At 45.9% G+C, this 60,104-nt stretch overlaps 1 protein-coding gene across 1 annotated transcript; it reads left to right on the forward strand.

Annotated features, from left to right (window-relative positions):
• The first annotated feature begins 12,253 nt into the window (after window positions 1–12,253).
• SCGN (secretagogin, EF-hand calcium binding protein) lies at window positions 12,254–47,550 on the forward strand. The gene is made up of 11 exons (XM_021697083.1): window positions 12,254–12,392; window positions 13,240–13,310; window positions 17,516–17,608; window positions 20,537–20,626; window positions 24,371–24,427; window positions 25,084–25,161; window positions 34,001–34,056; window positions 39,327–39,372; window positions 39,640–39,699; window positions 41,198–41,266; window positions 47,422–47,550. The coding sequence occupies exons 1-11, from the start codon at window positions 12,311–12,313 to the stop codon at window positions 47,548–47,550; spliced, it is 831 nt and encodes a 276-aa protein (XP_021552758.1). The 5' UTR covers window positions 12,254–12,310.
• The last annotated feature ends 12,554 nt before the right edge of the window (window positions 47,551–60,104 follow it).

The raw sequence follows: 60,104 nt of genomic DNA on the forward strand, positions 1-60,104 counted from the left end.
AGGCAGAATTGACCTAGAAGATGAGCTTCACGTGTACAACATGATTTATATTGGCATATATCGCAAAATGATACACACACAGTAAGTCTAGTTCACATCTGTCCCTATAGTCACAAAAGATTTTTTTTCTTGTGATGAGGACTTTCAAGATTTACTCTCTTAAAAACTGTAAATTTGCAATACAGTATCATTAACTACAGTCACCATGCTGTACATGGCGCCCCCGGGACTCATTTATTTTATAACTGGAAGTTTGTGCCTTTTGACCCGAGTCACCCATTTTGCTCACCCTGTGTCTAAGAGCCTGGGTTTTCAGCTTGGTTGGTTGGTTTTTGTTTCTTTGATTCCACACGTAGGTGAGATCACACGGTATTTGTCTTCAGCTGACATGTCACTCAGCATAACGCCATCAAAGTCCACTTGTGTTGTGGCAAATGGCAACATTTTACTCTTTTTTAAGGCTTAATAGTAGGTTTGACGACGACTCAGGCACGATGAGGTCTACAGATCTGGAGACACCCGCCATCGCCAAGGTAGTTGGTTACCCACGGGGGGAAACACACCACGTCACACAAGGCCCCACGGGAAGCACCGGGCTCGGTCAGAGGCAGAAGAAACAAGGGGAGAACGTGGCAGGTGAGTGGGCGCCAGAGGGGCTCGTTTGCACATGACGAGCACACTCCCAGGTGAATTATGCGTACAGTCTCGGGAACTGGCTAGCCCCGGGAGGGCCGGTCCCTGCAGTCTCAGCGAGGATCCGGATGTCAAAGCCTGGGAATTACAGAAAGTAAAGGCCCCAGAGGATTCCTGGCTGGGGGCGTGGTACACCCTGGGGAGAAGGTCTGCCTGCAGCCTCTGAGGAGAACACCTGGGTTCTCCTACACAGCCGAATGTTCTCATGGAAATACGCCTTTGGGCGTCTTCCCAGCACCCTGGCCTCTTCCCACCCTCCCCACACCCCTCATCCTCCTGCTGGGCTAGAAAGGGGCTCAGCTTGCCTGGATTTGTGGGTCCCGCGGGCTCTGGGGCTGAGGAGAGGAGCAGAGGGGTGGAAACCGGCACCCCGAGTGCCCTCGGGTCTGAGGGCAGTGTCCTGGTCCAGAAGGGGCTGGCCCCAAGGCGACTTGGGGCTTGGCTGGCCTGAGCCTGTCCGAGCAGGAAAAGCGACCGCTTCAGCCCTGTCGCTATAGGAGTGTCCGTTCCGGGAGGACAGCTGTGCTAACGGCGGGTCCCAAAGAGGCTCCGTAAGACCCTCTGACCACTGAATAGCTTTAAGAATAAAAAAGTCTGTGTCACTAATGAGTTCAGCTGAAAGAGGGAGGAGGAGATGACCCAAGTCCCGGGAGCACGAACCTGCGAATTAGACTGATTCTCCCTGGAAAGGGCAAGCGGAAGAACCTTCCACCTCACTAAACGCGAGCTTATTTCATTGAACCCTTGGCCGGAAGTTAGCTCGCCAGCCGCTGGTGGGAGACGGACAAAGCGAGCGAGACCCCGGCGCGGAGGAAGGGATGTGCGGACAGCTCTGATGGCTGGCAGCCTCCCTCTTGTCGGCACTGCGGCGAAGGACCCGCAGTGACAGCCACGATGACGAGCAGCAGGACCCCCGAGCGCCACGTGGGTTTCTTGCGAATCTCCCGCCAGCACGCGGCTCCCGAAATTCCCAGTGTTCCGCGGGAAGGAGGGCCGCGCAGGTGGCCCCTTGGGTGGCCGGCAAGGCTGGGGCAGCGCTGCCACAGCGAGGTGCCTTGCAGAAGGAGGAGGAGGGATCGATGTGCGTCTTGCCTCCTTCTCTTCCCCAGCGGGGCCCCTGCCTGGAGGAAGAATCCTGCGGGGCTCCCAGAGACAGCATCACACAGAGCAAGTCCAAGTGCAGCTGCGTCGCTGGGTCCCCAGTCGTCAGCCCCGGAATCTGGCCGCACAGCACATTCCCTCCTCCTTCCCTGACTCCTGACAACATCTGCAACACCAGCCCGGCTTCTCGCCACCCGCTATGGTGTCTCGTTCCGTTAACGGGGTCTGTGTTGTTGAGCGACTGTTATGTGTCAGGAAATGGTCCGCGTGCTGGTCTGTCTGCTAAGACAAAGTTTCTATCCTCTGACTCATGAAGCTTTGAATTCAGGGAACCACCAGTCTAAAAAAAGAGACAGGAAATAAACTAGTAAACAGATGACGTCCTTTCACATAATGAGAGCCCTCTGCGTGTCAAGGGAACAGGCAGTAATGATGGGGGGCGGGGCGGCTATTTGGATACGAGAGGGTGCTTTTTCCCTGATAATACTGTTTCCTATTAATTTATGCTCCCCCATTGTGGTGGGTGCTGGGAGGCACCACCCGATCTCGGTTTAGGAATAACAGATTTACTACTTTGGCTGCCACGGATCACTTTGCTCCAGGTCAGACCCCTGCCCCCGGGGGCTGGTCAGTGCAAGAGTGTCAAGGTCCCAGTCCTTGACCCCAAACCAGGACAGCTGTGGAAGGTCACCCCATGTCCAGAACTCTCCGGAGCATCGTAGCTCAACTTTGCCCTCTGCCCAATCTCGATTCCTTCCTTCTTTCCTGTCGGTGTTGATCCAAGAGCTCGTCCCAATAACCCTCTTACACAACGATGTCTAACTCAGAGATGGCTTTCTGGTGAGCAAGTCTGCATCAACTTTGAACAAAATGAATTCAAAATATTTCAATTCAAAGTAGTGATGTTGAGCTTATTTAACGAACCCTATGTATAGTTCATATCAATAGGCGTGGTGGCCACTCTAAGACCCCCTGGGACTGCACACCCAGGTCCCCTTCCCTGCAAACACAGCATCCCGCTCTTTTCCGCAGGAGGGTGTGGGAGAGCAGAAGAGCTCGCTCTTCTCCCATCGGCCTCTTGGCATTTCCTGGCCTGAGGAAGGATGCCTTCTGGGCAGAAGGTCGGCCCTTGCAGCCTGTTTAGGAGAGCAAACTAGTTTTCCATTAGCAGAAGCTGCATAAATTGGGTTCTGGAAACATCCAGGAGCTCCCCCTCCAGTTCTCCCCAGGGCCGCTGCCCCCTCTCCTTACCACTCCAGAAGAAACATGCTGTGATCTCTTCATCAACAAATATTTACACATCTGCCATCTGCCCAGCGCCAGGCTGTGAACGTCCCGTCTCCTTGGAAACCGCACCGGGCCGGCATTACCCAGAGCCGGCCCACCTGGGAGCCGCCCCGGAGAGCTGAGGTCTCCCGGGAACCTTTCAGAGCCGCTGGTATTGGTTTGAGGGGCCTTAACCGCTTTAGCTCGGGTTTGCTGGTTTTCTTTCTTCCCGTCCCGTGGCGTGCTCCCCTCTCTCACCCACAGCTGCTGCCCGCTGAGTGCTCCCCTGGCTTCCCTGCTCCTCACTTTGCTTGTTCCCCTCAAAGGCATGTGCCAACACCATGGGCTTAGTACTCAGAAGTTTCTGGCATTTGTGAAATGCTTCCAAATGCACTATTGTTCACGATGTGCAGGTGGAGAAATGGAGGAAGAGAGTAATAGTTAGGGGCCTTCTGATAAGTAAGAGGGAGGTGACAGTAAGAATACTGAACATGATTTGGGCTTTGGGTACGTGTCAGGCACTCCGCATGCTTTACCCCATACACCATGCCCAGAGCATCCCGGGGAAGAAGGTAGCATTATCACCCTCATTTGAAAATAAGGAATTTGGGGCGCTGGGTGGCTCAGGCCGTTGAGCATCCGACTCTTGTTTTCGGCTCAAGTCGTGATCGCAGGGTCCTGAGATTGAGCCCCGTGTTGGGCTCCAAGTTCAATGTGGAGTCTGCTTGTCCCTCTCCCTCTACTACCCCTTCCACTCTCTCTCTCAAATAAATAGAGAGGGAGGGAGAGTGAGAGGGAGAAGCAGACTCGCTGAGGGAGCACAGAGGGAGAGCAGGGAGCCTGATGTGGGGCTCGATCCCTGGACCCTGAGCTCATGACCTGAGCTGAAGGCAGACACTTAACCAACTGAGCCACCCAGGCGCCCCATAAATAAAATCTTAAAAAAAAAAAAAAAGGAATTTAAAGCTCAGAGAAGTTGAGTAACTTACTCGAGATCGCAGTTTGTGACCCAGGCAGTCCATCTCCACAAACACAAGGGGAAGAGCCCGTCTCCTGATTCCTAGTCCAGAGCCCTGGGAAGCAGGGAAGGTAGCATTAGGAGTGACGGGAAAGTGCGTACGTATGTCAGCCCCAAAGCCTGCCCCACTCCACTGATAGGAAAAGGGCACCTGTCACCTGCCGGGGGAAAAGAAAAACCCCCGCATTGCTTGGCATTAACTGCACTTCTAAGCAAGCAGAAGCCAGGCTCCTCCAGCTCTCCCTCTGCAAGGAGATCATACTGGGAGAGGTGGAGGGAGGAGGGCCCCACTGCAGAAGCTGGCCCAGTTCCTTCAATCAGGATCCCCAGGGGCTCAGGGCCGCCTAACTGGCCACAGCCCCGCTTGTAGCTTTCATCTCAATCCCATGCAGAGAAGGGACACTGATTAGCTAACAAGTCCCTCCCAAGGACAAGTCCGGGACGTGCTTGTCCATTAACTGCATGCAGGCGGCAATCAGGGGAGCCAGCACGCTTCCCCACCCCCATGCCCGCGACTCGGCCTCAACGTCCTCCTTTGTGATCAAGTCCAGAGATGTGTGTGTGTGGGGGGGGAGGCCGTTGAGCCTAGATTCTTTAATAAAGCGCCTTTCATGGAGACCGGAGAGAGGGGCAAGTGTATACGGTCTCTTTACAAAATAAAGCACAGAGTAGGTAGTTTCTCCTGCTGACTTTTCGGCCCCAGGCTCGGCTGTGATGGGATTGGGGGGGGTACGGCCCTGGACACCAGCGCGTCGGGGCAGGGGCACGGCACGGACCAGGGCCCCGCGGAGGGCTGTGGGCCTGTCCACTGCTCCCATCCTACAAGTGGGAAAAAGGGATGAGTAGGAAGCTGACATCGGGGTGCCCCCAGCCGTCCCCCCGACGCTGTCCGACCTCTCCCAACTTACTGAAACCCACGGATGTGTTTCCTCACCCGGAAATTGGGGGTAATGATTCCTTCTCTACCTCCTAATGTTATTGTGAGAATTCAGTAAGAATCTATAAAAAGAAGTGAGCACAGTGACGGGCTCATGGGAAATGCTCACGAGGGGTAAGTACCACTTCGATGAGGATGACTCCACTCCCATGAGGAGCGGCACAGTCTCTGAGGGGGTGACCCCAGGGGGCCTCAAGCCAGACGAAGTCAGACCCATGCCACAGTCGCCTCAGGCAAACTCATGGAACATGTACAATTGCGCAGTTTTTAGTCCATTTACAGAGCTGCGCACCCATCACCATAATGAATTTTATTTTCATCACCCCCCCCAAAAAAAATCCTGCTCTAAATGCCCAGTCCCCCAGCCCCCCAGCCCTAAGCAGCTACTAACCTCCTTTCTGTCTCTATGGATTTACCTGTTCTGGATATTTCATATACATGGAATCACACAACATACCGTGTGAGTTTGTGACTGGCTTCTTTCATTTCAACCCACTGTCCTCGAAGTTCATCCACGTGGTGGCACGTGTGGGTACTCCGTTCCCTTCTAGTGCTGATATCCCGCTGTGTGAGCATGCCACGTTTCATTTATCCATTCATCCGTCGGCGGACACTTGGATTTTTTCCACTTTTTAGCTCTTGTGAATAACGCTACATGAACATTTGTGTACAAGTTTTTGTGCAAATACCATTGCTTTTTAAAAAGGTAAGTGCCACGGTATGTAGGAAGGCTAATTTCCAACGGATAGTCTATTTCAGGAGAGTAAAAGGGGCCTTATAAAATACTTGTTATAAAAAGGAGCCTTGAGTCTGATGGGATGGAGAACCTCTACCTTAGTGGAAAGGCAGTAAGTTGTGGCTTTAGAACAACCTAGCTCGGGGCTTGGGCTCTGCGACATTGACAGTAATTCTGGGGAAGTTACTCAAAGGCTCGTCTCGAGAAGTAAGAATCCCAATGTCTACTTCTCAGGACTGTTGCCGGCGACCCCGACATAATGTGGGGAAACATCCAGCACCCGGTAAATCCAGCAAATGCGGTTCCTTCGTTCTACCCCTTGACTTTGCATCTCTCAGACCCCACAGAGAGCTGACAGAGCTAATGCGCGATAAATAGCAATTCAGTTAGAATTGGGAAGAGAGCATAATCACGCAAGCTTTTAACCAGTGAGCTCCTCTGAGTAAAGTCTTCCGCTAATTCTTCCCATTGTGTAGAGAACTTTTACTCTTCCCTAAAATTCCTCCAAGTTCTTTTAGCTCCCAAAGATCTCTTCCAGGGATCCTCTTCAGATATCTGGATTTGGTGACTACATCGTGCTCCCACGTCCCTCCTCGTGTCATACACACCAGGTTTGGCCACCAGGTAATGGCAATTACCCAAAATATGGGTTTGCTCCCTATTCACGGGTAGAGACCGCACTTTTCCAGACCACACTTGTTTTTTGTTCTCTGACTCTACCTGGGTTCTGGTGTGTCTTTCTCAAAGTGCAGCAAGGTACAAAAAGGATGTTTGGATGTGTCAGCGCAGAAAAGTGTTGCTTTTTATCACCAGCAAAGGAGCATACTAGATGCCCGTGGTCCACGCCCGAGCCCCAGCTCGTTGCATCCCAACCCTGGCTTAAGGATGACATAGGCTGGAGCTGTGCAGAGATATTTTATTAAAGTTGCGCAACGTTATTTAACAGAATCGTTCGTGTCACTGGTTTCCTCATCCCAGTGGAGTGATTTTCTTCCAACGCAAGAAGACACCACTGTTGGCTTTTCAAATTACTCACTACAGTGCTCAGCTGTCATTCTAAGTCTGAAAAGAAGCTGGGAACTGTGGCAAATCCTCTGGGACAGCCTCCACCAGCTCAGTGCAGGGGCGGGGGGCGGTTTGCCCAGGACCCCCATGAAGATGAGCTCACAGGCCCAAATTACCAAGCAACAAGGAAGCTCACCACCAGTGAGAGTGAAGCAATCCTAAGGGGACTTAAGGAAGTCAAAAATAGGTGAATATTTAAAAAGAAAGAGAATCCACGAGACAGAAACAGGAATTTATTTTTAGAAGAACAGGCATTGTTTTGAGAGTTAGAAAATCATTGTACAGGATTCGGTGGCTTCTAATGTTTTACAATGCTTCTCTTCGACGGCGGGGCTGGGCTAGCCTTGCACCCTGTTCTGACACAGAATGTACCATAGTGACGCAGCGTAACTTCCGAGGCTGGGCCTTGAGAGATCTGCAGCTGCATATTGGGCTCTTAGGACGCTCCCTCTTGGCACCCAGCTTCCGTGAGAAGCCCAAGGGAGCCATGTGGAGGGGAGCTTGAGACATCCCTGCACACATCCCCAGTGGACCTCCTGGCCAACTGTACCAGCCTCCTTCGCCAAGCCCCAAGGCCAACTTGCAGAATTGTAAAGCAAGGAAATGCCTACTCTTCTCTACTTTGGGGAGTGGTTGGTTACCTAGCAATAAACCATCATGGAGAAGCCACAGTTCAGATGAAAAGACGGGATATACCTCCATGGCCAAGTATCATTTGGGTGAGCTCCGAGGCAGATACCAGGCAGACCTTTGCTGAAAGGCAGTGAAAACGGTGTCACCCTTGAAGGGAGCCGTAGATAGAATAGGAAGCATGATGTATGCAATGCTGAGAACAGAAATAGCTGTGAACGAGCAGCCAGAGGCTAAAAATGAGTTCGAAGTGATCCCGGGAGGACAAAGAAAGTTTCAATAATCTCTATTTCATAGCAGAAAGGTGCGTCATTTTAAATAATTCACTTGGATCTTAGGCTTTATCATTTGAAAGTCCACTTGTATTAATGCCGTATATAGGCAAAAAAAAAAGTCATTGACTATATATGCTATTAAATGAAATGAATTCATGTTTTGGCAGAAAATTCATCAATGAGTAATGCACGTACTCCATGGTACTTTTCTGGAGTACTCCTCCTTGAGACCCTAGTTCCTGGGCCCCAAACTTCATCTGTTCCGGTTCCGCTGTCAACCACAATCCCACCCTGCCCTTCCAAGTCCTGCCCGGTGCCTGGCATTTAGTGGGCACTCAACAAATATTTAGAGAATTGAGCCAGATTGACTTCCTGAATGCAAGTCAGTTCTACAGGTTTTCAACAGACAGTATTTTCCTTGTGGACAAGCTAGGAGTCAGTCAGTTATGTTTGAGAGCTCTAAAAACCTAGACCACTTGTAAGAAAAGATTAACATCACACCCTGATGTGCCAATTTGTGTCCTCGGGGAATATAGAAACAGTCAGGACTAACGATGAGGTATAGAATTCACATTGTCAATTTTTTTAACTTTGTCAATTTTTAAACATCTGTACTGACATATCATCCATATAACATAATAATCGCCTTCCTTGAGTGTATAGTTTGATGACATTTATTAAACTTCTGTAGATGTAAAGCAATGCCAGTTTTTTAACACTTGTATCCTACAAAATGGTCCTCATGACTTTATTTTCTTTGTCCTTTGGAGCTGGTGCCCCATTAAACCAAAACAATCTCTTTAAATTCTCAGGTTTACTATAGAGTCTATGAGGTATCCACCATGTTCAAATGTTCAATAAATATGGGAAGATAATGCCAAAGACAGCATTGTTTATATTTCTAGCTAGAAATTTCATTCTGAGTTTGTAAAAAGATACAGATATTCTAACTCAAGAGTTGAATGTGTGCATTAGGGTTAATTAGCAATGCTTCAAATTATAGACCACTGACGTTTCTTGTACAACCAACCATCAATTAACCATGCTAATGAGAAAAGCAGGAAATGACTGCAGGAAAAAATGAAATCAGCAGGGATGAAAAAGAAAAACAACGCATTGCAGACCCAGTCTCAGCCACCAGTCAAAACTTACCAGAGAGACTTAGAAGTACAAATTCTAAGAAGTTTTTTCCTTTTCTATATTGTCCTTTAGAGAAGCTATGTCCAAATAACAAAATGACCAAAATATACAATAGCCAAAGGGCTAGTCAGTGGTTCGAATATAATTCCTAGGAGAGCTTTAAAAAAAAATCAGTGCGGGGCGCCTAGTTGGCTCAGTTGGTTGAGCGTCTGCCTTTGGCTCAGGTCATGATCTCAGGGTCCTGGGATCGAGCCCCGCATTGGGCTCCCTGCTCAGCGGGGAGCCTGCTTCTCCCTCTGCCCCTGCCCCTCCCCTTGCTTGTGTGCTCTCTCTCTCTCTGACAAATAAATAAATAAAATATTAAAAAAAAATATCAGTGCAGAGTCCTCATTCCAGACATGGGGATCATGACCTGAGCCGAAGGCAGATGCTTAACAACTGAGCCACCCAGGCGCCCCGATTCAGTATTTTAAAATACTTTCTCAATGGCTCTCTTCTTTGTCAGGAGTTGGGGCGGTTTTCCCCCAAGGAAATCTCTACTTGAGAGAATGCAAGGTACCTGAACATTATCTACCTCGTGTCACGATAGAAGAAAATGAAAAATTATCGCCTGAAAATTACAATTCCCCACTGAGCTCCACATGCCAGGCTCCTGGAAAGTGTTTCCAGTGAATTCCATGTGTTCCCCAGCTCCAAGAAGAACAGCAGTCTTTGTAGCTGTGCTTCTTTCCTCTTTCCCTTAGATTTATAAAAAAGTCTTTAAAGATTTAAAACAATTTTTTAAAAGTTATAATCGTTTGCATTATATGCTTACTGTAGAAAGTTCTAAAGCAGAACTACAAACAGCAGAATTAAAACCACCCATGAGTCTCCCTCTTCCCCATTCCAGAGATAAACATCATTTATATCATTATTGTATATCCTTCCATTTTTTTCTATGTATAGAAACGTGTTTTATTTTACAGAATTGGGTCATACTATATGCACACTTTTGTAACGTGCTTTTTTTATAGCTTGCTCTTATATTCTAAGCAGTGTGTGCGTGTGTGCGCACATTCATGTGAGATCAGGCTTCAAAATCAAGATTTCTGTGTATGCAGCAAAGCCCATCATAGCCATCAATTATTTAAGCACGTTAGACCTTGATTATTACTTCTGACATTTGCCTTATTTTTCCTTTGTCCATTATTTATCAGAAAATAAGATCAGTCACTACCTTGGTGAGTTCATGCAGATTACTCTTCCTGACTGATGTTTGACACTGTATCCATAATTATCCAGGGCCACACATAACTATGGACACCGAGCCACTCACCCTCTCGTCCTGCTATGTTCTCCAATATTTGTACCTAACACCTTCCCCAGAAGTGAGGATTACTCAAAAATCCTGAGGCTTATTTCACCATTGTCTAAATGTCTATATATGGAGATTTATCATTTCAGTAGCTAACCTACATTGAGTGTTTACTGTGCTAAGAAGTTTCTATGTATTTTTTCATTTTACCTTTATGACAACAATGTAGGAGCAAATGCTTACAACTATCCCCATTTTTACAGGTGAAGAAAATGAGGTTTCCTCTGAGTAATTTGCCTAATATCACAGCTAGTAAGAGGCAAAGCTGGACCCTAAACCCAGAGCTATTTGCTTCTAAACCATTTTTTTCATTATTATTAACCAAAGTCCGTATTTGTTAAAATTTTCTTACTTTTTGCCTAATGTCCTTTTTCTGTTCCAGGATCCTAACCAAGGTACAATATTGCAGTTAATTATGATGTCTTCTTAGACTCCTCTTGGCTATGACAGTTTCTCACTTTCCTTTTTTCTCCACTTTATTTATTTATTTATTTATTTATTTATTTATTTATTTATTTATTTATTTTTGTTTTAAGTTTTCTTTTCTCCACATCATTAAAAAAAAACCATACAGTCCCCTCTTATCCTCTATAAGACCACAACAGTTATAATATTTTGTGCACTCCTATGAGGGACTCTGATCCTCACAGCCACCCTCCAAAGCAGATATTATAATCCCCATTTTATAGATGAGAAAACAGAGTCTCAGACAGATGAAAACTAATGGCCCAGGTCACAAAGCTAGCAAGTGATGGAGCTGGGAAACCCAACTTAGGACTGTCTGACCAGGGGTGTCATGTTCTTTTTACTACTGCAGTTTAGCATTTTTTTTTTTTTTAAGATTGAGAGTGTATGTGGGGGGTAGGTGGCGGGAATCCCAAGAAGGCTCCACCCAGTATGGTGCCAGAGACGGGGCTCGATCTCACAACCCAGAGATCATGACCTAAGCCAAAATCAGAAGTCAGACCCTTCACCGACTGAACCACCCAGGCACCCCTATATGGGCTTTAAAAAAATAAATTTGAATGCTAATGTGAGAGTCAGTGTCATAAAGAAAAATCTATATCTTGTCCAACTCTCTTAATACCCAAGCTCCTTCTATAGATTCCTCAACCAAAAGTTCGAAGCCCATGGTCAGAAGCCATCAGTACTCATCAGTTCCCTATTTCACAAAGTAACCAGTCAAGTTTTGAACAGTTCTGATCATTAGAGTTCTTTGTTCCTCCGAATGATTTTTGTCCTTTGATCTTGGTGAGGCTTTTATGAGCCAAACACAATCATCTACGTCTTCTACCTAAGTGCTCTGCAGTTGGCCACCATGTTTCTCCGCCCACTCTCTTCTCCTGGTAGAACATGGCATGGTTTAGATTTCCCTCAACATGCTGGTACCCTGCGTTAAACCATAGTTCCTTGCAGAATCCCTATTTAGTTGCAAGTCCTTGTGGTGCTTTATAGCATAACAATAAGCATGCTCTAAATACTCAGGGGCCAATAATTGCTGTTGAGGGAGGGTCTCCTTGCTTACTGATAATCTCCCACCACTACCGCGACCACCCCTCTCCACCTCACCCCCACCTTCCCCACACACTATTTCTAAGTCATCAGGTCCAAAGGGCCTTAACACAGACCTCTTCCAACACCTTAATTGCAGGAGCTTTCTCTAGAGGGGCACAAGTTTGGGTGTTCAGTCAAAGGTAAGGGGGAATATTTTCTCTGAGTTTGGCAAACAATTTAAAGGGCAAAGGCAGTTAGCCATGGAGGGCCCAGGACAGCGCCTTTGTCCCCAGTCCCCCACAGCGCCCAGGCAGACGACGGCCCCCCCCCCCGCGTGGGGTGCGCGGGGGCGGAGCGGGGCGGGGACCCGCGCGCCTGCAGGGGGGCGGGCTCCGCGGTCGGGGCTTAGGGACTGTAGCGACGCCAAGGCGCTGCCACCCACCGCCTCGCCAGTCACCCTCGCCCCCGCCCCCGCCCCCGCAGACAGGTGCTCAAAGCAAACCAGAGAGCAAAGAAGCAGGCGAGGGAGCCAGGAAGGAGCCGCTCTCAAAGTTCCCAGGTGTTCCTTGCCGGCAGGTGCCCAAGCTTCGTGATCAGCACCATGGACAGCGCCCGCGAAGCGACTCAGGGCCGCTTGGACGCCGCGGGCTTCTGGCAGGTCTGGCAGCGCTTTGACGCGGATGGTAAGTGGAACACGCCACTGGCACATTCAGGTGTAGACGTGGCTCCAGCCCAGCCCCTTTCCGTCTTTCCTCGTCTTTCCTCGCAGGGAAAGTTGTCTTCCAGTGTTGTTAATGCGGTACACCAAACCAAACATGTTAGGTACACTGGAGCTATACATCTAGACGTCTGTGTAAGTTCAGGGTCAGGGGAGGGACTTGGTCCCCCTCCCAATCCGTGCGTGTGTGTATGTGTCTGTCTAAGATGATACGCCATATATGACACAGATCATATATTTAGGCTTGTGGCTGGCAGGCATCTGTCTGAAGTCAGCCCTCCCTAAAGGTGCTCTTCAAAGGGAGGACGAATTTTACCAATTTTCAAAAAGACACTACTTCCCCCTCCAAAAAAAAAGTCTACTTGAAAAGAAAATGGAACCACTTAACATGTGCTTTATCTTTAGTAATATTTCAGCAACCATAAAGAAAATAGCTAAACTGTGTTTTGACTCTGCAAAGTAAGATTCAAGAATTACACCTGTTAAATTTTCCCAAGCTTCCAAGCCCTTGGGTTGGATTTCTTCTAAAATTCATGTTTGTCTGTGGATCAAAATGTATGTATTTAATCGCTTTCCTTTTCCAAATATTCATATCAACCCAGCACAGAGCATTTACTATTGAATGTGTGTTTACTATTCAAATCCATGTCTCTGAGAGGTTAGACACCGGCACATAGTTACTGAAATAGTGGAGAACAGTATCCATGGGGATTATACAGACTGTGAGATTCAAAACAATTTAGATAAATAGTAAATGTTACATGTCATTCTATGTAAGTGACTATCACTTATGCATCTCTTGTTGCATTTAGAAAAAGGTTACATAGAAGAGAAGGAGCTCGATGCTTTCTTTCATCATGTATTGACGACACTGGGTACTGAGGTAAGTACTTGTGCATGAAGCATTAATTTATGTGCCTTTAGCAAAATACAAGCAGCATCCAAGTCTCATGTTGATTTGCACCTATTAATCTCATCTGACCTCTTTTCTTCCTTGCCTGCATGTAATTTTTCTCCATCTCCTAGCAACATGGAGGAATTGAAGCAGGTTTTATAAAAGGTACAACTGTAGCATTAGACATGCTGGCCACTGACTTTCAGTGTAACATCTGTCATCCCCTGGAGAGACCCTAACTATAGATTCAAACAACTCTGCTTTGCACGTCTCCTTGGTTATGTTTCTGCTAATGGATGTAAACATGGAGATAAGGCAGCTCACTTTGTTCAAAAAGGTGGAAGAGATGTTAAGAGCTCTGAGGTTCTGAGTGGTTAGTGCATTTGATAGTCCTTTGATAGCAGACCACAAGCAAATAGATCTTTTAAAATCATTTTTCCATTATTCATTTTATTAGAAGAGGTTATAGATTTCTTAGGGAATGACAAACCAGAAAATAATCAATACACCCAGAGCCCAGGTATAATAAACGTAAACCCATCTATCATGTCCGTGTCCCTCCCTGATGGTAAATCTGGCCTTGAGAGATGGAGATTAACTTTTGAAGATCCCTGTACCAAAGCAGAGGAAAAGCTCATACAAAGACACCCTAGCCTAGGGATAGGAGAGCCTAGTCAAGACTCCATCAGGGGATGCATGGTAAGAGGAGTAGCTCTGGAGACGGTAGCATTTGCAGTGAATTGTGGAGATCACTTATCCTCAGGTAGAGAACTGTTTACACAGAAGAATAAAGTGCCTTGCACTTTTCCTGTAGGAGCCCAATGAAGGAAACGAGGCTCTCTGTGCCACCAAGGAGCGCTTAGTGGGGGGGTTTCCAGGGGGGGGGGGGGGGGGGGAGGGCCGGGCCCCAGTTGAGAACAGAAGAGGAGCCTTCTGCCTCCAACAGCCACGCAGACCTCGTCTCTCCGTCTCTGTCTCTATGTATATGGATCTCTTTCTCTCTGCCTCTCCTATTCTTTTGATGTCTGTCTGTCTCATTTTTCTGCCTATTTCTGTTTCTCATTCTGATTCCTGGCCCCTATCTTCCATCATCTCTTGACTTTGTCTCTGACCTCTCTGTCTCTCATCTCTCTGTCTTATAGGTCTCCCCATGTCTCACTGTCTCTCCTGTTTCCTTGTTTCTCTTTCTATCTGCAGTCCATCTCTCAAAGCTCTCTTGTCCCTCCTCTCCCTGTCTTTTCTTTTCCTTTCTATTTCTTACCTGTCTCATCTTTTTTTTTGCCCCTCATTTCTTGTCTTTTATCAGTTTCTCTTCTCTTCTCCTTCTTTCCCTTAACACTCTCTGTCTTTGTCTCCCAGTCTCTCTCTGTCTCTGCCTTGCTCCTACTAACTGCCATAAATACTAGGGCTCAGGGCGTTCCAGAACCCATGAGTCAGATGCCGTTTTGTCATGCAGGACAGGAGTATTTGAGGAAAACAAATAGATGAAGTCAGAACCACTCAAAGTCTTGGAATAAACTGGATGGTCCAGGAACCCAACCCAACCTCCCAGAGACTTAGAACTTCACACGTTTCCAGAAGCTCCTTGCCTTCGTGATTTATAGGAAAGAAGGAGAAAAGTTGCTGTCCATGTTGAAGGAGTGTCTTATTCTCTGTCACGAGGTGGGGTTGGGGCTACTAAAATGCAAGGGTCTGCTCTGAGCCAAGGACACCAGGAGCCAACTTCCTCTGGGGCTTTGGCTAACATTGGAGACATTGTTGCCATTGGTGACGGAGTAGAGGGGTGCCTCTCTTCCTGCTGGGCACTCCATCTCTTACGTCCCTCAGAGCCAGTCTGGGGACTTGCCCTCTCACGCAGGGGCAGACATGGTCCTTGCAGGAGAAGACACAAGGGACTCACCAGTGTCCTGTGTCCCTGTGTGTCCCGTCCCTGAGGAATTTCAGTACATTTGGGGTTTGCCTAAGATCTTGCATTTTTAAATCACCCTAAGTCAGTGGGTATCTCTCTCACCCTCTGTCCCTCCAGGAAGAGTGACTGCCCGTCCCAGGGGGGGGCGGGGGAAGGGCAGGGTTCTAATAGGCCGGTCTCGCTGGGCTCAGGCAGCAACTCCACCTTCCTCTTCTCAGCGCGTGGCTGCGAGAGAACTTTTGAAGCCAGATCAGTTGTATAAGCCATTGTCCAAAAATGTCATCGTCTGCCATTATTCTGTTTCAAAATGCTGAGACCTTACCCTGGGGAGTGCGGTTATGGGAGCTTGTGCTGGGCCCTCCATGCTCCCTGGACAACCACGATTAAGGAAACTAGTCCTGATTCCTGATTCTGGGTTTTTTCCCCACTGAGAAAGGAGTAGGCCCTAAGCATGTCCTTAATCAGAGGGCGGGACTTCCCAGGTGGACGTGCGTCAAGCTGAGTGACAGTCCCCATTTGTGACCCTGCCTCTAATCAGGGATGCCCCAGCAGGTAGAGAAGCAGCCGCAGGGAGGCCTCCAGGAGTGGCAAGCCGTTCTTCAGAGGCCTGAATAGCTCTACGTTCCTCCCTGATTAGCAGGTCACAGAGGCCTCGGAGGAAGGAATTTTAGGGCTGCCAACAGCGAGGGGCCTGCTGCTCAGGCTCGGAGAGGAACCTGTGTGATCCCCTGCTTCTCAGGGCCTCTGCAGGGACAGACTTAATGGAACCATCGGCTGTTTTTGCTGCTGTTCCTGTTACTCACCCCTTCCCTCAGCACCCTCCCCCCTTTCCTTTCAAATGCTCAGAACTGGCCTCTGAACTAGGGCTGGAGAGAGCGAGTGCAGAGCAGAGCATCACTTTCTGGGGCTGTGTCCATGTCCTTCCTGTCAAATTCTAGCACATCCTGGGCCTCCTTCCATGCGTCAGAGACGATGGGGCCTAGAGTCTCACAGAAGGGGGGCAGGAGGGTGCGGCTGGGAAATACAACAGAGGCAGCCCCTAGGCTCTGTTGCTTTAAGTCCAAGGGATAGTCATGGGCTTTGGAGTTAGAGGACAAAAGTCAAGGTTCTGTGGCTTCAAACTAAAGGCAGCACATAGACTCTGGCCACAGCTTCTTTGGCTTTATGTTTATTTATCTTGAAACTTAATTTTCCACCCACGTGGCCTATGTCCACTAATGTCCTTTGGGAAGGCCCAGCCCACCATAAAGAACCATGTATTCATTCCACAGATACTCTATTTCAGAGATACAGGAATGACAGCTGTCCTGCAGATCTCCGAATCTAGAAAGCCAACCTGAAATGCAAAGTGAAGACCCACCTTGTGGAGTGATCTCCATCACATTTTTTTCTATATGGTGCAAGTACGCAACCCATAAACCCAAACCCAAACACACACAATCCGAGGTGCCAAGACTAGAGATGCTGATCTCTCTCTGTGTAGTGGGGCGTCTCAGGAGGAGGCCTCGTTGGCAGGGATAGTGCAGGATCGGATTAGGGAAAGTATTAGGGAGACTGAATTTAGCATGGCTGCTGGGGTCTGGAGTCTTGGGATCTGGCACTGCTGCAGAGTGTTTCTGTCTCTCAGCTCTTCCATTAGAATTCCTTCTCCACTGTTGATTATATACGTCATATTTCTTTGTACGAACTCTGCAGTCCACTGACGAAGAACAAGTTAGTATGTAGAAAAGGTAGGTGGAAGCGAGATGCGGCATCTTTGGTAATTCAACAACTACTTTGTTACTTTTTTCCCCTTCTAATTATTTTTTCCTCAGTGGACCCTAGGAGAAGATTAAGGGATGAGTGATGGCAAACTGGCAGTCTAAAAGAGTTGGGCGTTTCACTTAGAACAAAATATCTGAGTTCTTGGGAAGAGAACTTGGGAGTCCTGCAAATGAGCTTAATGGAGGTGTTGTCCTTAGACAAGCTGACGGGATCGGGTTACATCAGTCCGAGGCCCCTTAAAACCTAGTCTCTCAGCTTCTCTTCCTTCATTCATGTTTTAGGAGTTCACTAGCCAGTAGGTCTCACCTGCTCAGGATTCTGATCAGTGGTGCTTTGCTCAAGAAATCTCCACCACTGTTCTCCCTTGTTCAACATGGGAGGCTCACTTTAAATGGCTAAGTAACCTGCTTTCCGGGTAGACTAATGTAATGATCAGGCTCTATGCTCTGAATATTTGATATCCTGACTACATTTTTGGAATCCCGGTGGCTTTAATGCGGTTCTGTCTGGACTATTGTAGGAGGCAGGCATGGAAGAAAATGTGCAGAGAATGAAACAGCAATTTATGGCTCCCCAGGATGTCTCTAGAGATGGCCGCGTGCAGATGAAAGAGGTACCTTTCCCGACTGTCCCTTTCCCGACTGTCCCTTTCCCGACTGTCCCTTTCTCAACCGAGCCTTTTTGGGCTGTCATTTCCCCTGAAAGATAATGCAAATCTTACATCTGATTGGGAAGCTAGAACTCTCTGCCAGGCCGCTGACCTACCCAGCATTTTGAAGTAATCACCTCTCCTTTTCCATCTGCTTAACAACCCATATCAGTTTCTTTAAGTCAAGCAACATTTATAGTTATTTTAGAACTGGGGCGTTGATATGCTGGAGGCCTTGCAGTTACTCAATCCAATGTGTCTCTTTGCTGTGTGCTGTTCAAATCCAACCTGGGTATAAGGAAAAACTGACTAACAAGAAATGAGTTGAAACTCCCGCATCAGGTCCCAGTGAAGGTTGGGGAGCTCTAGCCCAGGAGATCATTTGGGACAAAACGGACAACAGCTATCTCACTTCAGTTCAGCCCACATAGTACCTTTCTCTTCAGAAAGTTATGATAATATGGCAAGATAATGTCTCCTTATAAAAAGTAGACGTGTTCGCCAGGAAGGAAGCAGCCGTCTCAGAACACTAGATGTATGAGCGTTTCCAAAATTTTCACTCCAAGGCAAAAATTATATATGTCACTAACAACTATAGTATAATTGATGTAAAGCAATCCGCGTATCCGTTCAAGGAAAAGTAAGTGGAAGCCTCAAGCTAGAAATACCGAAGGACCCATGACCTCATGTTCACTGCTGCGTTCTCCAGCCCACAGAGCAGAGCGGAACATTTAGCGATGCCCAGTAAATATGTGTGGGCTTAAGAAAGAATAAATGAAGCATGGGAAGTGCCTGGAAACGATGGTGTTATCTTACTAACAACAGGCAGAGCTTCTTGAAGCACTTGGAAACCCGGCAACAACTTTGACACCGTGCCAACCATCAGTCATGGAGTCCCACAAACGCACATAACGGAGGTGTTGTTTGTAGATAAGCTGATGGGATCGGGTTACATCAGTCCCAGGCCCCTTAAAGCCTCTGGAGTCTGTGAGCTTAAGGAGTAGCTGGGCCCCCCCCCCCATCCTCCTGCTGTCTCTGTCTCACTCCAATCACAGGTTGTTGAGACATAAAAATCAGCCCACCTGGACACATTTTAGATATTCTAGCACAACTGAGTTGAGGCAGAGGTCCCAACTGAGAGCCTAAGCCAAGCTGGAGGGTTATCTGTGCATCTGATTTGTGTGGGCCCCTCTGTGCCGCTCCAATCAAAGCTGAAGACAGACTGGGTTCTAAAGGCTGAGGACCGCTGAATCACATTTTAATTTGGTTTCTTGGCTTGTGCCACCCCATGTGAAAAAGCATGTCGTTCTGAAGAGCAGATGCCGATTCTAGCTGACTTCGGCCCAGACCCCTGCGGCAGGGGTGAGGCGGGAAAGGGGGGGAGGCGGGGCAGCGCCAAGTCCACGCAGTGAACGTGAGACCTTGGCCAAGTCACTTCTCCCGAGCCTCTGGTTCATGGTCTTCATCAACATGGTATTAGCATTTATTGAGGGTTTAATTTGTACCAGGAATTTTGCTCCATTTTGCTTGTAAGTAGTGCCTCATTTTACTTTTGGCCTTCACATTAGCACCAGGATATAAATATTACCATCCCTGTTTTACAAGTGAGGAAACTGAGGCACAGAGAGATCGATTAAATTGTGCCAGATCAAACAACAGGCGAGCAATGGAGAAGGAATTTGGATCCACTCTGAAGCCTGGCACGGACACTGCACTGTCCTGCTCCCATGAATAAAAGGGGGTATTTATACTTACCAGTAGGACTGGTATGAGAATTTAATGAGATCATAAATGAAAAGCACGTCGCCAGTGCCTGCCACGTCGTAGCTACTCGATATATGATATTCAAAATATGAATGCTCTCGTTCACACGGTAGGTCCTTGAGCAGACCCACATCCAAGTAGAGAAGTGAGTAAGCGTGTGGGCTCACGATGCCAACCAGCCACCAACAGCCTCTGTCTGGACTCATTGTGGCGGGGCACTCACCGCGGAGACAGAAGGAATGACCATTCTTTACGGGGAACAACGCAAGCCAGCCATACCACAGTATGGTAGGATGGGATGAGCCCAGCCAAACACACCCACGTGCTGACGCGGGAGTTACAGTCGCGCAGGGGAAGAAAATGTCACCGTTACTAATGGGAGAAGTGACATCAATCAGTAGAAGTGGTGCTCAGATAAGAGGGAGAAATGGATCATACCTGGACCAATGATGGGAGCACCACAGAGACACTGACGTGCAGAAGAAGAAAAACAGCGGACACTCGGGACACCGACGGCAGTCGCTCCTGTCTGTGCCCATGGCGTGAAGAGACCGTGTGCACAGCATCTCCCCAGCATGGCGGGAAGCTGGAAAGTAGGGCCCTAGTCCGGGTGCCACCACTTACTAGCCATGCAACTGAGGCAAGCTCCAGTTTCCTTAAGGAATAAGTAATAATGGTAGTGTGCTGTGTACTCTAGGTTGTGGTTAGGATGAAGCGAGTAAGCATCTGTAAGAATTTAGAACAGTTCGTGGCACATATAAGAATTATTCACTATTTTAATTTTCTATTATATGATAGAGTTAAATTATTTTAATACGGGAGAGTCTTAAAACAGTGCCTGGAACATATTAAGCACTGACAAATTTATTATTAAAATTAGGATTATGATTTTGGGTCGTAAACTCGTGGGAGGCAGAGATACCCACCGTGTTCCTTACCTAGTAGCACTGCAATGTTGTTTGAAAGCATCAGTGAGTCAAAAATGGCAGTCGAGGGCCCAGAACTGCCATCTGAGCTCTCAGTCCCGAGGAATCCAAGCCCTCCTGTCCTATAGTATGTTCCACCATGGCTTTTGCCCAGGGGGCACTGGCCAGTGTGGCTGACGGCTATTTCTCTCTGTTTCTTTAGCTTGCCAACATGTTCTTGTCTGAGGATGAAAACTTCCTTCTGTTCTTCCGTCAGGAAACCCCCTTGGACAGCAGTGTGGAGTTTATGCAGGTAAGTGTTGGGTTATGTCTCTGCAGAGCATGAGGACTGAGAAGAGGCCAGGATCCCAGCCACCGGCCGTGGTGGCCCCCACTCCTGCCCAGTCCCCAAGCCCACAGAGGATAAGACCAAGCAAAGAAGCCCTTGGTGATGAGCCAGAACTCAGGCCCCAAGCCCCAGTGTGTTCTGTGCCCTGCCCTAGGCTGCTCCCGAGATGACAGAGTCCTTCAGCCTGGGCTAGAGGAGGCCCAGACAACAGGCCGGCAGGCCGACATGGAGGACTATGACGGGGGTCGGCTGGGAACTCTGGAGGCCAGAGAGCAGCTGCCCCATCCAAAGCAGAGAACCTGGGGGAGCTCCAGCGAATTGCTGTCTTCTCAGCATGCTGTCTGGACATCTAGACTCTATGTGAAATTACTGGTTTTTATATATTGGCCACTCATTCTAGTTTTGAAGGTATAATACCATGAAAACGTAACTCACTAGTGAGCCCATCCAGCCGGCAGGACTTCTGTTTGCAATCGCTGTGCTCGAGAGAAAGCTAAAGGCAGTCAGTGGTTCCTCTTAACTCCTCTTTCAGCCTCTAGGTGTTACTATCTGTTGGAGAAAGAAGACCAGGAAAGTCAGAGCAGACTCAAGGCAGCTACTGCAGCCGGGGGCCCATTCCTGAAACAGTTACCAAGTCCCCATTTAGGAGATAATAGCTTAGTACCCTTTTGCACGACTGCATTTACTTCGGACCAAGTGAAAGTCATAAAATGGAGCAAGCACGTGCATAGACTATTCACAGGAGAGATCTGAATGGACAATAAATGTATGCTGGTCGCCAAGAAATGCAAATTTAAAAGAACTAATTTTTGCTAATCGAAGTGGTAAGGATTTTAAGAGGATCAACAAAATACGTGGTGCCAGCAAGGAAGCACTGAGATTGACGCTCATGATCTGTTGGTAGGCATGCACACTGTAACAATTTCATGAACAGCAATTTTGCAAAAATGTAATCAGGATCCTTTAAAATGTCGTTATCCAAAGTTAAAAATATCTTTACCTTCTGACTTAATAGTCTACTGCTTTAGGCATCTATCTTAAGGGTATAATCAGAAATGTTTGTATTTGGAGGAAATGCGTTAATATGTTAAGAAGCAAAATTGTGCGTGCATTATGATCTTAATATTATTTTAAAAATGGTTCACCCTGGGGCGCCTGGGTGGCTCAGTTGGTTAAGCGACTGCCTCCGGCTCAGGTCATGATCCTGGAGTCCCGGGATCGAGTCCCACATCGGGCTCCCTGCTCGGCGGGGAGTCTGCTTCTCCCTCTGACTCTCCCCCTCTCATGCTCTCTGTCTCCCATTCTCTCTCTCAGATAAATAAATAAAATATTTAAAAAGAAAAAAAGAATAAAAAATAAAAAATGGTTCACCCTAACACCTACATAAATTAGACCATAGGTAAATACACATAAGATAAACACTGATTGCTTTTAAGTGGTAAGATTTCAGATGATTTTCATATTCTTTGTACTTTTATATTTTCCAATTGTGCACAGAATCATAATTATTTACAAATTATTTTAAGTGACATTTTCAAAATAATTTTAGTGGTGCTTAAAAATGCTCTCAGAAAATTTTAAATGAAAATAATAAACAGATTGCCCAAGTGTATAGACAATATGACCTCCAAGTTAGTCTTGTCATGTGTGTAATAGAAATATAATGGAAAGGAAACACACAGATACACCTGGGCTGGGTGTATATCCACAGAGTGTAGTTTTCTCCTTTTTGTAGTTCGTTAATTTTGTACAGTGAATATGATTTACTCTTATAATCAGAAAAACAGTATTAAAATGTTAGGCCTTGCCTAGTATAGAATAATCTTGAGGAATGGGAAAAAGGAAAGAGCACTATGGAGCTTTCCTATCTTTTTGTTTTTCTTTTAACTTATTCCATTTACCCCCTCCCTTCTAGTTGGTCAGTTGTTTCTGTAACAAAGAGCTTTCCCTTTCTCTACCCAGTTAAAAAATATATATACATATCACTTCAGACTCTTGATTTTTTTTAAGTTAAACTTGTTATAACCTATTACTATCCTCTATATATTTTTAAAAATTCTAAGTTAATGCCTTTACATTCCCCCTGAGCCATAGGACCTTAAAACACTTTAATCCTGACATATGGTACCCAGCTCACCTGTTGTGGTTGTCCAGGATATGAGTTCTGTCTTGTTTTCTTTAACCCCACAAATTTTATGCGGTCAAGATTTGCTTTCTGCACCATTGCTTTTTGTGACTTAGAGTCTCCTTCTTTGTGTTCCTCCTTCCTAGAGTATATCCTGTACTAAATTCTGTTGGTAAAAACTTTCTTTGCCTGGAAATCTCCTTATTTTGCTTTCATTCTTTAAAGATAGGTGTGCACATTACTTGCATAAAAACCTTTGGGCCTCCAATGGCTGGCTCAGTTGTAGTAAAATTATAAGATAAGGTAGATGGAAAATGTTTGGAGAATAACATTTTTAAAAAGCATGGAAATGGTTTTATTTATTATTTGAAATTCTTATTCTTAGTTTTGGTATAGTCACCCAGTAAAAGTTTGATTATAATTTATATTTAAATAGTTGATTTTGTAATTCTGGCTGAGTTCAGGGACTACAAGGCGTGAGGTTTCTCAGTCTTCTCACTGCCCATCAATATCCCCACTATCCCTGCAGGGTGCTCAGGCAGGGCTGGCTGACCGGGGTCAAGAATTAAGGTCCCTGCAGTGGGCGACTCAGCTAACCCATTCTACATTTACAGAAAATCTGTCAGTTAAAAAAAAACAACTTAGGGGCGCCTGGGTGGCTCAGTCGGTTAAGCGTCTGCCTTCAGCTCAGGTCATGATCTCAGGGTCCTGGGATGGAGCCCCGCATCGGGCTCCCTGCTCAGCGTTGAGCCTGATTCTCCCTCTTCCTCTGGCTGCCGCTTGCCCTGCTTGTGCTCTCTCTCTCTCTCTCTCTGTCAAATTAATTAATTAATTAATTAAAAAACAAACAAACAACCTTAGTGCTACTTTTTCTTTTTAAAATTTTTCTACGGTAGGCCCTACCCTGAGCAGGGCTCAAGCAGGGCTTGAACTCACAACCCCGAGATCAAGACTTGAGCTGAGACCGAGAGTCGGATGTTTAACTGAATGAACCACCCAGGCGCCCCTACTTTTTGATTCTGAACCGGAGTTCGAGAACTCGCCAACCCATGAGGCTTATACATGGAATAATCCGAGGTGGTCCAAATCACACCACTTATTAAAGAAAGCAGTTCAGTGTCTCTGTAAAAGTGTTCAGTTGTTCTGTCTTCCAGTTTGGTAATCGTATCTTAGCTGGATGAATGCTGCCCTTAAATCCTAAAACCAACGAAAGGCTCATCTTGTCTCTGGGAATTACCCAGGATGCTTTATTCCCTTTACCCAGAACCAAGGCCACGCAGGGAAGATTCCTTAGGGCCTTCCGGAAGCACAGTTTATTTTGGAGGGGTTCACCCTTTCACTAAGGGTTTTAGTTTTAGGCAGGTGCCTCAAGTTGACAGCCTCCACCTTTGCCTGGGCCCCAGGATTTGCCTCCTGTCCACCTTGTGTGCAATTTCCTGATGAAGCTGCAGGCTACATTCTCAGCGTCAGCGCACGGACCCGGGACAGAGTCGGGTGTCTGTCCTGCGTGACCTCCCTGGGTGTGTGCTTGTTTGCATGGCTGATGGATTTATAAATGGATGCCTGGCTTTCGTGTGTTTCAGATTTGGCGCAAATACGATGCAGACAGCAGTGGCTTTGTATCAGCTGCTGAGCTGCGGGTACGTGTCGCTGGGGGCTCTCGCTGGGGGGAGGGGCTGGGGGCTCTCGCTGGGGGGAGGGGCTGGGGGCTCTCGCTGGGGGGAGGGGCTTTGATGTACATGGATCGTGAATTCCATTTCTGTGGGCCCAAGAAACATGGGTTTGAATGTGTTACTTAAAAAAAAAAAAAAAGTATTGGGGCGCCTGGGTGGCTCAGTCGTTAAGCGTCTGCCTTCGGCTCAGGTCATGGTCCCAGGGTCCTGGGATCGAGCCCCACATCGGGCTCCCTGCTCGGCAGGAAGCCTGCTTCTCCCTCTCCCACTCCCCCTGCTTGTGTTCCTTCTCTCGCTGTATATCTCTCTGTCAAATAAATAAATAAAATCTTAAAAAAAAAAAAAGTATTTGTGTTTAAGAGGTTTAGAAAGTACAGGTGTTATTGCTCTCTCTAGGAAAGACACATAATTGAGGATTTTTGACACTTTTTCTGTGCCTGGAGCTATTCTCTGGGTTCTATGAGCTCCCTTTAAGCAGGGACAGCCCTCCCCATTCTTGGATTTATTGCTTGCGAAAAGCATTTTATTTTCTCTGTTAAAAAAAAAAAATGAACCACAATCTTTGAAGTAAGGCCTCCCGAGATCTTCCCATATAAGATGTGGCTCTTCTCTTGATGTCACAGAACTTCCTCCGAGACCTCTTCCTCCACCACGAAAAGGCCATTTCTGAGGCTAAGCTGGAAGAATATACTGGCACCATGGTAAGTAACTGAGCGATGGCATCTCCACAGGGCAGCTTCCCCCTTCCCCCCCAGGGCCCAGAAACAGAGGCGCAGAGTAAGCGCCCCAGTGAACTTCCGCAGACCAAGTGAATGCAAGAGAAACCTCAACTCTCAAAACATTGGCTACAATTGAGCCACTTTAGCCCCTCTCTGAGGCTGAGGCTGCATGTATTGGAGACGGGAAGTGGTTCACCCATCCTTAGGGACACCAGAAGTCCAGTCAACATCAGGTTACTAGGTACCAGGCCAATGAGCTTGATCCTACTGGAAGTCACATAGAAACGGGTAAATATGGACAATCAGAAACCTAGACAACCAGGACCAAACACATAGGAGCCACTTCTTGGCACCGTGGACAATTCTATTCATTTAGTGTGTTGATTTAGAGTGGTGGAGAGTCAGATAGATGGGAGATGTGTGTCCCCCCACTGCCACGTCTTAGCTATGACCTTGGGAGATTGTCAAGCCTTTCAATTTTACTTATTTCATCCATAAAATGGGGGCTTAATAGGACCCTGTTACAGAAAGGGCAAAGGGAGTTGATGCAGAGGAAGCACTGGGCAAGTGTCTGGGACATGAGACATGTTAGGTCTTATTGTGGCGCTTGCTATGGTCCTTGTTGTCATTATTTTGCTTGCCCCTGGTGGCATCCACGTGCTGAATGACCCTGAGATTATTTCAGTGTCAAAGTTCCCTGAAAAATGGTGGTGTGGGAGAAGCTGCCTCTGGCAACCGCGTCCTCACCTTCAGTTTCAGCTAGGAACATGGAACATCTCTCCCGGTTCCCATCAACAGCCCGGGTGCCCTGCCTTTCATCTCCTACAAGCCCCTCCCAGTCCCCAGACGTGCGCTCCATTCCAATTCAACTCTGTAAGTGGTTTCTCAGTTCATAAGCAAGGAAATGGCTGGGGAAGCCTTAATTACTTGTAGGATTGTTACATCTATTATATGAGGCGCTCTTGACCAGACTGACGTTGCTCAACTTCCTGGTGCACAGTCAGAAGCACATACCACTGGGAAGAGGTGGTGAATTCCCATAAAATGTGTGCCACTAGGTTGATCTATGAGGCCTTTACGTGATGTTTCCAAATATGGTGTTATTTCTGATGACTTCTCGGCAGGGTTGGCATTGTTCATGCTGTTTCATGCTATATATCTGATGGTGGAGGCCTAGAAAGGGTAAGTGACAGAGTCAAAAGTTGAATTCTTTTTTTTTTTAAAGATTTTAATTTATTTATTTGAGAGAGAGAGCCCGAGCAGGGGTAGGGGCAGAGGGAGAGGGAGAAGCAGGCTCCCCACTGAGCAGGGAGCCCGACGTGCAGCTCAATCCCAGGACCCTGAGATCATGACCTGAGCTGAAGGTTGACGCTTAACCGACTGAGCCACCCAGGCGCCCCGCCAAGTTGAATTCTTAAATGCATTGCAAAGATTGGGTAACTGGGAGAAGTTAAGTTACCAGGCCAAAGGCCCCAGTTAAACTGGAAGCTGAGCCCTCTTGGTTTTCAGCCCTGGCCCCTCCCACCGCTCACTCTGCACTCTGACTACCCAAATGCTGCCCCCAGTCACCAGCGCCTGCCCTGGGAAGGAGGAAGGTGTTCTTGACCATGAGGACTTGTAAATGGCCCAGACAAGCGAAGCCCATGCCAAGGACAGAATCAAACCCCAGGCCAGGATCTCAATGAAGGAAATAATTCGGCTTCTTGCTCTGTGGTGTCTGAGATCCTGAGTAAACATGTACTCGGCTCTGAAGGGTGAAGTGGGAGGCCCCCGAAGCAGGAAGCAGTTCCCCAGTACGGGGAGATCTCTGGGTTTTTCCCACCGGATTTCCAGTGAAACCCGCCAGCCGAATAAAGACTATGAAAGGGGCAATGTCACTGTAACTGCCTGGGACAGAGAAAGACAAGCAGATCATGTTTCCAGCTGAGCACTTTTCCAACCTGGAGTTCACACCGTGTCAGCACTGCTGTTACCTCGATTTTATTCACTTAAAAAACATGCACTACACAATGAAATACTCTCACTTCGAATCTCCAGCATGCTTCTTTTTTTTTTTTTTTAAGATTTTATTTTATTTATTTGACAGAGAGAGACACAGCGAGAGAGGGGACACAAGCAGGGGGAGTGGGAGAGGGAGAAGCAGGCTTCCCGCGGAGCAGGGAGCCCGATGCAGAGCTCGATCCCAGGACCCTGGGATCATGACCTGAGCCGAAGGCAGATGTTTAACGACTGAACCACCCAGGTGCCCCTCCAGCATGGTTCTAGTATTTCTTTGGTTACCTTTGATTCTGAGGGGTTTCCCTCGGGCTCTAACTATAATGCTAAACCACCTCTTTCTCACTTCTTTTTCTGTTTGTTTGTTTAAAGATTTATTTATTTATTTATTGGACACAGAGAGAGAGCACAAGCAGAGGGAGGGGGGCAGAGGCAGAGGGAGAAGCAGGATCCCCACTGAGCAAGGAGCCTGATGAGGGTGATCCTGGGACCCTGGGATCACGACCTGAGCCCAGGGCAGATGCTTCACGGACTGAGCCACCCAGGCGCCCATCTTCCTCACTTCTTAACATGGCTCAACTCTCTTTTCCCTCCTTTTCTTCTCCTGGTTCCTGCTTGTCCTTCAAGATTCGGTTAGACGTCATCTTGCCCTAGAAAACCTTCCAGAAACTTTCTTCTGTAGCGGATGCAGGTGCCTCTCCTCTGTGCGCCCAGACTACCTTGTGCATATCGCTGACGTGCCCATCACGGTCATCGGTTTGACCCATCCCACAACTACCCACTCTCTGCTCTGCCCTGGGCACCCCTCTGGTCGCCAGGTACCCAGCAGTGAGCGCAACAGACAAAGGGGAGACTGACAATAACCAGAAACATAATAAATAATAAATTAGATTGCATGACAGAGGGTAATGAAAAGGTAGAGTAGGACGAAGGCTGGCCACGCCTGCAAGGTGGCGAGGGTGAGGGCCTGGGGAGGCGGGGGGTGGGTGCTCGGGGAAGGACCAGCAGCAGGCACGGAGCCCCTGGGGCAGCGGTGTGCCTGGCATCTTCAAGGACAGGAAGACAGCCCTGGGGCCGGGGCGGGGTAAGCGAAGGCGCCACTCACCAGAGGCCGGACCATGTAGGGCTTCTTAGGATTTAGCAGGATTCCTGATGAGTCAGCTGCAGTCAAGAACAATGCTGACTCCACCTGTTTATGGATCTAGTTCCTTCCCAGCCAGTGACTCTTCCACCGCAAGGGCGGTGGCGTATCTCTGCGTTCCCTGCCCTCCCGCGGGGCCGGGCACACAGTAGGCTACTTAATGCAAATTGTCAGAATTGAATTCCGGCCTACCTAATAGCCAGCTAAAATAAGAAACCGTGAGGACAAAAACAAAGTTTGCCCTTGGGACCGTCCTGCCTCCCTGGCTGGTGTTCCTTGAGCCCCCCATGATGGCTCTCGATCCCCCTTGGGCAGGTGCCTCACAGATCATAGATTGCACAGGTCCAACCTTCCTCAAGCTGTGCTTCATGTTCTGAGATTCTCCCTTTTCCCCCTCTTTTTAAACCAAACCCTCCGGGGTCGAGCCAGGAGAGCTTGGAAGTGCTGAGCTTGATCCTTTATGGCTCTCACTGGGGTCCTGCCCCCATGCTGAGGACCAGAGACAAAGGGCAGGAAACCAGGCACCAGGAGTGGGGGCTAGAGCTGGAGGATGTGCAGGAAGCAGAGCAGAGCAAATCTGAACAGACAGTCCCAGCAGGACAGGCCTGCGACACGTCCCTGTGGATTCAGAATCCACATCACCAGGTTCCTTAAGTTGAGACACACATGTTTTTCTGGGCTGAGGAGTAGATTCTCAAAGAGACCAGCATATCTTCCCTCACCAAACCCTCACTCCTTTCATGCTTTTTTCTTCCAGGTCAGAATACCATCTAGTAAACTAGGTCACTCAAAGATGTGAGTTCATTCATTCAATAAATATTTAGGGAGAACTTACCAAGGCAGATATGGTCCCTGATCATATGGGATCTTCCTATTAGGGAAAATTTGGTAAAGGAGGGAAAGAGCAAAAATTCACTCTCGTCGCTCCTGTTCATCCCCACTGTGCTGGTCATTGTCATAGACCTTCCACCGACAAGTTGAGTTCAATTTTGCCTTTGGTCCCTAAATACAGCGATCTTATCTTGAGATCCCGCTTTCCTGACTTTTCAAAAATCAGGCAGATCATAAGGAAGCCACAATTCTAGAGCTTTCTCAAAGGCAGGACAAGAGAAGGTAGGTAGATGGACAGAGTTCACGTTGAGTTGTTTTAAGATGTCTTCTCCCCTGAGGACATGTGATGTTTTCACTGCAACATAACCAGACTTTATTCCATTCCTGAGTACTTGACTCGTAATAATTGTGCAAAGCATTTTTCAAACATTGCATTTGATTCTCTCAACAACCTCATAAAAATAAGTTATTTCTTAGCCCTCATTTTATAAATTAAAAAAACTGAGAATTACAGACTTTAACAGGTCAAATACAGGAAGGATGGAGTCGAACTGCATACCCAAATCTATCTCCAAAGCCTGCATTTTCCACCACAATACCCATGTCTGAAAGTTTAAATGCTAAGTCATTAAAAAGAAAACTTTCAAAAGAGGAAAAGTAAAGCTTTGTTGAGAGATCAAGAAGAGATGACAATTCCTCTGAAGAAAGTGAAGAGCAAGGTGAGGACAAAGCCCTGTTGAGGTATTAGAATTCTCTTAATGTTTTTAAAGATGAGATAATACAGGAGCTCAAGCTCTCAAGCCACACCAGAATTTATTGCCTAGGAAGATGGATTTTTCGCCTTGCGAATCATCCCAAGAACTGACATCTTATTCAACATAAAATAGGAAACGAATGGAAGACAATGGGGAAGGAGAATTGGTTCTACAAAATCGCTCTGGGGAAGAGTAAGCGCTGATAAGCTGGTGCAGGGGGCGGGGGAAAAAGAGATAACTGTGCCTTCAGAGAGTCCCCAGGGGTCATCTCATTCAAACAGACCCATCATAAGGGACAGAAGGGCCATGAGGGAGACTCATGGGCTGCTTGCCAAGCCAACACTCGGCTGGAAAGATTCTGAACATCACGCATCAGCCCGGCAACCCTGGTCGCCCAGAGCGCTTCTCTGCACTGCCTTTAGGTTTCAATCTTTAACCTCAGGGGGGCCACTCCTCCCTTGGGATGCCCGGGGCTGAAGAAGATCTGGCAATGTGCAATTTTTGATGCCTCTCGGCTCGCATCCGGAAGCCGAGAATCCCGTGAATTAGCTGAGGGGGATCCGAGTGGTCTCACCCAACTTCTGAGTCTCTGGGGTGAGAACCGTCAATGGACCAAGACCATCCTGTTATTCAGTGTCTGTTTCGTTGCCGAAGCCTGTGGTTCCTCTACTTCTGTGTGCTGTCCAGAAGCACTCATTTTGTTCCAAACTGTCCTGTGGGGAGAGGCTCATGATCAATCAAATCCAAGTGGGCCCTCACGGGTTCTTTATGCCTTGAGGTGATAGGCAAGTGTTGAGGAATTCGGTAAAAGAGTTTCCACCCTGGGACCTAGTCTAACCAGAAGACTGGATGACTTTAATGAGATTATGGCCAATCTATTTCAGTGGCCTTCCTTAAATTCAGAGATGGCTTATATATACTTTTCCAATGAACATATTTGGGACCTGGATGATAGTTTTTTGTTTTTTTTTAAAGACTTTTTACATTTCCCTAGTGACCTGTGGGTGAATGAACTTTCAGAAACTCAATAATCTCCAAAGAGATTTTAGAACCTTCGTCTAACTAAGCAATACACCAAGTATGAACCTTCGTCTAACTAAGTGATACACCAAGTGTGAACCTTAGTCTAAGTGATACACCAAGTGTGAACCTTCGTCTAACTAAGTGATACACCAAGTGTGAAGCCACCTCATGGCTGCTTTAATGGCTTTCTCTGAGCAATGGGTACAGTGGGAGTAGCTCTGCCTTACAGATCTGGTTCCGGGGTTTCGCATCAAATGCTTTACTTAGGAAATGTAACCTGCTAAATGAATTCAAATAGACTCAAATAAGGATCTGCACATTTGAAAGCTGTCCGCAGCCTGAACAATGAGTGAGTCACAGCAGAGCACTGAGTCATAAGCGAAAAGTCGAGGTCTGCAGACCTAACCTTCTTCTAACTCCTAATTAATGTTCTGGACAAGGAAGGAAACAGCCTATTAACAAAATCCAATTAGGACATCTAATTGAGAGGGGCTGCCAGTACCTGGCAGGGAGAAAGATTAGCTGTCCGAATAGCATATTATGAGGTAATGTTGAACTTTTAAAAACGTAAGCTAATGCATGTGGGAGATGTTAAGTTCACATACCTAATTAGAGTGTGGAACTTGAACTCTTGTAAATGTGCAAATTAAAATCTGAGACCATGGCAGACAGAGAGACATGTGAGGTTAAGCTTGTCCCATCCTCTACCCTGGTCCCAGCCCTTGTCCTTTGGGCTTGGATGGAAGTCGCTGGCTTCCGAGCTGCTTCCTTCCATAGATGGAGACATTCAACTCGCTGATCCGGGCTGATGGGAAACATGCTTGGGCTCCATCTCAAGAGCTCTTCCCTCCTGTGCTGGTGACCTCAACCAGCCTCATGACTTGAAATACCAGCTAATGGTGATGACCCTCAGTTCACAACTCTGACTCAGACCACTTCGCTGAACTTCTTAAGTGAACCAGGTAGCCCATTTTCTGATGGATAGAAATGTGATTTACCACATTGGTGTTCAGTTCTTCCTCAAGCCAATTTTGAGCAAAGGGCATCTTCCCCTTTGAATAATTTGCACAACAGTGGAGATGGGTCCACATCTTTCGAGATGAGTTACTACTTGCTTAAAGCTCAAGATCGTCTAGCTCTCTATTAAAATAGAACCTTTTATGATGTTGGTGCCATGGGAAATAACTCATGGCTCAGTCTCCAGCAAAATGTGCTGCTCTTGGATTTTTACTGGATATAAAATTTATGTTTAAGGGGTGTGATTGGATGTGTTATATATCCGAGTGTATAAATATATAACCTGTTTTTTAATAGATTCTGTAATATACATTTTTGATGCTAAAGTTTTAGGGAAATGGACTTTCAAATTCATTTCAAATATTAAAAAGAAACTGGATTTAGGGAGTGAGGAAGGATGGGCGGATATGTTTTTTAATGCAAAAATCTGTTAGACATACTCTCAGATTTTCTCATTCCCTCTTTTCCCCTGAACAGCCTCTTCCTACAAATATGTTTAGAGATATTCTGCTGCACTAAAATGTTGTGAAGTCACAAATTCACTCACTAACTATGACTCAAATATGCCATGAAATGTCTCTCCTCCATCTTGCCTAATCTGGTCTTCCTGATTTTAACTTTGAATCCTATCTTGTATAAAGCCTCGTCTGATCTAATAATTTAAATAGTCTCTTTGGATATAATGCTAAGTCTTTCCACAAAAGGAGGAGCTTGGCCTCTTCGATTTCTCAGTCATCTTCGTCCAACCCAGAGTCTTCTGCAAAAATGGCATCAAGGAGAGAAAAGTGGCTTTGGGCCCTAATGGTGGAGGTGGGGAGCCGACGTCCCTGGGCACAAAGCTCTGACTCCTCTGGTCTCCAGGACGATGCTTCTTGGTCACTTAGTTGCTGCCTTGCTGGTATTCACAGCTGAAGTCTGTGATGAGCTCATAACCCATGCTCCTAGCTCTGGCTAGCCCATTGGGACCTATAGGCCAATCCACCAGCCATCCTTTACCTCTTGCTGGATGCAGACCACGAATTCTCTGCCACATCTGTAGCAGAGTCCACATGTTCTCGCCACACGGCAGACTAGTAAATCAAGAGGCAAGATGCTGGAGGAAGGAAAGCAACTTTATTCAGAAAGCCAGCAAACCAAGGAGGTGGCAGATTGTGGTCCCCAAGAACATCTTTCCTCAGCATGAAATGTGAGCTTCTTTTATTTAAGGAGGAGGTTGGAGTCAAGAGGTAACTGATATCTGTAGATGTTCAGGAGCCCACAGGGGTCCAAGGAAGGTTATGAAACCTTTCTGTCCTTGGTTACTTGATCTTTGCGTACAGGAATCCGGTCATGGTGTCCCTGTAAATCTCAGCATTGTTATTTCTATATGTACTTCCTTCTCTCCTCGGGTGAAGTGGGTTTAGGGGAAAGAGTGGATTTTGCACGTCTCAGCTGTAGCATGCCTATGTGCAGGGGTCCATGGAGGTCTGTCAGCCATACGTCGAAGCAGCAAGGGAAACAGAGGCAACATGGAGTCAGACATGCTAAGTATCTCCCTATGACACATCCTCTTTCCAGCCTGAGGCTCTGGGGTCCACTCCCGCCCTCGGTTCCAGCGTCACCTCACCCCGTCACAGCCAGCCCCATGGCAAGTCCACTGGCTCTCAACCCAGCGTCCAAATCCCTGGGTGCTCAGAGTGTCTTGGGGAGGCTGAACCACAGCAACTCCTTCCTCATTAGTGCCCTCCTCCCTCCGGAACCCCTTTCCAGCAGAGTTAGGTCACACACCTGTCCACTGTATGCCCCCATCTCTGCCTGTCCCGCTCTTCCTTCCTACAATCCTTGAAGCCTAGAGAGGCGGACTTTCCCCTCTATCCCGTCCTCCTCAACGCCTTGGGCCTTCGGTGGAAAAGTGGTATTTCTTCTGTGCTCAGTAGGGAGTGCCCTGTGACATGACAGCCTCAGGCGGTTTAGACAACTGTGGGATCGGAATGGCAAAAGGACAAAGTGCTTTGGTAACTTTCAAAGTGAATCCCCATTACAAGTACTTCTTACAGTTGTGTCCCCTTCTGCATTCCAGATGAAGATCTTTGACAAAAATAAGGATGGCCGTTTGGATCTTAATGACTTGGCAAGGTGAGTAGCCTGAGAATGGTGTCAGACTCAGACATACCATCGTGGCGGTTCCACGATGCACACACTTCCCTTTGAAAGGCAGAGGTCAAGTCTTGCCTGGAACCCTGAAGAACAGGCTCATCTGGCCAAATAAACAGCAGTTGTTTAGAATCTTCTGGGGGTGACAGATCCCTTTGTAAAGATAATAAAAACTACACCCCCCAAATGTGCAATACACAAAGTTTTCATAAAATTTTATAGGTGGGTCGTGGGCCAGCCCTGCCTTCAAAGGCCAGACGTTCCTGGTCTCACATAAGGACCCCATGAAAATATGTCTGGAATCTCATTCACTGGCTCTGGGAAAGCTGAGCAGTTAGTTCAGGACAGGGGACGACTGAACCAGGCTCCAGCCGTGCTGTCTGGTTTTTCAGTGTTGAAGTAGCCTCCATGGGCACCCAGCACCCGAAGGCCAGAATGGGGAGGGGAGGGGTGACAGCAGAAGTGGCCTAGTACCTGGGAAAGTGCGTCTGCAAGGCCAGTGTTGTGACATGATGGTCATGTCAGCACGTTGTCTCAAGGCTGGCTGACCCCAAGATGACCTGTGATTGTCACAGAGAGGAAAAAAAAAATCAGTGGATCCAGAATACATGGGTATAACCCAGAAGGGGGAGCAGTTACGATCCCAGGGGCCTGCGGATGGGGTGGATGGAGCCGTAGCGTGGACAGTGACGGGGGTGGCAGTTACAGGCTGCAGGGCACAAGCAGGTGTGGCTGGAAGACAGGGAGTCCACGGACTGAGGGTGATTTTCAGTGACGGAGAGTTAACTTGGCAATGTCATAAGCAGATATTAACTTGAGTTCAGAATCACAAAGCCCTGTACGAGCTACCTCCTCTCTTGGCAGCATCTGAGAATAGGGACACACCAGGAGGAACCTCTCCTTAGTGATTACCAGGACATTGACCCCAACACTCTATAGGGTCTTCTATTTTGAGCCTCATCCTCCTTGGTTACTTTCCCCAGGAACTTCGTCCCAAATTTGGCCACTTTGCTGGGGAAGAGGCACGGAGAGACCAGCCAGACCAGAGGAGGACAAGAGTGTTTCTCCCAAAGGTTGAGGACTGAGGGATCTCCACCCTGTGGCCTCGTAGATCTGTCCCCTGGGTCCCACTCACTTCTCACAGTTCTTTTGGCCAACTGAGGCAAGGTTTCCTCTCAAGTAGAGGTCAGTCTAGCTACTCTGAGAGTTGTGTGAGAGCCAGTCCTAACGGGATTACCCAAATACCTAAAAGATTCACTCAAAACATGGCATCTGGATGAAAACAAGAGCATTTAATTTCGTTGCTCCCCTCACCAAAAACACCCACCCCCCCTGACTCAAGGCGCTTCTCAGAGGTAGTGAGTCCAGGAGCCTCGAGCGCCCTCTGGAGGCTAGAGTGTGCCACTGCTGTAAACTGCTCTCTACCCTATCGTCAACGATACTTTTACTCCTCAAATAAAATCCACAGATAATATAATCTACCTGTCTGCATAATGCTAAAACAGTTAGCATAATGCACAAACTATAACACATAAAGGGGAAATAAAGGAAAACAGTTAATAATAGAATAAGGTGTATTTCAGTGCTTAGGTGGATAGATAGAACCACAGGAAGACATAAGGGAGGGGTTGTTGCTTACATCGTGGTGTAGAATTACTGTGAATATGTCAGTTCAGATGTTGACTGATACAAATGTGACCTTTTGGCAACTCATGTGTCAGGAGCTCAGTTGCTGTTGATACAATTTTATAAATAACAAGTCTTTTTTTTTTTTTAAAGATTTTATTTATTTATTTGACAGAGAGAGACACAGCGAGAGAGGGAACACAAGCAGGGGGAGGGGGAGAGGGAGAAGCAGGCTTCCCGCTGAGCAGGGAGCCCGATGCGGGGCTCGATCCCAGGACCCCGGGATCATGACCTGAGCCGAAGGCAGACGCTTAACAACTGAGCCACCCAGGTGCCCACAAATAAGTCTTGATAGCATTCCAAATGAAACAAAGTGCAGTCATCCCTCAATTTACACGACTCACTATACTATATGGATAATTGACACAATTAGCAAATTATGTATACCTTGAGAAAAATACCCTGGATTTTTATGTAAATAGGAATTCAGTTCTCGGTTCAAATATAATTATAAGCAGGATTTGTGCACACATGAGTGCTCCCCTGGACATTCCACAGGATGATTCCCCATTCTGTGGAAATTTCCATGCAATGCAGGACATCTAGCATCCCCAGCCCCCATCTATGGAGGTCATGTCCCTTCTGTCAGTCATGTGCCCTCTGTCACTGTGATTACCAAAAGGCCTCCCTGCAGCTAGCCAAACATCCCCCACTGGGGGCCTACCCAGAAGGTAGGAAGTATGCCTTAATCTCTTAAATAGCTTCTCTCCTAGTGGAGTGTTATGTATAGAGGAGGATTCAATGAGTAGTTGTGGACTGAAAGAAGAATTGACTTCGTACTGAACAGAGATGCAAAGCGACAAAACAGTTATTACCTTCTTTCAAAACCAATTTGATACGGAATTTGACAGTGACAACGAGGGTAGGCAGATTAAAGATGTCCATGTCTGAATTCCCAGAACCACTGAACATTTTATGTTACGTGGCAAGATGCATGAAGGCTGCAGAGAGCATTGTAAGTTGCTCATTGACAGACCTCACAGAGATTAGTCTGGATTATCCAGGTGGGCTCAAGAGTAATAACAAGGGTCCTTTAAACGTGGAAGAAGGAAGCAGAGGGTCGGGTTTTGAAGGCTTTGAGGTGGAGAAAGGGGCCATGAGCCAAAGGATGCAGGCAGCTTCTAGAAGCTGGAAAAGGCAAGGAAACTGATTCTCCTCTGGAGCCTCCAGAGAGAAGCAGCCCCATGGACACCTCGGCTTTAGCCTGGTGAAATCTGCTTCAGACCCTGATTTCCAGTGTTGTAAGATACTAATTTGTGCTGGTGAAGCCACACATCTGAGCTCATTTGTCACAGCAGCAATAGGGAAATAACCGAATGACTTAAAGGTCTTAAAACATTTATGCACGGGACTCCTCTCTCTATTCCCAGCTCTAGAAGGCAGCCGTCTTGCTCCACATACAAGCGCCTCTCAAGTACATGTCCTCTTGCTGGTACTATGATTTAGGCTGCTTGGTGCCAACTGAGAGATAAGGACAGGATTCCTCGTAGAGTTCCAGGATATTCTACCCTTTACTTGGCTCAGATTAATTCTTTACCCTGGGCATCCGGAAGAGCAAGATTTTCCAAATTGTTGTGTGATACTTTTTCTGCCTTTCTCTATATTGTGAATGCATGATTATGAGTGCAATATAAATCCAATGCTTTAGTCTTTTGAAACAGACTATATTCTATTAACTACAATTGTAATTAAGCAGGAAGTACGGAAATACATTTGTTTTCCAAAAGAAAAAAAAACCTGTATTTTTTTTATTGCTTATCATTTATGTATTATAACATTTACTCTTATAAAGTGTACAATTTGGTATACTTTAGTCTATTCATAAGGCTGTTCAACCATCACCACTGCCCAATTCTAGAACATTTCTATTGTGCCAGAAAAATGCCCCATACCCATCAGGAATCACTCTCTCCTTCCCTCACCTACCAACCCCTGATAACCACTAATCTACTTTCTGTTTCTATGGATCTGCTTATTCTGGGTATTTCATATAAATGGAGTCATACAATACATGGCCTTTCATGTCTGGCTGAGGTTCTTTATTTCTTCATGTGGACTGAAGCAATTGTCTCGTGTTCTTTTCATTTCAGCTCGAAGAATCCCTTTAGTATTTCTTATGGGTCACATTTATTATTGTTGATAATTGTTGTCTTTTTGCTTAATGACTTTTTCTAACTAATCCTGTAAAATCTTTTTCTTTGTCATATGTGGACACGGAAGTCTCTGCTTGGTTGCTGAATGGTTAGTTAAAGATTGGGCAGAGATTCCTTGTATGTCTCCCAATGTTTGCTGAGGGGCCCTGTGTATGGGTTAGGTCACATCTTCTACATGCAACCAGGAAGTTTACAATTCTGCTTAGGCTTAACTTTCTGCTTGTACAGAGGCTGAGGATAAGCCACTGGTGAGACCTTCGGGCCTCCTGAGGTCTTTTCAGGGCATGCACACAGTCCTGGGCATGGATGTAGTCGAATGCATGTCTATAGCTTTCTAGATTCCCAGAAATATGTTAGAACTTAAGCCCCAGTGGACATCTCATTCTCCCAGATTTTCCTTTTAAGCTTTTTTAGTTAGCCTGTTGTTTACCCAAACTCTTTTCTTTAAAGATTTTATTTATTTATGAGAGAGAAAGACAGAGAGAACATGAGCAGGGGTGAAGGGCAGAGGGGGAAGGAGAGGGAGAAGCAGATTCCCTGCAGACTCCCTGCTGGGCACGAAGCCTGGCTCCATGCAGGACTCGATCCCAGGACCCTGAGATCATGACCTGAGCCAAGGTCAGACACTTAACTGATGGAGCCACCCAGGCGCCCCTGTTTAACCAAACTCTTACCCGCCACCGTGGTCGGCTGTCATCTTAAATAATTGCTTTTCATTGTTTTTGACAAATGCTCCCAGGTAAAAGGCCTTTCCACTAGGTGAGTTCAAAATCAGGTCGAATAAGTGCACCTTGCAAGTGGGGTCGTTCAGAGAACATCAAAGAAGTCAAATAATGGCAGTTCTCTGGGAATTAGATTTTGAAAGGGCTCCAACTCTGTTCTGCTCACTACAGCTGCTAGAATGTTCATTTTCCTGGGACTATGGGCTCTTCATTTTCGAAGATACCATGGAGTTGAGGGGGTTGGAGGGATGAAGCAAGTTAAAAAGCCACAAAATCCACTGTTCTTACCCAGATTTAGTCATTTTTCCAAGATAAACACTCCCCAGATTTCTGTAAGACTTGAATTTCTAGAATTCTGAAAAAGTTATTTTGATTTTTTTTTTTTTTGCCAGTTTTCTCATTGCTGTTATGGAGGAGAGAGTTTTCATAAGCCCTTCTGCCATTTTCCACCAAGACGACTTTTTAAAAGTCTCTCTATGGTGACTACTAATCCCTATGAAAGTCTCTCCCAATTAATTTTTTAATTTGTTCTTACAATATAGAAATTCCCATTTTTCAAGCACTCACCCTCTTCTGCAAAATGATCTGGAAATTGCCTGCCCTTTCCTCATGCCAGAGTTATGGATCTGCTTGCCTTTGAGAGCTGACAGATCATCACGTAAATTACTTTCTTTTCTTCTTTTCCATTTAGGATTTTGGCTCTTCAGGAAAACTTCCTTCTCCAATTTAAAATGGATGTAAGTAGTGACATTTCTCTAGGTGGGCTTGTGTCATTCACGTCTCTCCATAAATTCGAGAGGGAGGGAAGAAAGGAAGGCATCTGTTTGTCTCACTGTAATTTGTCTAGAGACCAGCAAGGCTCACTGTTGGAATCAAGGGATTAGGGTCATTGACTTAAAAAAAAAAAACCATAAAAGTTTATAAAAGTTGTCTATAACCCTGGAAGAATTGTACATCAGAAGCGTCCCAATGCTGGACTGACATACTATTTTCTCCACACACAGGCTTGTTCCACTGAAGAAAGAAAGAGGGACTTTGAGAAAATCTTTGCCCACTATGATGTTGTAAGTGTGTCTCTTTGGATTGTGCTGGCTACTTTTAGGGAGTAAGCTTGTTTAGCCCCTATGTGGGGTCATCCTACCCACAGACCCTAAACTGATAATGATGAATAGCAGTCCCACATGTATGCTGGTATGTCATACCCTCAGCTTCTCCATGTGAACTTCTGAAAACTACGTTAAAATGGACAAAGGAGAATTTATGGTTGAGAAGAGAATAAAATCATGTTTCTTTTCCCTCTGGCTCTAAACTGGGAGAAAGTTTCTCCTTCTTGATCTCCGTCTAGAAAGTATGCTTGAAAACAAAAGCAAACAATCAAGTTAAAAACCACATCCAACCCAAAGAAATAGAGGCAAAGCGAGCCCTGGTCGACATAAAAACTACTTTTCTTGTAGGATTGATTGATTATGTGGTCTTGCTTCAGAGAGGAGAAAATAATAATTCTAAAGCACAAAGTATGGCAAGGAGATTGCATTTCTTGAAGACAAGGTAGGGTAATGCAAGAAGGAAGAAAAATGAGAAAGTTAGGAAAAGTCAAAAGAGATGCCGTCCTGAAACTCACCAGACTGGACATCTGAGTGTGTCACATTCTGAGCAGAAAGGAGCATCACCTGGGAGAGGCAGCTCAGCAAAGTGTTGCTGTGTGACCCATCGCCTGTGTTTGAATCATGCTTCGTTAGCCACGTGACCTTGGGCAGGTTCCTTAACCTCCCTGTGCCTCGTTTCCCTTACCTGTAAAGTTAGGGTGATGAGAATAATAATAATAATAACTACCCCATGGAATTGGTGTGAGAATTCAGTGATTTCATGTGTGTAAAGCTCTTAGAAGGGTGCCTGGCAGGTAGTGTTCAGTAAATACACTAATTTTTTTTAAAAAATAGATTTTTTTTAAATGATACGTTAAAGCTTCAGGGTGAAGAAAACTTGAAAAGATGGATGGATGAGTTGTCATGACTGGGACTTTAGAGAAGAAACTGAAATATTTTAATATGTATCGCATTTTATAGACATTCTTATAGAATGAGTAGGGAAAAAATAAGGGTTTGTGTGCAGACCAAATAATAATTCTAATATACTCACTCAATCTAGTCACTCCTGATTTAAAACTTTAATAATCATCAAGTCCTCGCTAAATCATAAAGCACAATAAAAAACAATGTCAGCCTATATTCTTCCAAGGACCAATATGATGTGCAAATAACACTTATCTGAACAGAAGCCAGGTATTTGGGAAGCAAATGAGGTCGGTATAGATCATGTTAATGAGATTTGCAAGAGCCAAGGAACTCCCATTTGTTTACGTGGGGGTCGTTACGTACAATTAATTATTGTCATGTCTGTGGAACATTCACTTTCTGCACAGAGGACCTCACCGCAACGTGCCATTTCCTAACATCTTTGCAACCACAGAAGAATACTGATTTGCACAATTCACCTAATTTATTCTTTAGCTTTCTGACTTAAGAAAATGATGTTTGACTGACAGGCTCTTGTCTATTTCAGAGTAGAACAGGAGCTCTGGAAGGCCCGGAAGTGGACGGGTTTGTCAAGGACATGATGGAGCTTGTCCAGGTGATTTCACGGGGCCGTAGAGATTTCGCTCCTCGTGGGTCGGGGATGCCATTGTGACTGATTCCACTGTTTACTTCTGAGAATCCGTGGGGCTGACGATTAATGCCAGAGACTAAATCTAGGGACACAGTCGATTTAACAACTACTTAGCCTCTGTGAGAACTGACATGTCTCCCTTTCTCTCTTAAGATCATTTGGAGCTTTAATTAAGTGACCCCATAGCAGCTTCTTGTTTCCATCCTATAAAACCCTCTCTTTTACCAGAAGAGCACAGTTCTGCTTATTTTTTGGTTACAGAAAGGCCTTTCTACACCTGGACTTGGTTATTGGAATACCTAAAACTTTTAATTTAATTTCATGAAATAAATCCCATATTTGAGATTTTTTTCCCCCCTTGAGGGGCTGCTTTAACACCTGACCTAAAATCCTGGTTACTTATCTATCAAGACATTGCTGCGATTCGAAGTGATAGGATTTCAATTATAATCTACATCACAAGCGATCTCCTTTGAGATCCTGGTGCACTGTAGTAACTGGCTGCCTGATCTGGTTAAGCAGACGCTTGGCAACTCTTCCTTTTCTCTGGGACTGTCTAGCCGCTGAATTTAGCACATTCATATCCTTAGAGATTTTTTGAGGTTTATACAGGACATGATGAATCTGTCCTGATAGGCCCAAATGGCAACAAATTAGAGTAGCAATTGTTAACTGGTTTTAGAATCCCAGACCTGCTTGAAAACCTGATTAAAACTATGGAGTTTGGGGGGCACACGGGGGGTTAAGCGTCAACTCCTGATTTCGGCTCAGGTCATGATCTTGGGGTCGTGAGAGCGAGCCCCGTGTTGGGCTCTGCACTGAGCATGGAGCCTGCTTGTGATTTTCTCTCTCCCTCTGCCTCTGCTCCTTCTCCCCGTCCCTGCTCGAGCACTCTCTCTCTCTCTCTCTCTAACAACAACAACAACAACAAAACTATGGAGTTTTGCAGCAGAAAACTTCCCCCAATTTACCAACTTTTGCACAAATCTCCAGGAAGTTCACATTCTGTGACTGAGCGGGCATAGACGCTGGTCAGGATGACTTTGGTGTGTTCTTTGCCTCCTCACTTGTGTTGTTCTCATCCCAGCTGGTCCCCTGCCTCTTCTTTGGTTCCTTCACGGGTGCCCCTGTTGGAGACTCCACCAGCATCTGTGCAGCGGGTGGGTCCAGGTGTGGTGGTGCCTTCCGCATTGATTGCTAAAGGAAAGTCCCACTGTATTTACTATTTCATGCCAGAATGATTTCCGTAATAGAAATTGAGCAGTTATCTAGAGGACATTAAAATCGCATGTCGGTAGGCTTGGCCAAACCGCAGTTTTAATTTGCCTTTGATAGAAAGCATGGGATGGGGGGCGCTGCTTCTCAGAGCAGTGTGCGGCCTCCTCTGAGCCACGGAGCTCGGGCTGCCGACTGCCCAAGTCCACAGCCCGGGGTGCTGCACATACCTCCAGACCCTTTCAGGTGTCATTGAGCTTGGCAACGGCTTCCACAAGTTACTGGGAGATAGGGAAGGAAAACCTAAACCAGCCACAGAGTAGAGAAAACATTTTCCCAGAGGAAATTAAAGAGAAGGGGAAAATTCTAGGCCATCCAAAAACATGCGTTTGCCTCACTCTTTGATAGATTTGTATCACCTCCATGGGAAATCGGAGGACCCCCCATCACTCTTGTCCTTGCCCGTCTATTTCAGTGGGGCTTCTGGCTCAACAAAAAGGTACCTCTCAGGGGCGCCTGGGTGGCTCAGTTGGTTAAGCGACTGCCTTCGGCTCAGGTCATGATCCTGGAGTCCCGGGATCGAGTTCCGCATCGGGCTCCCTGCTCGGCGGAGAACCTGCTTCTCCCTCTGACCCTCCCCCCTCTCATGAGCTCTCTCTCTCTCTCATTCTGTCTCAAATAAATAAAAAATAAAATCTTAAAAAAAAAAAAAAAAGGTACCTCTCAATATAAGTACGAACCAAGTGAAGAGAGCCGGTTTCCAAGGACTGAGTGAGGCCGGGCTCAGTAGTAGAAAAGCAGTTGACCAGGGCTGGTTTATTGAGCTAAAAATTATTTAAAAAGTAGTTAATTATTAATGTTCTCCTCTGAAGCCAGATCATTGAGGTGCAAACCTGTATTGGATCTTTCCCAGTCTTCGGGGTTGCTTAAAAAAACTATTCACCATATAATTTGAAGGATGTTGTCAAGGGAAAATCTTTGAGTAATTTCTTATATTTCTCAGGTTCATAAATTACAGTCCTCTCTTGCGATTTTTAAATTTTCATTTTATTAGAAAGGACGATGGGACAAGTCAACAAACCAATATCTGGATTTTTTTTTTAAAGATTTTATTTACTTACTTGAGAGAGAGGGAGAAAGCACAAGCAGTGATGGGGTGGGGGGGGAGAGGGAGAAGCAGACTCCCTGCTGAGCAGGGAGCCCGATGCAGGGCTTGGTCCCAGGACCCTGAGATCATGACCTGAGGCAAAGGCAGATCCTTAACCGACTGAGCCACCCAGGCACCCCTGGAATTTATTTTAAAAGCAATTATCAGAGCATGTCATGAGGTCAGCTGGGAGCTGGCTCAGTTTCTCAGTGGAGAGTCCTGGTCAGGATTCCTGACGTTTGCAATAATGACCCTGAAATAAACTTACTTTATAGCCTTTTATTCCTGTACAACTATGGATGATACATACATTGAATCTGTATTAACAGATTATTTGGTTACCAGAACATCCCTTTCCCTGATCTCTGGAAAATGGTGCCCAAGGCTGTCCTCTGTCAGTATGTTCAGATCAGACAAAATAATTTCTGCACAATTTTTATAAAGAGTCTGTAGGCCCCTTGGCACAGCACGAAAATCAACACGAGAATCCACAGCTTAAAGTAGAAAGTAGTAAGGCAAAACATTTAAGATGCCCAGCACCCCACACCAAGGAGTAGAACTGTGGATTGTGGATGGTAATGTGGGAAGCCAAACAGATGGGATACCAGAGATGCCCAGGATGTCTGCCTGGAAGCGAAGAGAGTTCCTGCTCCCAGTCTCCCCAGAATTCATTCTTTTTCCTGCTAGACACCGCTTCTGCTTTTCTCTGTTGTTGACAAGGAGATGATTAGCAAGAGGGGACAATACTTAACCTAAAGGATCGAATCTAATATGTGATCCTCCAAGGAGCTGCTAGCCCTTAGCATGCATGTTACTGTTTCTTTTCATTTTTTAAATCATAAAAATGATACATACATCATAGAGAAATTTGAGAGTAAAGGAAAGAAAAGACAGAAGAGTCACCTCTAACCTCGAGTAGACCTTCTATTAGCAGACTTTGTTTCTGGGTAGATTCTGCATCGGTGACCTCCACTGATAAGCATTTCCCAGTCCCGGTCATTGTGTTAGTGTCTGTATAAGATTTTACCTGTGGTTTGATATCCCTTACCTACGCATTCCTCTTTTGCTAGTAATTTATTTTTTATTTTTTTTTAAAGATTTTATTTATTTATTTATTTTTAAAGTAATCTCTACACCCAACGTGGGGCTCCTCTTTTGCTAGTTTTGTGACTCCAAGTAAAGGCAGGGCCTTGGGGTCTTGTTGCCGACTCTAGCATGGAGATCTGGGGAATGCTGGTAATGACTTATCTGGGGAGAAGCTTTGGATATTCGCTTTCGCTGTTTTAGGAGAGATGGAACATACAGAAAAGGGAGGGCACATGACGAAAACATGAACACTGCATTTGGAGACATTCACTAATTCCATGGATGTAATTGAGCACTTAGCATGGGCAAGCACAAGGAGATATATCCAGCCCCAAAGGTTCCCCTAGTTCCAGGATTCAAGTGGGGGCTGATAAGCATTTTTCAGCCAGCTACCCCAGATCCACTCTCACACTTTCCTATGAGATGGATAAGAAATACAAAATGCATTCTTGCATGGACAGCTATGATACAGTGTACTGATAAAGAGATGTGCTTTGGGGCCTGCCTGCCCGAGTTTGTATCTGGTTCTGACATGTACCAGCTGTGCGACAGTGGGAAGGTTAATTAACCTCTCTGTGTTTTAGTTTTCTCATCTGTCACTTAAAAGTTGATAGTAGATACAACCTCATCAGGTTGTTCTGAAGATTAGAATTAATTTGTGTAGAACCCTTAGATCTGGGACCTGTGTGCACTTATAATGGTGACTTGTTATTAAAACTGAGGCCCCCAGTGATCTCAGGTGATTTGTCTTCCATGATCCAAACATCATTGAACAGTGGCATTTAGGTCTCCTGACTCCCAGTGAGTTGTCAAACATTAAAAGCATAACTCTGAAAGTCCAAAGAAACTTCCCTTACATACACTCACATTCATACCCTCCTCCCAATACACACTCACACACTCACAAAATAAGGAAATAATTCCTTTTGCAGGAAACAAATTAAAAAAAAAAAAAAGCTTAGAATAGCTTAAATGAGGTAAATTCACTGGCAAATTAATTCATGCTAATGTGTAAATGACTACCACCTGAGTCTTTTCTAAGCATGGGAATTTGCTAAGAGGATCCTGGGGCAGAATGCTGCTAACTGGACAAAGGATGCGGCAGGAGTGGTTGAGGATGCTGGTAACCAAAGGTCCCCACTTTGCAACTGTACAAGAAATGGACTCCCGATATGGAGCCATGGAGTGTAGCTTGCTGTTCTCAGGACTTCTAAGCCATTTCCTGGACCACACCTATACCTACCTGTCTGACACCCAAGGAAGTTTCCTGGGTAAGCCCCGACAAGGAGGACACACTGACAGTGTGTCCTCTTAGTCTAATCACTGACGGACCCTCCATCAGAGAGTGCCGTTGGCCGCAGATTCATGTCCTGATGTCCCCTGCAGTCTTGCCCCACGTTGGAAGTTACTGTTGCTGTGCTATCTAGCTCCCAGGTCCTGTTGCTCTCTGCCCTCCATCCTTCCCTCCATGAAAACCTGGGATAACGGATAGACTTGGTGTCATTCATCTATCCTGTGGGACAGTGCAGGTTAGCTCGTCTTAATTCAGCTGTCTAGTTGAAGAATGAAAGGCTTTGTTTCCTACTCAAGGTTTTTGGAGATTTCTTCGGCAGCAAGGTAGCCCCGGCGTGGGCTGGACGACGGGGAGAGCTTCCCCGGCTCCTAAAGCAAACACTGCACATGGCCTCCTCCTCTGCTTGCGGGTGAGACTAGCTCAGTAATCAAGGGGTTTGGAATCTGATGAGCTGGGTTTCCTTTCTCTGTGGACCTGGACTTTTTCATCTAGACCCCGAGCCTTCACACGGCCGGTCAGACCGCCACCTCTCCAGCACAGCGGTGTGAACTGGGGGGATGAGAGCACTTACTTCATTGGAGGCAGAAGACTCAGGATCAGAAATGCTGTTGCAATTCCCTAGCTTGGTGGGATGGTTCAACTCTGAGCGTCCGTGTCCTAATCTGTGAGCCTGGGTTACCCAAGGTTATCATGAGCATTAAATAGCCTGTGGAGAATCACTCAGTTCACGCAATTGCTCGCTTTTGCAGGCCTTTTGAGTTTGATGTTCTTTTCCCAACTGGTGCGTATCACAGTTACTTCTTAGCCCCTAAAATATCCCTTGGAATAAATCCAACATCTGCAGCTCAGGGACATACTGTTCTAGTTTGATTTTCATTCATTATAACCCTTTTTAAAATTAGAGGCACATGGGGCGCCTGGGTGGCTCAGGTTAAGTGTCTACCTTTGGCTCAGGTCATGATCCCAGGGTCCCGGAATCGAGCCCCGCATCGGGCTCCCTGCTTGGTGGGGAGTCTGCTTCTCCCTCTCCTTCTGCTCATCCTCTCTCTCAAATAAATTAATAAAATATTAAAATAATAAAATAAAATAAAATAAAATTAGAGGCACAAAAACCTCCCACCGGGAGAGAGTAAAATGGGTGTTCTCTGTGGGTCTGTGTGGCAAGGCAGGATCTGCAGCAACAATTCCCTGCTCTGAGGCAAATATCTTTATCACGACGAGGAGCTGGAATCACGGGGCACGGCCTGTCCCCACGGAGCCCCCCTCAGCAGGCAGGGCATCCCTGCATGTAGTGAGCGTGGGGCGGGGCGGGGCTGGCATGAAAGGCTGGGGCTGCCACTGGCTGGCCCACTGACATGTGATCTTCACTGTCCTCAGCCCAGCATCAGCGGAGTGGACCTTGATAAGTTCCGGGAGATTCTTTTGCGCCACTGTGATGTGAACAAGGATGGAAAAATTCAGAAGTCCGAGCTGGCTTTGTGTCTTGGGCTGAAAATCAATCCCTAATCCCCAGAACGCTTTGTCTTTTGCTCTTTGGATGTTTCTGTGCTCCGGCTGCTTAAGCTCCCTGTGCTTTGCTGTTGGGACACATGGGCAGACTTCCTAACCACCCGGGCGGTATCCTTGGGCTGGGGGCGGGGGTGGGGGGTGAGGGCTGTCTTGCTAAGGGCATGGTGTTCTCCCGCCTCGCTGAAAGCACCCCCCCCATGCAGTACCTGTGTTATCCATCCTCCCCCCACCCTGGGCTTTCCCATCCTCCCCACAGAACCAGCGAGCCCGCTGGATCTGCTCTGCTTGCCCTCCCGCAGTCACCAGGGAGGCGGGGAGCGGAGTCCATCTGTCTGTGCTCCCTTGTGGGTGAGTCTGGCGTCCTGTGACCTCTACAAATCGATTTTGTCATGGAAATAAACCTGTAGCTGGAAACAAAGACACGCTGGTCCTTGTTTTTGTGTTGTGATCTTTGTAATGTTCTGCAGGGTGGTTCTCTGACTTGGGGTGGGTGTGATGAGGAGGACGGAGACGGGCAAGATCCGAATGGATTTCACACCTGCTGCTTCCTTCCATAGTTCGCAGAAACCCTGGTCGGTGACTTTGCCAATAATCCCTTTGTATTCATTGCACGGAGACCAGAACACTCGACGTGGGCTGGGTTTTGCTCTTAAGTGCTCTGTAATCTCACATGGTCAGGAAGGTAGGAATACAGGAGAAAATTCCGAGAAAATGCTTCCCAGGTTATCCATGTGTCTGTTCCCCACTCTGTTCCTTCCCTGTCCACCAGTGTCCTCTAGCGAAGCTTTGACATCCAAATCTCACTGGATGCCCCCAAGTGTCTGGGCCCCTCTGAAGGTTGCAGGCTCCCCCTCAGACCCCTGCTTCCTTCACTCCTGGGCTCTGACACAGTCCCCACATCCGGGGGGGGGGTGCTGCTTCTCCTGGGGCAAGCCTCACTCTCTCTTACCATCCTGACACTTTGTTTCTTAAAACATCCTTACCTTATACCCAACAATGCAGGAATTTCAGGTTTGATATGATGCTTTAGGTAATTCAGAAAAATTGTAGTATAGAATGGTATATTCAGAGCCATTAATAACCCAAGAAATTCCATCGTTCACAGGGTTCCCCTCAATGGCAGACCCTGGCCCTAACCGGGTTCCTATCCCCTCAGGTGTCCCTTACATCAAATATACAAATAATTAATATCAATAACTACCATCAAGTGCTTTCTATGTGCTAGGTACTTCTAGGTGCTTCCCACACTTCAAACCATGTAATCCTCACTGAAACCCCGTGTGGTAGGTACTCTCATGACCAATCTTAGAGATGAAGACACTGAGGCAGATGGTAAGCTGTATGGGCTTGGACATCTCAGAAGTGGGGAGTCGTGGACTTCATTATGGCCCATTTCATGCACCTTTCAGGAAAACGTGGCCCCTCCCACAGGTTGGGTCTCACTGTGGGATCCACCGCCGTCCCCAGCAGGACATTTCTCCAAGTCTGGGTCACTCAGTCTGGGGCAACGCTTGATGGGAGCCCAAAGAGAGCCCAGGGGGCAGCATGGGGCCAGACAAGCATGCGAACCCCTTCTCACCATGCAGATGTTGAGGGCGCCACATACACGTGCACCCTTCAAAGAACAAACTTTGGTTTTCAGAGTTGAGACAGTCCAAACCGACAGGAAGGGTGGAAGAATATGTATCTCCAGAATTTCACATTATTCTGCAGAATTTCGGCTCCTCCTCTGAATCCCCTGAGTTTTTAAATTTAAACCATAGCAAAAGTCTTTTATTTTAATGCAGTTGGACCTACTTTACATTTACTTATTGCAATGCAGCTTCTGTTTGGTTTGAGACATCCAGCTTTTAGGGTCAAAAATGCATTCTCTTCTGCTACCATTTTTTTTAAAGCTCTTTAAAAAAATTTTACATATATATTTTTTGGTTATGTGTAGATATAAAATATACATATAAATTTTGGTTTTATATATATATATATGAGATAAAATTTGCCATTTTAACCATTTTAGGTGTGTCATTCCATGGTATTAATTACATCCACAATCTTATGCAACTATCAACACTATCTGTGTACAAAACCTACTCATTGCTGCAAACAAAACCTCTGAACCCATTAAGAACATAACTCTCCATCCCCTTTATCCCTAGCCTCTGGTAACCTTTCGTCTACTTTTTGTCTCTATGAATTTGCCTCTTCTAGATATTTCACAAAACTTGAATCATAAAATGTTTGTCCCTCTGTGTCTGGTTTATTTCACCCAGCATGTTTTCAAGATTCATCTGTGTCGTAGCAAGTATTAGGACTTGTTCTCTCCTTATGGATGAATAATATTCCTCCATATGGATATTCCACATGTAGTTTATCCACTCATCTGTTGATGGATACTTGCTTTGTTTCCACCTTTTGCTTACTGTGAATAATAGTGCAGTAAACACTGCCACGCAAGTATCTCAGTCCCTGTTTTCAATTCTTTTATGTCTATACCCAGGGTTGGAACTGCTGGGTCTCATGGTAAGTCTATGTTTATCTGTTTGAGGAACTGCCAAACCAGCCTCCATGTGACGGCGCCATTTTACATTCCCACCAGCCATACATAAGGGTTCCAATTTTAATCTTCTGCTTCTAAATAGAGCCCTTTCTAGAACTGACCAAAGTAGAAACTAGATCCAAACTTGTCCTATATCCACTTAACTCATGAATCCTCTTTTAGCTACATGAAGAGAAAGTTTGAGCTTACTGCTCTAGCAAGAGCAATATAAATTCTTAGCCAAGGGTCCTTATCCTCCTCGGTGTCTATCTGAAGATGACTGAGGTGGCGATGGGTAGGGAAGAGAAGTTTTATTCTTTTAAGAGTAATGTTTTCAGATCCACTGAGGGCAGCTACTTGCCCTGAACACCAGGAAGCTTTTAGTTATAAGATATAGCTAAGACTCTATCAGAATCTCCCAGGCTGGGGCACCCGGGTGGCTCACTCAGTTAAGTATCTGACTGTTCGGCTCAGACCATGATCTCATGAGTCGTGAGATTGAGCCCCACATCCGGCTCTGTACTCAGCCAGGGGTCTGCTTGAGATTCTCTCTCTCTCTCTTTTTTTTTTTAAGATTTTATTTATTTATTTGTCAGAGAGAGAGAGAGAGGACAAGCAGGGAGAATGGCAGGCAGAGGGAGAAGCAGGCTCCAGATTTGGTGTCTGGTCCACTTCCCGGTCCATAGATGGCTGTTTTTCACTGTGTCCTCACATGCTGGAAAGGGTGAAGGAGTTCTCTGGGGTCTCTTTCATAGGGCACTAATCCCATTCATGAGGGCTCCACCCTATGTTTATCTTTTCCCAAAGGCCCTACTTCCAAATACCAACACACTGGGGATTAAGTTTCAACACAGGAATTTTGGAGGAACACAAACATTCAGTCTATAGCAACGGCCAAGAAAGATAAATGGCCTTACGCCTCTGTTGCGAAACCAAAGGGGAACAGGATGCTGAAGAAGGGGCTGCCAAAGGGCAGAAGTCTCTCATCAGAGCCCATGTTGTATAGATTTGATGGGTGGGGGAAAAGTATGGGGGTGGCACCCCAAAAGTTGTCTCCTTGCCAAAGATGTTTGCTCATTCATTCCAAATCAAAAATGAAGAAGTAAAATTGTCTCTGTAGATGACATGCTCTTATAGATAGAAAATCCTAAAGACCCCACTAAAAAACTGTTAGAACTAATAAACAAATTCAGTAAAGTTGCAGGATACAAAATCAATATACAAAAATTAGTTGCATTTTTATACATTAACAATGAAATATCTGAAAAAGAAATAAATAAAACAATCTCATTTTCCATAGCATCAAAAACGATTAAATACTTAGGAATAAATTTTACAAGAGGTGAAAGATCTATACACTGAAAACTATAAGACTAGTAGAAGAAATTGAAAAAGACACAAATAAATGGAAAAACATCCAGTGTTCATGGATTGGAAGAATTAATATTGTTAAACTGTCTGTATGACCAAGGTAATGTATAGATTCACTACAGTCCTTGTCAAAATTCCAATGGCATTTTTCAGAGAAATAGCAAAAACAATACTAAAAATCGTATGGAACCACAAAAGACCCTGAGTGGCTAAAGCAATTAGTTGAGAAAAAATAAAGCTGGGAGCATCACACTTTCTGATTTCAGGCTATCTTACAAAGCTACTGTAATCAAAACAGTATGGGTACTGGCATAAAAACAGACACAAAGATCAATGGAACAGAATAGAGAGCCCAACAATGAACCCTTAAATATACATTCAACTAATATTTGACAAGGGAACCAAAAATACTCAATGAAGATAAGATAGTCTCTTCAACAATGGTGCTGGGGAAACTGGATAGTGACATGCACTAGAACAAAATAGGATCCTTATCTTACAAACTCACAAAAATTAATTTGAAATGAATTATAGACTTAAACATAAGCCTGAAACCACAAAACTGGGGGCGGGGGGAGATGGAAAAAGCTCCTTGCCATTGCTCTTGGCAACTGGTTTTTTTTTTTTTTTTTGGCTATGACATCAAAAGCCAAGCAATAAAAGCAAAAATCAGTAAGCAGGACTACATCAAAGCAAAAGCGTCTGCATAGCAGAAGAAACAATTAGCAAAATGAACAGCAACATATGGAATGAGAGAAAACATTTGCAGAGCATCTATCCGATAAAGGGTTAATGTCCAGAATATATAAGGAACTCATACAACTAACTCAATAGCAAAAAACAAACAGTCTTATTAAAAAATGGGCAGAAGACCTGAATAGAGATTTTTTTCTAAAGAAGACATACAAATGGCCAACAGGTGCATGAAAAGATGTTTCACATCACTATCATCAAGGAAATGCAAATCAAAACGACAATCAGGTATCTCCTCACACCTGTTAGACTGGTCATTACCCAAAAGGCAAGAGGTAGAGAGTGTGGGTGAGGATGTGGAAGAAAGGGAGCCCTCGTGCACTGCGGGGAATGTGAGTAGGGACAGCTACTGTGGAAGCCGGTATGGAGGTTCCTCAAGGAAGTAAAAATAGAACTACCATCTGATCCAGCAATCCCACTTCTGGGCATATATACAGAGGAAATGAAATCAGGGAATCAAAGAGATATATATCCTTCCATGTTCAGTACAGCATTATTCATATTAGCCATGATACAGAAACCACCTGAGTGCCCATCAGTGGATGAATGGCTGAAGAAGATGTATACACACACACACACATATACGTGTGTATATATATGATGGAAAATTATCCAGCCATGAGAAAGAGGTAAATCTTGCCATTTGAGATGACATGGATGGACCTTGAGTGCATTACTCTAAGTGAAATAAGTCGGAAAGACAAATATTGTATGATATCACTCATACATAGAATCTAAGAAAGCTGAACTCATAGAACCAGAGAGCAGAATGGTGACTGACAGGGTTGGCGGGGAGGGAAATGGGAGATGTCAGTCGAAGACCACAAACTTCCGGTTAGAAGATGACGAAAGCTCCGGGGATCTCATGTACAGCAAGATGACAGATGGTTAGCTATATTGTATTATAACTTGAAAGTTGGCCGAGAGCCGACCTTAAATGCTCTCCCTGCAAGAACGCAGTGGTAATTGTGTCCTGTTGTGGAGGTGTTAGCCGACGCTATGGTGGGATCATTTTACAACATACACGTTCATCAGATCAACAGGTTATACACCGTAAACTTACAGAATGTTGTAGCTCAATTCTTTCCTAATAAAGCTAGGAAAAAAATACTCATGAAGAATGAATAAAACTTCTTCAGTTGGTCGGGCCCTCAGACCCCGCTCCCACCCCTGAATTATGATCCCAGTTATTCACTATGCCCCTCCCTTGGCACCTCTGGATCCAGGCAGTGTTTTATTTATGGTGACTTTTTTTTTTTTAATGGATTATAAGATGATATCAAGGGCTTGTCCTATAGTCCTCTGTAGGTCTAGCATCGTAGCGTGGTCAAGAGTGTTTACTGCTATTGACAGCAGTGGTGGTCTAGGAAACCTCAGCACATCTCCTCATCTGACCTTTCACACGCCTCTGCCCAGTGTCCTAAAGCCGTAGTTGGGGGTGAGGCAGTGCCTGAAATACTCTTCTACTGTGTCTGTATGATTCTAAAGAAAGGAATCACATTTTGCTGCCTAATACTGATTAAAATAAATAGTTGAGTGATAGAGTTCAATCATTCATTTTTGTAAAATTTCAGTGCAACAGGCTTACTTATCTCCTGATATTGCAATATCTGATTGATGCAGCCCCAAATCCTGCAAAGCCCAGCAGTTTGAATGGAATAAACAGTCACACAGGTAACAATCAAGGCTTGGCTTCTGAGGCCCTCTTAACCAGACCGGTCATCTTTACTTCTGCTTCTTGAGTGCTTAATTGTCTCTAAGTTCTGAAAGGGTATACGTTTTCCAAAAAGCAATAGTCAGCATATCTTTGTTTTATTTGGGTGAAGATACTTAGGGCCACGGCTACTCCCGTGAGGCTTTTAGGACAATATGAGTTTCCGACTATCAAACAAGCAATCGCAATCTGGCAGATACAAACCCGTTTCTGTTCCTCGTGGATCTTCTCTCTTCTCTGGTTCTCTGAATCCTCCTTCTTTCCGAGGCCCCAGGGCATCCCAGTGCTTCTGGGGGTGGGGGTTCCTGAGGATGGCTCTCCTCTGCTGCCACCCTCCTCCTGTCCCTGCAATGTGGTCCCACGGTCAGGCTGCCTGATCCCCGCTCCCTTACCTCTGTCTAGGCCTGAGTCTCTTCCTCCCACCTCCCTCACGCCCCTCTTCCCCCTGACCGATTACAATCTACTCCTTCTTCAGGGGTCTGCTTAAGCTCCAACTTTTCCATCAAGCCTCACACCATCTACCCATGTACCTTCCCCCAGGCTCTGTCATTACTGAATTAATACTCTGTCATTAGATTCTAATTCTTCTGTTGCTGTTGCATACATCTGGTTTTGTCCCCTCCAACTAGGAGGCAAGCTTCTGGAAGCCCAGGAGACCCTGTTGTAGGCTTGGTCCAGCAGCTGGCCCTGCCCTGCCACCCCACACTCTCGGGCCGCCCGGCTCGGGGCCTGCAGCCGGGCACTCGGCTCCAATTGCGACTCTCCGCAGGGAAAGAGCACCTGTCTCGCCACACATCCACGTCCTCATCTAACGCGAGAACGCGGACTTCGTGTGAAAATGGGGCTGCGTTCAGGCTCTGGGTGCACCTGGCCCCAGGCCACCATTCCAAGTGCTTGGGAGCCGTCACAACCAGTGAGGAGAAAGAATTCTAAAAATTATGCTCACAAACAAGATACTCTCTTCCTGTGGGGGCCGGAGGCCTGGCCAGGCTCCCAGTCATGAGGCAAGGGTTGGCAGCAGGGTTGGGGGGCCGGAGGGGGTCTCTCTGCTCTTGCTGGGGGCAGGGGGCTGGACTTCGCGGCCCATGGAAAGAGGCCAAAAGGCTGCAAGGTGCTTCAGGGCCTGGGGCTTGTGAGTGGCTCCTATCTAGGGAGCTGGAGGACGGAGACCCAACTTTATAGCCTGGATCTGGGCCGGGTCACCCACCACCCCTTCCTACAGCTTCTAATCCCAACAGTTCCAGAGGTCAGGAGTCACAGGCCACCCGTGTAAGGAAAGTGCCGGTTCTGAGATACGGCTGCTCCGAGGTGAACACAAAGCCAATGGAGAAGGGGGAAGTCTGAACTGAGACAGACAGAGACAGATGTGGGGGTGGGATGGGGGGTGGTCTTATTCACAGAAGCCCGCAAACTCTAATTCCAAAATTCACGTGGAAAAGGCATGCCAGAAGGATTGCTACAAGATTATTAGGGACCGAATGTTTGTGGCCCCCATAAATTCATATATGAAAACCCTGCTGCCCCCACTGTGACTTTTGGGAGGTCATTAGGATCAAATGAGGTATTTAGGATTAAAACAGGATTAGTCCCCTATAAAAGTCTTGAGAGAATTTGCCCCTCCTCGATTTCTTCTTCCTCTCTCTCTCTCTCTCCCCCTCCATCCCTTGCTCTCACTCCACCACACAGACAAGCTGGCAGACTGCAACCTGAAAGAGGGCCTTCACCAGAATGTGATCGTTCTGGAACCCTGATCTTGGACTTCTGATCTCCAGAACTGTGAGAAATAAATTTCTGTTGTTTATAAGCCACCCAGTCTACGGTATTTTTGTTACAGCAGCCCAAATGGACTAAGACATATGAAATAAATATAATAGGGCCATCTGAAAATAGCTCCAAAATAAGTATGTTTGTTTTTGCTTAAAGATGTGTAGCTTATTTCTGGAAGGAAACTTGTAATTCATTTGCCTCCAGGAAAAGGAACGAGGTGACTATGGATGGGGTGGGAAGGAGACTTTACTGAATACACTTTGTATCTTTTGAATGTTGAACCATATAAATGTATTATCTATTCAAACAAATTTATATGGTAAAGAAATAAGAACATCTTTTAAAATGAACTATCAATTATTAAAAAAAACAGAAACGAAAGAGAAACTGGTGGATGTAAATAACCCGTTAGAAACCTGAAAATAAAATGTGTAATCGTTGGAACAATATCAGCGCAAGAAATAACTTTTGCCAGGTCACGATTGGAAGTAATTAGTGAATAGAAATAAGGCAGATAACTCACACAGCTGCATGGAGACATACTGAGATATAACAAATGTGAAAAAGGAGTTCAGAGGGGCTCCTGGGTGGCTCAGTAGGTTAAGGTTAAGCGTCTGCCTTCGGCTCAGGTCATGATCCCAGGGTCCTGGGATGGAGCCCCACATCTGCATCGGGCTCCCTGCTCAGCAGGGAGTCTGCTTCTCCCTCTCCTGCTCCCCCTGCTTGTGCTCTCTCTCTCTCTGTCATATAAACAAATAAAATCTTAAAAAAAAAAAAGTTCAGAAAGATGGTGGTGTAATAAAAGTCCATAGTATCCCCCCCGCAAAAAGGAATAGAAGGAATAGTGAATAAACAAAACTTGGAAGAGATAACAGGTTGATAGCTTCCAGAAATAAAGATGTGAGTCCTCAGAATGTGAACACACACTAAATGCTAAACATAATAAAAATAACCTCATACCAGACAACTTACATTGAAACTGTCAAAAGTAAAGGTTAAAAGGAAAAATCTCAAAAGCCATCCAAGAAAAATGAGAGAAATACCTACTAAATGATGATAATTAGATTGTCAGTGGATTCTTATCAGCAATGCTACATGCCAAAAGACAACGGAGCATTTCCAAGGAATGAAGGGCTATAACTAAAATACATTAAAATACATTACCTAGCTAAGCTATCATTCAAAATTGGGATGGAATAACATTTCTGATATGCACATAGTAAGAGGGCTTTACCATTGTCCCCCGTAGGTTCTTATTGAAGGAATCAATAAAGGATGTATCTGAGCCAAAGAAAAGTAAATCCAAAAGAAAACTGTGGAATACGCAAATAATGTGGAATGCGCAAATAACACAGAAACTGATTTTTAAAAATCTAAACCTTAGAAATGGTGAGAGATTTGGTCAAAAATTAATATTAAGGGATATTCACTGTAGTATTAATTATAATAGACAAAATCTAGAAATGCCAATGGTAAGGATGTGATTAAGTTAATGTTGCGTCTGTAATGTGGCCTATTTTCCTATTACACAGTGATGAAAATGTTCTAAGAAAAAATGAGATGCTTTATTTGATGATCTCTAAGTCCATTCTAGTCCTAACGCTACTACGTTAATTGATTGATTGGAACCGTAAGATCTGATCATTAATAATTTTGTGTTTTCTAAACCTCTGACATCTGTTCCAAGCTTTGTAGCACTTCATTTTTATTAAAAACCTGGACCCTTCAAAGACATGGCTCAGTCTTTCATGCATTACATGATCATCTTGGAAAGTGCCTTTATGATGAAGCGTTTGTTCAATGTTTATTCTCTATATTTTCCTGTCAGTAGAAGAAAGAAGAAAGATAACGATCTTTTTCTCCAGAAAATGATGGAACAATTAGTATTATGCAACTTTAAAAAATGTGCAAAGACATTTGAAGATCCGTGAGAGCATAAAGAGGGAATTGCCGGAAGAAGACTGGAATAAATCAGGAAAAGTACCCAAAGCAGAGATCAGATTACTCAACCTTTTAGAGACAGCATTTCAGGAATTTAGAGACATTTTTAGACAAAGGAGACGAATCTGTCGTGACTCTATTCCGTTATGTCGACTTTACAAGGAAAACTCTCACCTCTCCGTGGAGACATGAGAGAGTCGGGGGCAGCATGGCTTGGGGGGCTGGCCTTCAAGAAAGTTAATGCATTGAGTGGGGTACGTGGGGGGCTCTGTTGGTTAAGCGTCCGACTCTTGATTTTGGCTTAGGTCATGATCTCAGGGTCCTGAGATGGAGCCCTGTGGCAGGCTTTACGCTCAGCGGGGGAATCTGCTCAAGACTCTTCTCTTCCTCTCCCTCTGCCGCTCCCCACCTGCTCCCCTGTGCATGCTCTATTTCAAATAAATAAATAAATCTTAAAAAAAAAAAGCTAATACATTTATGGCATTTCCTCTGACGTGATTTTCCCCATCCTCCCCTTTGTCTTGTCATAAAAATCTGTCCATTTTCTTCCTCTTACAATAGAATTAGTGCTTGCCTAACTGACTTTCCTGGAATCTAATTATTTTTAAACGTTTTCTCAACTTTTTTCCTGTACTCGACAATGAAGATGATATTGCCAACAGAACTGAGGTAATCATTTTCACAGGGAAGTCATTTCCAGAAATCTCTAGCCTGTACCTGGCACGCTTCCTTTAATAACTGTGCTCATTAATTTGTTAGAGTATGAAATACCCAACTCCGTTTGTCACACCCTAGATTACAGTCAAGGGAACACCTGGTTCTTCTCACATCCGCCATAAAAAGAGGCACAAAAACCAATGGCTCGCCTGCCATCTTGTGCTCATTTGTGTCCAGGAAAACCTCATGGTGGTGAAAATACCCTCCTTCACTCCTAATGTTACCTCATTACTTGGAATCAACAGGATTGATATCTGCTCTTTGACATGACATATTTTGCTAGATGATGAGTTTCCCTCCTTGATGCGAGCCTCTTTGCTAGTGAGGAACAACAAGATGGTGTCCACGTGACTGGAAGTACAAACTGACAGCCTTGGTTCTTTTGTACCTCCTGGAGGCTTCATTACATGTGTGACACTTCTTTATCTGGCAAATACCACACGCCAGCCCTCTCTGGGTGACTAGCAGTTTAGCAGCCTCAAAGACAAAGTCCTGCCCACCTCTACAGCTCCTCTCTCCCCCAACCCACCGACTTCTTGCACTAGATTCCTGAGACTCTGTCATGCACAATAAGGGTATTAGGTAGAGACAGAACTGCAGAAGCCACCAATATCCTTTGGTTTACCTTGGGAAGGACTGGAGTCCTTGGGAGAGAAACATATCCAGAGGAGGAAGAAGGGAGAAGGAATGAAGCAAAGGCATGGACAGGGAGGAGGGGAGAGTCTGACGAGAGAGGAGAGAATGGGGCAGCCATATGTGAGAGTCATAAAGGGGGAAAGGGGAAATGGGATGTTGAGCATGTTCACTGGGTTTTATTAATGGAATCCTCCTTTGCTACTTATTGAAATAGTTCAATAATGATTTAAGTTTTCAAGTTTTGTGGGGTTTTTTTGTTTTGTTTTGTTTTTGTCAGATGGGGGTTTCCTTAACTAGATATCTGAGCATGAGTGGGCCGCACGGCTGCTCCACGTTATGTGGCAGAACTGAATGAGGCTGTCTGGAGGTTATGGGTTCTTTTCTGAGGGGCTGGAAGTTGCTGCCTAAATGGCAACGGTGGAAGTTGCCTTCCACCATCAGCGGGATGGTGGAAGAGGCGTTGAGCCTGGGTGGGAAATCCTGAACATGCGTTCCCATTTAGGCTATTTTCCAGTACACAAAGTCACCTGCCTTCCCCAGGGTTACATTCCTGACCACAGACTCCATGACGATCTGGTGAGCATGCTAACTCTGTCGTCCTTTTCTGTTCTTGTTTTTTTTTTTTTTTTTTTTGAGAACAGCATTTTCCTTAAAGGAGGTGACAGGCTTTGTGAAACACAAGCTGGTGGAAAAGATTTGGGGGACACAGGTGCATCTTGTTGTTCCTCATAGCCAGCCAGCAACATAAATGCCAGCCTCCAGCCTCCTCAGTATTCTGGATAAGCTCCAAATTAGTTGCCCCAACCACCAGGGCCACTAAATTTGGGAACCAGGGAGAAAAACTGGGTGGGGGGTGTAGAGGCTTGTGTCCATGAGCATTTCCTGTGTAACAAACAACCACAAAATCATAACAGGAAGTGCGTGTTAGCGGTGGGAGAGTCTGTGTTGTGCGAAAGGAGGTCTCGGTCCTTGGACTCCCCCCAGAAGACTTATGTGAGGATCCACACTCAAATAAAGCCAGCCAGAAGGAAGGTAGCAAGCACAAAGCAGTTTATTAAGGACACGACAGTTGGGAGAGCAGGCAGGTGCGGGGCTGGCAACTGGGGGTCAGGGGTGTTT

Source organism: Neomonachus schauinslandi, chromosome 8 (genome assembly GCF_002201575.2).
Source record: "Neomonachus schauinslandi chromosome 8, ASM220157v2, whole genome shotgun sequence".
In the NCBI taxonomy this organism is placed as follows: domain Eukaryota; kingdom Metazoa; phylum Chordata; class Mammalia; order Carnivora; family Phocidae; genus Neomonachus; species Neomonachus schauinslandi.

What these genes read in the sequence shown, in the direction of transcription:
- SCGN (XM_021697083.1), top strand. Translation starts at nt 12,311, where the DNA reads ATGGACAGCGCCCGCGAAGCGACTCAGGGCCGCTTGGACGCCGCGGGC. An exon ending in TGACGACACTGGGTACTGAG is followed by an intron (nt 13,311 to 17,515) that starts GTAAGTACTTGT and finishes GGACTATTGTAG; the next exon opens with GAGGCAGGCATGGAAGAAAA. An exon ending in GATCTTAATGACTTGGCAAG is followed by an intron (nt 34,057 to 39,326) that starts GTGAGTAGCCTG and finishes TTTTCCATTTAG; the next exon opens with GATTTTGGCTCTTCAGGAAA.